At 34.7% G+C, this 72,089-nt stretch overlaps 1 protein-coding gene across 5 annotated transcripts; it reads left to right on the top strand.

The window, feature by feature from the left end:
* The first annotated feature begins 31,114 nt into the window (after positions 1–31,114).
* Positions 31,115–59,168, top strand: LOC131160490 (mediator of RNA polymerase II transcription subunit 15a-like). Of its 5 annotated transcripts, none has more exons than XM_058116241.1 (11): positions 31,115–31,218; positions 31,405–31,546; positions 31,681–31,766; positions 32,842–33,669; positions 40,163–40,233; positions 55,165–55,239; positions 55,368–56,546; positions 56,738–57,079; positions 58,037–58,228; positions 58,329–58,417; positions 58,646–59,168. In XM_058116241.1, exons 3-11 carry the CDS (start codon positions 31,709–31,711, stop codon positions 58,857–58,859), a joined length of 3,048 nt encoding a protein of 1,015 aa, XP_057972224.1. In that variant the 5' UTR covers positions 31,115–31,218; positions 31,405–31,546; positions 31,681–31,708; the 3' UTR covers positions 58,860–59,168. The 5 variants fall into 5 exon arrangements, with proteins under 5 accessions (XP_057972224.1, XP_057972226.1, XP_057972227.1 ...); XM_058116243.1 differs by having other exon boundaries at positions 31,644–31,766; XM_058116244.1 differs by having other exon boundaries at positions 31,402–31,546; positions 58,332–58,417.
* The last annotated feature ends 12,921 nt before the right edge of the window (positions 59,169–72,089 follow it).

The following is a 72,089-nucleotide window of genomic DNA, read 5'->3' as shown; positions in this document are numbered from 1 at the left end:
ATCTATGCAAACATTGCAATCTGTGCGTGAGAGTGTAAATGATATGATCTTTGTGTCAAATAATGATTTCAATCACAATGCACAAATAAAGATCACAAGCACACTTCAAATATCTCAACAAATAATTTTTCTTAATATAAACCACAAGAGATATTTAAATTTAATTTATAAAATGATTTGATATTTGTATTGACCAAGATAAAGTCAATCAAAGGATATTTCAACAAAGATCTTTTTGCATATGCACAAATATCTCAACAAAATATTTCTCAAAGTAAATCACACAAGATATTTGAGATCGGTTCATAAAAAATTATTTGATCTTTGTGTTAAGTGATATTATCAATCAAGAGGTACACTAACAAAGATCTTCACAAGCAAAATATCCCAAAAGTATTTTTCTCAAAAATAAGCACACGGGATATATAAAAAAGGTTTGTAAAAATTTATTTCACAAACAAAAAACAATAAGAACTCTTGAGTATTGCAATGATGGTGCAAAACTCACAAGCTATATGAAGTTTTCCTACGGAAAACTTATTAATAAAGTCTCCTAGAAAAACTCAAGCTTACTCTCAAATAAAAAATATATATCAATCAACTAGAACAAATGAGAGTGTAAGCTTAACTAGAAACTCACAATAGCATTCTTACTTAGTAAGGTTTGCAATGAGGATGAGTAAAAATGAAGAAATGAAGCTTGTATGTGAGAAATAGAGCTTTTGAGAATCAGAGGATATTTGCTAATTATTTTTCTAATCTCATACTAATTTTTGCAAATGAAGGGAAATATATAGACTTCCCACTTATTATAGTCGTTAAGGAATATATGGAATTATTATAAAATTTTTAATATTATTTAATTAAATTAACCTAGTTTAAAAATATTAACCACGGTAAAAATATTAAGGCAATCCGAGAGCACCGATCGACCGAAAGAAGTTCAGTTGACCAAGTTGCTTTAAGTTCGGTTGACCGGGCATTAATTGAACTACAAGTTCAGTCGACCAGACATGGAAGTCCAAGGGCGATTTTTCCATTTTGTGCGGTTTGGTTGACCGAGAGCTTTTGAACTAACTAGTTCAGTCGACCAGACAGTTGAGTTACACACGTGGGAACTCGGTCAACCAGGGCTTTGTTATGCATTTTGGGCTCAGTTGACTGGGTAGTCAAAAAGTTGACTCGGATGGAGTTCGGTCAATCGGGAGAAATATACTGAGTCGGGCTTCGTCGACTGGACTGTGGTCAAACTGTTGACTCGGTCCTGGTTCGATCGATCGGGAAGAATTATACTTGAGAGTACGGTCTACCGAACATGTATATTATGTGCATTTTGGTCCTATTTGATCATGCAATCACTCTATCCATTTAGTCATACATACATGTGTATGTGTGAGTGTCCTAGGGTCATTTCTAGGCCTTTTTCATTTTGAGGACACCGAAAAAATTCGGCGTCAGTCGACCGAAGGGTGTTCTCTAAGGTCCATCTATGGTCATGAGCTTATCCATCCTACCATACAGGTAAGGCATTAATTATTACAGACCATTTTCCTATGTTACTATTACAGACCTAAAATGACAAATATAAATTACAATGAATAAACATTTTGAGTCTTCATCTTCTTTAAGCTCATGTGCTTGCACCATATGAAATTTCTGATTAGTCCTACACACAAACTCATCAACCATTAAATATCAGAGTAATTGTCATAATCAAAATGGGATATGACCAATAAGATCAACAATCTCCCCCTTTTTGATGATGACAAATACTTGCCTACTTCTCCCCCTTTTGGCAATAGCAAAAAGGGCCTAAATAAATATTTAAGTACATAGGCAAATAATCATTTGTATACAAGATATGTTTTGGAAAAGGTTTTTAGAAAATTTGGCAGCATGCCATTTGAAAACAGAACATTTTCCCAAAAATACGTGTATAGAAATGACCTGATTGAGTAATATATTGACAATATATCCACAACTACTTGCTCAAACAGTCTAGTATTCTCAACACATAAAATAGAGGTATAACTTTCAGTCATTTAAGAAATATAATAGCCATGTAATGCAAAAAGAATGGCAAAGATAACCTCAGCAATTTAGTACACAAATTATACAACTGATCATTTAAATGATTTAAGTGACATAACAAACAGAATTAGACCATAAATATACACAAAACATTTCAATTGACACATATCATAAGACTCATGAAAGATTTGAGGTAAACGCACATGACATATGATACCAAAAAGAAAGTTTGAGCATAAACACAGTCTAACTAGTTCGCATGCATTTTCATATGAAATTACCAAACCAGTTATGCAATCAAAAAACGTATAGTATATAATGATAATGAGGCAAGATAAAAAGTTTGAGTTTTGAAGGTAGTTCTTGCCACAAAGTATTACAATAAATATATATATGTATATATATAAATATATATCCCCTTTATGATGTTTGCTTAAAAAAAACTAGGGGTTTCTTGCTAAAAAGAGACTTCAATTTAATGCAAGCAAGCAAAAATTTTTTGGTTTGACAAAATATAACCAAAAAAACCAACCATAAAGATCCTAAAGATATTAGGCAATTCAAAACAAGGATCATATTGCAAACACAAGCAACTTGTGGCAAAGCAATAAATATCAACTTAAGATTTTCACAAAGATCATTTCATTTAAGCACATGTCACACTATATTTAAAACATATCTAATCCTCAAAAGTTTGTGAGCATAATATGATAGGCATTTTAGCTTTAAATGCCCCCCTATTAATTTGAATTATTGCTTAGATACTATAAATTACTTATACTTTGCAAGGGATTGATTTCATTGAATATGGCAAAGTATAAGTGAGCATACAAACCATTCTTCAACAACTATACTGGATATTTATCTCTGATCAGTATAGTCATCCCTATAGACAACAAGTGCATCAGAAATAGATATTAAGTCATTTTATGCAATTCATGACCCAAGAACATTTCATATCAAATCATAGAATTTATATGTAGGATATAATGTTCAGGGATATCAGAAGAGCCTCAATATTTCAATAAATGATAGTGATGTATGTGAGTCCTATAAGTTCTTTCTATAGGGAAGGTGCTCAGTTCTCCTAACTACCTGATGATTATGTGAGGATGAACCTTAATTTTCAAATAGTTTTCACTCATCCTTTCAAAAATATTTTAATGTTAATTTTATCATAATCATCTTTAACACAAGGTTTTATATGGGAAAATCCTGGCAAAATTTCGGCAGCATGTCGTTTGTATATAGGACATTTTCCCATCAAACCTGTACCTGATAGTGGGTTGTTTTCAATAGATAAATCATATAAAGCAAGCAACAACCTAATATCCACAACTAGCATGCAAATTATATCACTGCATTCGCCATGCAGGGGACTTTCAAAACAAGCATGCTTTCTAGTAGTTCAATCAACAACTCATAAAAGAAATGAACTATCCAATAGATGATATGAGCAATAGCTAACAATGGATAGTTATGAGATTAGTGTAGAGTTATTCTCCCCTTGAGTTATGCGCTCAACTCTTTTTATGCCTTTTCTTTCATCTTCAAGTTCAATAACCAAGAGTTATAATTTTTTCAATGATTCTAACTTGGCTTTGAGTTCCTAGGTTTAACGGACCAAAAAGTCACAATGATTATTTCTTTAAGAGTTCTAAGCCTATATTTGCCTCTTTTCTATGATTTACAATATGTGAGAGGCCTAAGTTCAAATGGCTTTGATTGTTAAGGTTCGTGCATAGGTTTCTTTGAATATTGTTCTATCATCTCGATTGAAATCTATATTAATCATTTTAACCATTTAAATTAATTCAAAAAGTTGAAGCTCTAAAGGATTTGATTTAATGTTTGAGAGCTTATAAAGGAAATTTTGAATTAATACTCTTGATAGGTACCTTTACTGTTTTATCATATCAAGCTATTGTTTTATTTGATACAAGTGCAACCCACTCTTTTATGTCTACGGGGTATGTTAAATTGGCTGGTATGGAGACACAATTATTAGATGTTGAACTTTTAGTAGCAACACCGATAGGGTCAGTGATGAGGTGTCGTAGGGTGCTCAGGGGTTACCTACTAGAAATTCAAGGGAGAGTATTACCAGCTGATATAATTGTGCTACATTTGCATGGATTCGATGTAATACTGGGTATGGATTGGCTGGCTACTAACCATGCTAGTATCGATTGATATCTGAAAGAGGTGATTTTCATACCACCAGGAAAGCCAGAATTCAGATTTGTGGGATCTCGGGTGCAATCTTCACCTCAATTAGTGTCAGCCTTGCAGGCAAGAAGACTACTTCTGGACGGATGTCAGGGGTTTATGGCTTATATAAAGGAGGTGACAAAAAATGAATTGAAGTTTTCCAATACACCAATGGTTAAGGAGTTTCCAAACGTATTTTCAGAAGAATTACCTGGGTTGTCTCCCGACTATGAGATAGATTTTACTATTGACTTACTTCCAAGGATGGCGCCGATTTCTAAAGCTTATTATCGAATGGCTCTAGCAGAATTGGGAGAATTAAAGGATCAATTGAAGGACTTATTAAATAAAGGGTTTATAAGACCTAGTGTATCACCCTTGGGAGCTCCAATGTTATTTGTAAAGAAGAAATACGGGTTTATGAGGATGTGTATAGATTATAGAGAAATAAATAAAATAACAATTAAGAACAAGTATCCTCTACCTCGTATAAACGACTTATTTGATCAGCTTTAGGGTACACAGGTTTATTCCAAGATCGATCTTAGGTCAGGTTATCACCAGGTGAAAGTTAAAGCATAAGATATTTCAAAGACAACTTTTAGGACCAAGTATAGGCATTATGAATTTCTAGTTATACCTTTTGGTCTGACAAATGCTCTTGTTGTATTCATGTATTTGATGAATAGAATCTTTTACTAGTATTTAGACCAGTTTTTTGTTATTTTCATTGATGACATACTGGTCTACTCGAGGAGTTATGAGGAGCATGAGACACACCTAAGGCTAGTACTTCAGATGCTTAGGGAAAAAAAATTGTATGCCAAGTTTAGCAAATATGAATTCTGGTTAGAGAAATTTGTGTTTCTAGGGCATGTTATATGAGGGGATGGAATTTCTATAGATCCTCGTAAGATAGAGGCAGTGGTGAATTAGGTCAGACCGAGGAACATACTGGAAGCCAGGAATTTCTGAGGAGTGGCAGGTTATTACCATCAGTTTGTAGAGGGATTCTCAGCATTATCAAGGCCTTTGACGCAACTAATTAGAAAGAATGCCAGGTTTGAATGGGATGACAGTTGTGAGCAGAGTTTCCAGGAATTGACGCAGAGGCTTATCACAGCAATAGTATTGACTATTCCATCGGGAGGTGATGGTTATGTGATCTACTGTGACGCATCTTTGAGGGGGGCTCAGATGTGTATTGATGCAGTAAGGTAGAGTAGTAGCATATGCCTCCAGACAATTGAAAGAATATGAAAAGAATTATCCCACTCATGATCTAGAATTGGCTACAGTGGTTCATGTACTGAAGATTTGGAGGCATTATCTATACGGAGAAATATGTGAAATATTTTCAGATCATAAGAGTTTAAAGTACTTCTTCACGTGGAAGAAGTTGAACATGCGACAAAGAAGATGGTTGGAACTCATCAAGGATTATGACTATACTATTAGCTACCATTCAAGTAAAGCTAATGTGGTGACTGATGCTTTGAGTCGAAAATCAGGAGAAACAGCACAGTTAATAGTAGTAAGTCGGCACCCAATCCAGATGGATTTGGAGAGGCTTGGCATGGAATTAGTAGAGAGTGATCACCATACATTTATTGCCAACCTGGTGGTGCAGCCTACACTATATGAAAGAATTAAAGTAGCCTAGAAGAATGACGAAGAGTTGATGAAGTTGATAGAAAGGGTGTAGGGCGGATAGGGAGAGGAGTTCAGTATTTTTTATGATGGAGCTCTGAGGTTCCAGACCAAGCTATATGTGCCTGGAGATGTGGATATAAGAAGGAAGATCCTTGAGGAGGCTCACAGGTCCCTATACACGGAACATGCAGGTAGCACTAAAATGTATAGAGATCTGCTAGAGTATTTCTAGTGGAACGGTATGAAGAGAGAAATTTCTAGGTTTGTGCGGCAGTGTTTGACGTGCCAATAGGTTAAGGCTGAGCACCAGAGACCGGCAAGCTAGCTACAGCCACTTTACATCCCGAAGTGGAAATGGGATCACATTTCTATGGACTTCGTCATGGATTTACCACTGGTACGATAGGAGCAGAATGCTATTTGGGTGGTCGTAGATCAATTAACAAAAACTGCTCACTTTATTCCTATTAAAATTAACTATTCCATGGACAGACTGGCAGAAATATATATTCAAGAGATAGTATAATCACATGGTGGGCCAGTGTCTATAGTATCAAATCGGGACCCATATTTCATGTCACAGTATTGGAGGAGTTTGTAGGAGGCTTTGGGGTCTCAGTTGTCATTTAGCATGACATTTCATCCTCAGACAGATGGGCAATCAAAGAGAATGATTCAGATATTAGAGGATATGCTACAGGCATGTGTGATGGATTTTAGGGGTAGTTGGACCCGGTATCTACCGCTGGTAGAGTTTGCATACAACAATAGCTATCAGACCAACATCGGCATAGCACTTTACGAGGTGCTATATGGTAGGAGATGTCATTCTCCTCTATACTAGGATAAGGTTGGTGAGAGGCGAGTTGTGGGACAAGAAATAATGCGGTAGGTATACGATAAAGTCAGGCTTATTAGAGAAAGAATTAGTGCAGCTCAAAGTCGGTAGAAAAGCTATGCAGATAATAGCCGCTGGGAATTGGAATTCGAGGTAAGAGATTATGTATTTCTGAAAATAGCGCCATTGAAAGGTTCTATAAGGTTTAGGAGGAAGAGTAAGCTGAACCCTAGGTTTATCGGCTAGCCTTAGCACTAATTTTATCCAAAATGTGTCAATCATCCCTCCCACGTGGTCAGTTACACAGGGATAGAACTTAAAGAATCACTGGCTTATGAGGAGATACCAGTGCAGATCTTAGACAGGAAAGAACAAGAATTGCATAATAAGAAAATTTCATTAGTAAAAGTCCTGTGGAGGAATCATGCGGTTGAAGAAGTTTCATGCGAGCTTGAGGAAGAAATACATCAGAAGTACCCACATTTGTTAAGTGGGGACCAGTAGTAGCTAGAGGGAGAATTTTTATATTAAGTAGAAAAAATTTGATTTATTTTATGCTAAGCAGGATAATGTATGTATAAGTGATATTGTAGGTTATAGGATGGGTAGTGTTTTGATTTTGGGAGAAATTTTCTTTTATGTATATGTAATCTCCCAAAACCCTGATGTAACCACTGACTCACTCGAAAAATGAGCAGCTCGGAAGCTATCCCAAGTATAGGAGTTCTGTCGTGTAATATTAAGCCCAAGGGCTAGATCGTCTCCTCAGGGAATGCGTTTTAATTTCAGATTTTACGTTCTTCCAATCGAAATTAAAAAGGTACTGAACTCAGTTCAGATTCGAGGTTTTCAAAATTGTTCAATGTCACTTTTGATGAATTAAATGACACGTAATTTAAAACTCTAAACTAACATGCACTAAATAAAAGAAAACAAGAATAGAAACCCTACGTCTACTTAAAGAAACATTGAAACACGCTCTAATTAAAAATGGTAACATTAATCATGGAATTAAAGCATGTAATTGAAACTCAATCAGATTCAAAGCATACAATAAAAACCAAGACTTTAACACAAATCAAGAACCCGAACCAAAATGTAAATACATAAAAAATTTAAGCTTGAACGATACCAAAAAGTAAAAGTATGAACTTTAACAAAAAGGAACCTAACTAAATCAATCTTCATTTAGAAATTAAATTTTAAGAGGAAAAGACGACTAATTTAATAGAAACATATTTTTTTATTCTCCTTTTTTATTTTTTTTTATTTTAGAACTACTCTGGATCTTAAATCAATTGAATACTATGAATAAAATTTACTGTAAAAAAATACTTGAGAATTCAAACAATTAATTGAAATCTAATAACAGTAAACAAATTAAAATAACATTCAAAATCCAATCTTTTTCAATAAATAAAACAAGAATTAACTTAATGAAGAAAGAAGAATAATGAAAGAAAATAAAAAGGAGAGATAGATGGTGAGAGTGTATCTCGGCTGCTGTAGACAGTAGAGGTCGCTGGTAGTGGCAGCAGGCTGCTGTGGAGTGCTTCGAGTCTGCTGTGGAGGAGCTGGAGGTCGGGGCTGGCTGTGCAGAGGGCGGAGTTGCAGAAGATGCTGTTGTGCTCTGCTGTGGTGGCTGCTGTTTGGGTTGCCGGAGCACGAGAGTTGCAGAGGATGCTGCTGTGCTCTGCTGTGGTGGCTGCTGTTTGGGTTGCCGGAGCACGAGAGTTGTAGAGGATGCTGCTGTGGTGGCTGCTGTTTGCTATGCCGTGAAGCTGCTGCTGTGCTGGAGAAGTTGCTGCAAGCTACTGTGATGGAGAAGTTGCTGCAAGCTGCTGTGATGGAGATACTCCGGTGGGCTGAGGAGGACTACTATGGTGGTTAGCCGAGGGTGGAGAGGACTGGCCGGACTGTTATGGAAGGAGACTCAGGAGATAGGGGAAGGCAAAACTAAGGAAAAATAGGGGAGAAAGAAAGGGAAACAGAGAAGGAGCAAAGCAGAAATTGAAAGAACAAAAAAAAAAAAAACCAAAGAAGAACAAGAAGAAGGAGAATAGCAGAGGAGAGGAGAGGAGAGGAGAGAAGAGGATTTATTTTAGGAGCTGTGCTGGAGGAGTTTAAAAAAAAAATACAGAAGCCCTACCCGGATAGCATGGCCGGGTCACATTAAATATTCATTCAAATATATTTTTTATTTTCTCATTTTATTTGTTCTCTGTTCGTCGCAAATCTGACTCTTCTGGAGCCTGTATCTCATAAAACTCAAAACACGAAAGTTATAGATAATCCTTTCCTCTTTCTCCAAAAATTTGAATCGTCTTGATCGGAGCTCGGATGGAAAATTTATGTATGAAATACAAACAAGTGTCGATTTTGATTCTCGGGAATTTTCCTGCGACAAAAAATTACCAAAACTTCATAAATAGTGCAATAAAGTTCAAGAATGATGATTTTGGCACTTTATTAAAATATTGGACAATTTTAGACATTTATTAAAAATATAAATCATAAAGCTTGGGTTAAACGTCCAATTACGCAGTTTCAGCGTGTAATCAACCACGGTTTTCCTCCGCCATAAGTGAGGGTAAGTAATAAAGTAAGCAGCCATTTTTCTTGATAAATGGTGCAATACAGAGAGTAAATTTTAGGGATGAAATTTTATAAGGAGGGGAGAATGTAAAGACCTGAAAAATTATAGTAATTAAATAATAAAAGAAAGGAGAGAAAATGGATTTTAAAAGGGGTTTCAGTAGGGTCTCGTCGACGAGTGCAAAGTGCTCGTCAACGAGCAGGCCTTTTGGACTCTTCAATGAGAAATTACCAAAAGGACTATTTTTAGGGCCCGAAACTCATTAACGAGGAGTAAGTACTCATCGACGAACTCTCTTCATGGACTCGTCGACGACGTGACATGTCTCGTCGACGAATCTTAATTTTATAAATATGCCAACTCTGAATTTTCTGCAATAAAATTTTCAGGAAACCCTCTCTCTCTCTCTCTCTCTCTCTCTCTCTCTCTCTTACGTCTCTCTCACCTTCTCTCTTTGATTCCGGCTTCTTTCTTCACTGGTTCGACGATCAGAAGCCGCCACGCTACTCCTAGGAAGATTCTCTTCAAGTCTGCTAGAGTAGTTCGTTGGTTAGGCCAACTTAGGCACCATCCCAAAATCTGGGTAAGTTAGTTATTTTAGGTTTTATAAGTTATATGGTGTTGTTGGACTAGGGGAAATGCTTTAGATAGTATTATACTGAAGTTTGGTTGGGGAAAATGCAATTTCAGGGTGTTGAACTAGGAAACACACGGGTGTAAATTTGGAGTATTTTGTGGGTTTCACAGAAGTCAAGTAAGGGGATAAATTAAGTCAGCATTTTCATGAAATTATTTATTATTATACAACATTTATTTTTAGGAAAATATGTATGATTTAGAACTATGTTTGGGAATACTATTGTTGAATAGGGAAATAATGCAAGCATGTTTTATATGGAAATATGATTTTAGAATTAATTATAAGTTTATAAGGTTGTGTATATTTGTGTGGCATGAGTATAATATTTTCATGAAATTATGCTATATTGAAATACTATGAGTTTTCCCAAATAAGTATGTTATAGTAGTTTTTAGGAAAACCTTAAAAACAGTACGGAAAATATATTTTAAGGATCATGTTAAATAATGCAAGAATTTATGATTATCACATTATGAATTATGTCAGCGAAAATGCCATGATTTGTACGTTATGAATTATGCCGATGAAAATGCCATGATTTTACGTTACGAATTATGCCGACGCTAGTGCCGTGATTATGTATGATATGCAAGAAATCATAAAATATGTTTATTTCAGATATTACTCTAAAGTATGAAACAGCTATGTTTGAATATTATCAGAACCTAGATAGTTTAGTTCAGTTTTATGAAACACGGTACCATAGCTATATGTTTATGATTATGAATATGTTAGTGCTGCCACACATCTTAGAGTATGGGAGATGGTAGTCGATGTGGCTTTATATGAGTGTCGTAGTTCCCCTAGTAAACCAGCACAGGTGGAACAGGCCCATCTTACTTACAAACCTATGTTTGACTTAGCATGGTGGGCCAGCCATTGCTAGGTCTCACCTTCGGGCCGCACAACCTTGTCATGTGAGGGTAAGACATGACGAAAGCTAACAAACTATCTATCCTAGGTAATAATTCAAGTATGATATGATTATATAAGATGATTTCTCAGTACAAAAATTTAGTATGTTACGTTATGTTATGATAAATCATGTTTTATTCAGATATGATACAACTATTTATACTAGTTATGAATTATATATTGTTTATATCTATATTATGAAAAAATAGTCATGTTGTCACACACTGATATTAGTTTATCTCCCTTACTGAGTGGCGTCTAACCCCAGCATTACAAACATTTCAGGAAATCCAGGACTACCTTGTCTGTAGGGTAAGTGGACGAGCTAGGGTAGGATGGATTTTTGGGTTATGACCCTAGGATACATTTTGGTCTTTTGGGATGTATGTATATGCTTATGACAGATTTATTAGCACACTGGTATGATTTTTGGTATTTATGGCATGTATATGATTTTATGTTTTCCGCTACTTAGGTATTAGAGTTCAATGACAAATATATATCTAGTACCCATGGGTCCAAGTTGACCATGACTATGACAGTTTAGTTGGATATTATGTATGTTATTATGTGGAAAAAAATATATATGAATGGAAATTAAGAAGGTCGTTACAGTTGCATAATTCATAACGTAGAAATCACGGAATTTTCGTCGATATAATTCATAACGTGATAATTATAAATTCTTGCATTATTTATGATACCCGAGTGCTAGTAAATCTGTCATAAGCGTATACATACATCCCAAAAGACCAAAATGTATCCTAGGGTCATAATCCAAAAATCCATCCTATCCTAGCTCGTCCATTTACCCTACAGACAGGGTAGCTCAATCCACTTCTACTGCTGCGGGGCTCTATCCGCCCTCCTACCTGGATTTCCTGAAATATTTGTAAAGTTAGGGTGAGACACCTCTCAGTAATTGACATAAACTAATATCAGTGTGTGGCAACCTGAGTAATTTCGTAATATAGATATAAACAGTACATAATTCATAACTAGTATAAACAATTGTATCGTATCTAAGTAAAACATGATTTATCATAACATAGCGTAATATACTAAATTTCTATATTGAGAAATCATCTTATATAATCATATTATACTCAAATTGTTACCCAGGATAGATAGTTAGGTAGTTGTCGTCATGTCTTACCCCCCCCCCCCACATGACAGGGTTGTGTGGCCTGAAGACGGGACCTAGCAATGGCTGGCCGATCATGCTAAGTCAAACCTAGGTCTGTAAGTACGATGAGCCTGTTCCACCTGTGCCGATCTACCAGAGGAACTACGACACTTACATAAAGCCACATCAACTGTCATCTCCCATACTCTACATAAGATGTGTGGTAGCACTAACATATTCATATTCATAAACATACAGTTACGCTACCGTGCTTCATAAAACTGAACTAAACTATCCGAGTTCTGATAACATATAATACATTACATATTCAAACATAATTGTTTCATACTTCAAAATAATATCTAACATAAACATATTTCGTGATTTCTTACATATCATACATAATCACAACATTAGCGCTATCATAATTTGTAACGTAAAATCACAGCATTTTTGCCTGCATAATTCATAACGTAAAATCACGGCATTTTCGCCGACATAATTCATAACGTGATAATCATAAATTCTTGCATTATTTAACATGATCTTTAAAATATATTTCCCGTACTGTTTTTAAAGTTTTCCTAAAAACTACTATAACATACTTATCTGGGAAAACTCATATTATTTCAATATAGCATAATTTCATGAAAATATTCTACTCATGCCACACAAATATACATAACCTGATAAACACATAATTCATTCTGAAATCATATTTCCATATAAAACATGCTTGCATAATTTCCCTATTCAATAGTAATATTCCCAAACATAGTTCTAAATCATACATATTTTCCTAAAAATAAATGTTGTATAATAATAAATAATTTCATGAAAAGGCGGACTTAATTTATCCCCTTACTTGACTTACTGTGAAGCCCACAAAATACTCCAAATTTACACCCATGTGTTCCCTAGTTCAACATCCTGAAATTGCATTTTCCCCAACCAAACTTCAATATAATACTATCTAAAGCATTTCCCCTAGTCCAACAACACCATATAACTTATAAAGCCTAAAATAACTAACTTACCCAGATTTTGGGATGGTGCCCAAGTTGGCCTAACCAACAAACTACTCCAGCAGACTTGAAGAGAATCTTCTAGGAGTAGTGTGGTGGCTTCCAATCGTCGAACAGGCGAAGAACGGAGCCGGAATCGAAGAGAATGTGAGAGAGATGTAGGAGAGAGAGAGAGAGAGAGAGAGAGAGAGAGAGAGAGAGAGAGAGAGAGTGAGGGTTTCCAGAAAATTTTCTTGCAAAAAATCCGTAGTTGGCATATTTATAAAATTCATATTCGTCGACGAGACACGTCACCTCATCGATGAGTCCATAAAGAGAGTTCATCAATGAATACTTACTCCTCGTCAATGAGTTTCAAGCCCTAAAAACAACCCTCTTGGTAATTTCTCGTCAATGAGACACACGTCCCCGTTGACGAGTCTAAGAGGCCTGCTCATTAACGAGCATTCTGCACTCGTCGACGAGACCCTGCTGAAACCCTTTTTAAAATCCCTTTTCTCTTCTTTCTTTTATTATTTAATTACTATAATTCTTCGAGTCTCTACACTCCTACTGCAACTGCTCTTACTTGGTTTAATCCTTTCTATCAACAGTTCACCACATTCAGTAACACCATGCAATCCGGACTCCAATCCCTTCAAACAAACTTCTCTTCCCTTCAAGCAAATTATACTTCACTTGATGAACGCCTGAATCATTTTGAGAAACACTTAGGAATAGCTTCCCAAGAGAGGGGGTGAATTGGATTCTAAAAATTTCTTTTAATTCCTTTTAAGATACCTTAAACTTCTTTTATTTCTTTTAACCAATTCTTGACTTGTTTGTTTAATTCTTTAATCAATCAAGAACTTAATTCTTTTATCCAATCAATAATACAATTAAACAACCAATCAATTAAACACAATCTTCAAGCCAAACAATCAATTTATTTGCCAAGTACAAGTTAAACAAACAACCAAACCAAGATATAAAGTATTCAACACTTTGGTAATATGAGATCTTGAGATAGTTTGTTTATTTATATAAGCCCTATGATTATGAATTTGAAAACCTTGTGAAGAATGTAATTTAATATTCAACAATCCTTTCACAACCACAATAAAACTCTTGTTGTCAGCCCTAGATATAAATTTGAATCAAGCCCTGTATATATGGATTTTCTTAATATGATGTTCAATACAACATTCAATCACTCTTTCCAAATATTCAAAACTCAAATAAACTTTCAGTTAATTTATCTTTGAGTGTTTAACCAAGAAACGTACTCTCGTATTGTTTCCGCAAGATATGGTTTAACCAACGTACTCCCTTTCGATTTCCGCAACCCAAATCAAAATTAAACTTTAAGTTTACTTGATTTCCAAATATGCGTAGTATATTTGATTTTCAATTTAAACCATCCACGCAATTTAAATATGTACTGAAAATAAAGAGTAGGCAAAGAAAGAGTGAGACGGAGATTTTTACGAGGTTCGGCTTATACCCAGCCTATGTTCTCACCTTTGGCAAACCACCAAAGGATTACTAAATCTATTCCTTTAACGGGCAAAACAAACCTTTACAACACTCCTTGGTTAAGGCTAGAGCCCGCCTTCTCCAAACGATATCCCCTCATCCGGTCACTCCTTAACTAGGCTAGAGCCCGCCTCTCTAAGCAATATCCCCTTACTTAGCCAATGATCCAAACAACCCTTGGAATTGTCAATCTACAAGATAAAGATCAAATAGATGTGTACAAAGAACTTGCTCCTCAAAGAGCTGGTTAGTACAACAATTACAGCACAACTAATATACTTCAAAGTAAATCACAATATGGAATATAACTTGAAGTTCAAAGAAGTATATCACCGATTAATTCTTTCAATGATTGAAATATTTAGAATTTGTAGCACAATTCCGGTGGAAGAAGATCAGCTAAAACTCAGTTGAATTCGTGCACAATATGTGAGCTTGAGAGTAAAAGAGAGCCTTGAGAATTTGAGAGCAATTTGAGAGAGACTATGAATTTTTTTAGAATTTGAATTCTTGGTGCATTGATTCAATGATCTTTGAAGCTTATTTATAGATTTTAAAAAGTGTATAACTTGATCCCCAAGTGGTTTGAAATATTCCCCAAGTTTCCATAAATTTTGAGCTCCAAACAACCCCATTTAAAAATTTGACCGTTATGAGAAAATTCGAAACAGTCGTGTGGCAGTAAACTGTCCATTTTGGGTAGTCATCTGTCCAGTTAAAACAAAGGGGCAGTAGGGTGTCAGTCGTCTATCCAAACACGCACAGACGTCTCATTTTGCTCTGACGGTCGCCTGTCATGCTGTCAACTTCGAGTACCCTTCAGTATTTTGATCATATCTTTTTATGTATAACTAAAAATTTGATAATATTGGCGTCAAATGAAATCTAAGAGAAAATCCTACAACTTTCATGTTGAAAACATTTTAAAATAAGGATGTTTTGATAGATAAAAATGTACATCAATGCGGATGTAGAAAAATTGACAGCATTTGAGAAATCCTCTTTTTGGTGTTTTTCATTCCAAACTGATTCTAACCTTTTTGAAACAATTTTTGACCTTATAAAAATATTTTTCAAGTATGTTCAAAGGCATCTAGGTCCAATAAATTTACCTAAGAGTTTCATGCATCCATATTGAAATTCTTTGAAATACTTACATGAAATTTCCTAGACTTTTTCAATTCTTGAATTCCCGAGGCCTTTATACTTGTTTCATATTTCTTTGAGCTTTCCATGTTGATCACTTGGGCTTTCATTTTTTTTAAGCTATTTCTTTAATATCAATGCTCTCATGATCTTCAGGCTTTAAACTTTAAATCCATGCTTCAAGCTTGAATAATCATTCTTATTTGAGATACAAGCTCTCATGAACTCTTTAACCTTACATTCTTCATATAGTCCTGAAAATACATCACTTAACATAGCATGTTAAGATCCACTTGTTTGTTAGCATCAAAATAAGATGTTAAACCTTATAAGGCCAACACCATGGACATTAGTTCTGCTCCGGCAAGTAATGATGGCAGTGATGAAGAGGAATTTAAGGAAGGAAGTGATGCTGAAGAAGAGGAAGATATGGAAGAAGAGGATAAATAAATAAATAAAAAACCACCTAGTTTGTTTGTTTCCTTGCCTTGCTTTGAATTGTATGACCTCTTATCTTATCTAATGGGTTGTGACTCTTACCCCTTGTTTTGATTGAGGTCAAAAGGGGGAGAGATTATGGAAAGTAAAGATGGATGTATGAGTAGCACATATGATGACTTGTATGACTGATTTTGAGCATATTGCATATTTTGAGCACATTCTGAACATATTGAATATTTTTGAAGCATATTCACCATATTAAAGTATTTTGAGAGCATATTGAATATTTTGAATATCGTGAGCATATTCACCATGTCAAAGAATTTTGAGCATATTGAACATGTTAAAGCATATGAAGCACTCTACATGCTTAAATTAAAATGGATTGTGTGTGTTCATAATCTTGATATATATGTTTAATTTCATGTACTTAAAATATTAAAAGGAGTGCTTATTGTAAGGGGGAGCCTTTTCAAAAGAACCCTCATCTTTGCTCCTCATTTGTCATCATCAAAAAGGGGGAGATTGTTGACTTAACATGGCTTTTTATCTTGTTTTGATGATAACAAATGAAGGATACCTTAACATGTGTTGTTAAGTGACAATGTTTTAGGATCAAAATGCTAATTTGGTTATCATAGGAGAAAGCTTACAATTAAAGTCAATTAAATGAAAGCTTATCGGAATATAAGCATTGAATGGAAGAAGACAAGCAAAAGCTTAAAGCTCAATGGGACCTGAAGTTAAGCTAGATCTCAAGAGTTGGAAAAAGCTTGAAGACTTGGTGCTTAACGTGTTCATAATTAGAAAGTCATATGTAAGTACTTCAATTCAATATTATTTAGATATATGAAGCTCTTTAGGATGCCATATAGACTTAGAGACCAAATTTTTGAAAACCTTGGAAAATGCCTTTTAAAAGTCACATTTGAGTTTTTCAAACAATAAGGGATCAAAGTCTTAAAAATGAAAGTTTTTGAAAAGTTGAAACAGTTCAGCCGACTGACCTAAATGAACTATACTTGCTCAATCGACTAACAATTAAACTGTCTAGCTGACTGACCTGAATGAACTATGTTCACTCAGCTAACTGACAAATTGGACTATCTAGCCGGCTGACCAATTTGAACTGTGTTCACTCAGCCGACTGACAAATTGGACTCTCCAGCCGACTGACCAATTTGAACTGTGTTCACTAAGCCAACTGACAATTAATTCCTAAAATTCCTGGACAGATAGAATGGTCTCAGCCGACTATCCAGCCAACTGACCTATACAAAACAGGTCCAGTCGAGTGACTCAACCAACTGACCCATGGAGATTTTAAAATTCGAACTTCAACGGGAAAATTCTGAAAAATTAGGTTTTCAAATTTAAATGTTGGGGGACACTCCAAGCAACTAGGACAACAAGGGAACTCACTCTAAAAATTCTATAAATACTCTTTTAACCCAATGAATTAGAGACCTAAGCAAACAATTAGCATTTAAGCACTTTACTTTCAAACTCTTCTAAAGCTCACTTTTGCATAAATTCTTGCTGGTAGAATACCACTGATTTCCTGCTGATCAAAAGCCTACGGTTCTAAGTTTGCTACTGAGATTTCTCAAATCTTAAGAAAGAACCTCCGGTGATATTAGTGCTTTGATTTAAAGTATATTAGTGCTTTGATTTGTACTAACTTGCTCTGTTGTGAGAGTGTCTTTGTACACCCATTCTTGTTCCTATTTTGTACTTTTTTGATGGTTCAAGGTTGATTTGGATCGTTGGACCAAGCGTGGGGGATCGCTTGGAGAGGTATCTCTACCTGAAAAAAAAAAAAAAAAGGTTTGTAAAAGATTTACTTTGCCCGGAAAGGAGTGCAAATAGTGGAATCCTTTGGTTGGCCAGAGGCAAGGACGTAAGCTGGGGATCAGCTGAACCTCACAAAAATCTTAGTGTTCTTCTTTCTCTACTCATTTAAATTTCATAATGTTATATATTATTGTGTGTATGCTTAGTGGAGGCTGCAAGGATCAAAACTAAATTTTTTTTTTGAAAAAAAAGACTCTTAATAAAAAGAAAGTACGTTTTAATTAACCTTTTGCGGAAATCCACAAGGGAGTATGTTGATTAATTGTTTGCAAAAATCTTAATTAAAAGAAAACAAATAATTTCATCCAGACATAGGGCTTGCAATTACTCACAAGGATACTATCAAAGCAAAAAATATTCAAAAGCTGAAATTCCATAAAGTACTGCAAATTGTGGTTGATTGGGTATTTGTGATTGGTTATTTTGAGTTATTGATTGATTGTTTGGTTAAGTTTTTGTGGTGTGTTTAGTGTTGGTTATGAATTGATTGAATTATTAAAATCTTTACTGTGTATTGAACATGTAAGTCAATAATCCATAAAAAGAACTAAAATCTTTATTAATCCAGTTCACCCCCCCCCCCCTCTTAGGATAACTACTTCACTTTCACAGGGTATCTGCTCCCCTCTACCTCTGAGCTCTATCACCAGGTCTATCTCAATTTCCTAAAATTTTTAAATGATTGGGTGAGACACATCTTAGTAAGACGGAATAAATTATCTACAGTGTGTGGTAGTATGAGATTCATTATATCATAACATATATTCATTTCGGTAATAATATCTCTCGAGAAAATATACAATTTCCACAATCATAATCATATAAGTGTACAATACAAGCTTTCATAAGCTTTTACTTCCATTTCCAAAATCATTCGTTCGTAACCCACATTTACCAACGAAGTTTTTGAGAATAAGGAAGCTTACTTGCCCATACAAGTAGCTTCCCTCTACCATGGTATTGTTTGCAGTCTAACCCGATTAACTCGGGTTCAACTACAGCTGATACTTATCAAAGCACTCACCTTACTCAGTAAGCCCTCAGGAGGTGTGTTTTACTTCACTTTAATTATTTATTAACTCACGCTATATCATTTCTCATTTTCTTTCTCGTTCCTGTTCTCATTTCATTTCCTTTTCATTTTCCATTTCCATATCTAGCTCATAAGTGTCACTAGTTACTAATACATCCGTGTATGTACTCATGGTTGCCCTAAGGATAACTCTCCATGTCATGCTTCCCCCCTATGAATAGGGTTGTGCAGCCCGAAGGCTGGACCTAATCGCTGTTGGCCGACCCTGTTAGGTCAAATAACATCATATATCCCGTGTCTGGAGTACAATTGGCCAGCCAAAAGCCCTGATTCGGACTCAGGGGACACAACAACTCTACTATACAACTCAGTCTATTGTCACGCCACACGCTCCATGAGCCCGTGTGGTTGCACTAACACCTCTAGCAATGGTACCTTGCTCAATATCACTACCCATCATTAGGGTTTCCATATCCATCCATTTATCACTGCCACATACCAGCAATCATTATGTGGTATTAGCATTTCATCAATCATATGTTTGTATTCCTATTTTGGAATTTTACCTTTCAATTCTCATAGTTCAATACTCATATTGCAAAATTAACGGGGCAATATTTACCATTTTTCATATTCACATTTCAATATCAGTATTGTAGAATTTTACATTGCAATATTCTCATTTCTCATAATCACATTTCAATATCAATATTGCAGAATTTACATTTCAATATCAGTATTGTCAACACATTTCATCATTTTAATGATATTTCTCAGTTTATACTTCATTTCATCTCATACTATAATATACATATCTCATTTCACAATTACTCAATATTTCTCAAAACACATTTTCATATTTCACTTTTCTTCATTTTCTGAGAAGATACATTTCCTGCACATTTCACTTTCATCATTTACCCACATTTCAATTCTTATATCAAAACACATTTTAGTATCACATATTTCACAAGGTAAATCATTTAACCTAGTTTAAACATTTCTCAATATAAATCATATGCCACACAAATTTTATCTGATATTTATATCATAATAAATTTCAAGTAAAATAACATGTCATTTTCACATATTTCTCAACCCATAATTTTCATAAAAAAAACTGTTATAATTTATTCCCCTTACCTGGCTTACTAAGAGGTCCACTAACACCCTAAATCTAACGCTCCTCAGCGTTCACGGCCCAAAAGCCTAAAAATCACATTTTTACCAAATCAATCAGATCATTTCCCACAACAATTTCTTTATAATCCTACCTACATTTCAAATATTCCAAATAACCTATAATACCCTTAAATCTCTTACTTACCTTGATTTTGGGACGATGCCTCAAAACTCCAAACTAGAAATCTACTCCGCCTATGTTGTAAAGAATCTTCGTAGGAACCTCGTGGCGGTTCCCGGTCGTCAATTCGGGTTTTAACGAAACTGGAAATGAAGAGAGAAGGAGAGGAAACTGTGGTTCTAGAGAGAGAGAGTGAGAAAGATAGAGATAGATAGAGAGAGAGAGAGAGAGAGAGAGAGAGAGAGAGAGAGAGAGATTGTACGCGGAAGTGAGGGTTTCCAACAATTATGACCCAACATTCGTTAACAAATTCAAGTGGTTTGTCGACGAACCCATGAAGACACTTCATCGACAAAGGGTCTGTTTCATTGACGAACCTAAAATCCCTGAAATTCCCCAAACTCTTGGTAATCTTTAGTAGACGAGACACGTGTACCTCGTCGCCGAAATCTATGGAACATTCATCGACGAAGACTCTAGGTTCGTCGATGAAGCCCTATTTCCTCCCTTTTAAATTTCCTTCCCTTTTTCTCTTTCATTACTTTTATTAATTTAATTTTTTAGGTTGTTCGCCTAACAAGGCTTACAATTCTTATTTTGATGATAACATATCACGATATGTTTAATATGGTTTGTTTCAAGTGAAATTCTTTCAGGAAGAAGGCAAAACTTAAAGATAGTTCAAAGCTCAAAAGGATGATAAAGCTTATGGTGAAAATATTATTCAAAAAGATCAAGAAAGAAAGATGATCAGAAGCTCAAAGATGATAGAAGAATAAGGATTTACTTGAAGATCAAAAGAATATAGTTTTAAGGATGTTTGTATGTAAGTACTTCAAGTAAAATTTAAATATAAACTGAATTGAAGCTCTTATAAATCAAAAGAAACTTAGAAATGTATTTTTAGAAAAACCCTAAAGTATGTTTTTCAAATCAAATAAAATAAGGGTTTAAAAGAAGAAAAGTTTTCTAAGTGAAGCAGAAGGGCCAGGCGACTGCCTCCATGTGGCAGGTGACTGCCCAAATTAGAAAAAGGAATTTTAAAAAGACAGTAGGGTGCCAGGCGACTGCTTAAGTACAGCCAGGTGCCTGGGTGGTCAAGTCAGGCAACTGCCAATATTCTGTGCGTTGAGATTCTTTTATGGCAGGCGACTGCCACTCAAACAGAATTTTAAAATTCTTAATGGGAGGATTTTTTAAACGAATTTCTTGGGCACTACTCTTTGAAAAACTTGAGGAATACTCCAAGTAAACGGGGCAAGGAATTATAAACATCTATGAGAGTGTCTCTTGTACACAAATCTTTCTTTATCTTGTTTCTTGTTTATAGACGATTCAAGGTTGTAGAATCGTTGGATCAAATGAGAGAATATTGTTTGGAGAGGCAGGCTCTAACCTAAGGGAAGGAGTGGTTGTAATCGGTATTGTTCCACCCGTCAACGGAACTGAACTAGTGAATCCTTTGGTGGTTTGCCAAAGGTGAGGACGTAGGTTAGGTATAAGCCGAACCTCGTAAAACCTTGTGTCTCTCTCTTTCTTCTTTACTCTTTATTTTTCAGGAAAATTTACAACCTGTGTGAATGCTTTAAAATTGATAAATTCTGAGTGTATAGTTGTTAAATAGACTGGAAGATAATTCGTTTTGGCTTGATCATCATTGATTGCGGAAACCGAAAGGGACTACGTTAGTTGATCATCCTATACTTATTAAATAGAAAGTTTATTTAAAAACTGAACACTAGGAAGAAGAGAGATTGTGAAATAACACAAGGCTAATATAAATTCAGTGTGCTTTACACTTTGATACAGGGCTATTGCTACAAAGATCAAGATATTGATTACTTTGTTGTTTGGTTGTGGTTGACTTGATTTGGTGATTGTGTTGGAGGTATACTTGTTGTGCTTGTTGTTATAAAACAAAAACATTAAAAAAGAAATAATTAAAAAAAAAAAAAAAAACCCAATTCACCCCCCTCTTGGGAAGCTAGCCTAATTTCATAGGTCTCTACAAAGGCTATATCATCATCATTTAATTCATTGTCTTCTTCATCTTCTCTAGAGTTTTCTTTAACAGCCTTAAGGGCTATTGATTTCTTGTTCTTGTTATTTTCAAAATTTCTTTCGTTTATAGTCATCTCATATATAAGGAGCGATCCTATCAATTCATATAAGGAAGTATTTTTCAAGTTTCTTCCTTCCATTATTGCAGTAGCTTTAGGTTCCCATTGGAGGAAGTCCTCTAAGGATTTTCCGAATCATCTCATAATTTGAGTAGTTTTTCCCTAAAGCATTGAGGTAGTTTATTATATGGGTGAACCTAGTGTACATACTAGTGATAGTATCATCTAGATTCATCCTAAAGGCCTCATACTCGCTTGTGAGCATGTCGATTCTGCTATTTCTAACATTAACCATTCCTTCATAGCTTACTTCAAGTTTATCCTAGATTTCTTTAGCTCATTTACATGTCATGACCCTATTGAATTCATTTACATTAAGAACACATTATAGATCATTCATAGCACTTGAATTTATTTGTAACATTTTAAGATCATTGTCGGTCATCTCTTTTTCTTCTTTAGGTATTTCTTTACCATCTACTATTTTAGTGGGGATAAGGTCACCATGTGTGACAACTTTCCATACTTTCTAATCCATAGTTTGTAAGTAGATTCTCATTCTTTGTTTCCAAGAAGTGTAGTTTATACCGCAAAAAACATATGTGGTTTAGATGAGGATTGACCCTCAGCAAAGGGAGATACACCTAGGTGTGCCGTATAGATCTTTGTGTAGCTTCTAATTTAAGATTTACTACAACCTCACTCTGATACCAATTGAAAAGTAAGGTGTATTTCCGAGAGGGGGTTAAATTGGGATTTAAAAATTTCCTTGCAGATTCATTTTATAAGTTCCTTTAGTTAATTTTGAATCCTAGCTATGTTTCTTTTCAGCTTTCACACACAAACACAATGATTAAGAAACCTTTGAACTTTAACCAACTCAATCACACAAGTATAATTGATTTGCAATTACCAACACTCAATCAAAACAATAAAATAAGCTCAATTTCACAATAGAATAGAAATTTCAATAAGCCTTTAAAATTCAGATTTTGATATCAAACAAGTTGTTGGCCTAACATGGCTTTCAAATCTTATTTTGATAATAAAAAATCAAGGTAAATTTAACATGTTGTGGTTTACGTGATGATGTTGTAGGAAATCAAGTCTATGAAGTTCAAAAGTTCAAGTATTAAGAGTCCAAGATCACAAGTGATTATTAAAAGCTCATACTCCAACAACAAGTGATCAAAAGGAAGCTTAAAGGATCAAAGACAGACAAATCTTATGGAAGCTCAAAGAATATTGAAGCTCGAGACAAGAAGGACTCAAAGTAAAGATATACATAAAGACTCCAAGTTTTAGAAAGTTTTAAAGTCTTAAGGAAGTCTTGTGTAAGTACTTCATTTAAATATCAAAATGAATACTTTGAAGCTCATTAGGGTTAATTATGGACTTACAGACCTTATTTTGAAAATTCTGGAAAATGTCTTTGAAAAGTCTTAAAACAAGTTGGCAAGAGTTTTTGGAAAAAAAAAACTTTAAAAATAGTGTTTTTAACTATTCAGGTGATCTACCCTTGTCTGGCCAGGCGATAAACAATTTTTCCTGAATTAAATTTGGAAGTCAGTAAAGGATCAGGCGACTGACCTCTGTGAGTTCAGGCGACTAACCTTGTTCTGACCTTAAAAATATGCTGATTTTCAAAGATCAGGCGACTAACTCTGATGGGTTCAGGCAACTGACCTTCTTAACAGCTAGTTTTAAAACAATGTTTTAAAGTTTCCAAATTGAGTTGCTTGTGCCCCAAACTTTGTAAAAACTTGGGAAACACTCCAAGTAACTTGGGCAACATGAATTTATGACTTTTTAACTCTATAAATACGTGATTTCTCAAATCAAATTGAATACCAAGAATTGAAAATCTAATTTCAAGTGTATATTGCTCATACTCTCTCAAAGTTTTCTTGCACACATCTACTTGTTGAGATTTTCTGAGAATTACTGAGTTATTGTTCACCAATCTCTGAGCAAAACATCTGAATTTTGAATCAATCAAAGAAAGAATCCTGGTGATATACTCTTTGAGCTTCAATTCTATTCTTCATTGATATTACATTGAAGTATCGATTAGCTGTGATATATTTTGTACTAATCTGCTCTATTTGAGAGTAATTCTTGTACGCAAGAAATTGTTCTTGTTTTCTTTATGGTTCAGGGCTGTTGAATCATTGTACCAAGCATGGGGTATCATTTGGAGAGGTGTACTCTAGCCTATTGAAGGAGGGATTGTAAGGTTGCTCCTACCCATAAAGGAGTGTTATAGTGGAATCCTTAGGTGGTGTTGCCTAAGGCAAGAATGTAGGCAAGTATAGCTGAACCTCGTAAAAACTTAGTCTCACTCTATTTCCCTAAACTCTCTTTAATTTTCAGCACACATATAACTGCATGGTTGTTTATTTCAAATCTATAAAATGTGTGGATTGGATAATAAATAAACCGAAAATAATTTAACTTTGGGATTGCGGAAACCAAACGGGAGTACGTTGGTTGATCAATACTTATTGCAGAAACCATAAGGGAGTACGTTGACTGATTAACACCCAAGACTCATTAATTGAAAGTTTATTTAAATTTTGAGTTTTGGAAGAGTGTTGGAAATTTCAATTGTCACTTCATTAAATCTATCAACACAAGGCTTTTATCAAACTCTACTTTGAGTTATTCAATCACTGAATCTTGGAAGCTTTGCTGGATTTATTCTATAGTGTGAATCTTGTTTTGATTATCTTGTTGAGTGGATAGAAATATTCAAAAGCTGAAAGTATTACATTGTGAATTCATTGGTTTAGTGTTGATTGAAATTACTGCAAGATCAAGTTGACATATTCATTCATAGAGGCTTAAAATTTATATTCGATTTTTAGCTGGACTAAATGATTAAAACTTAAACATTACATTTGTGATTATTGAATATAAAAAGGTTCAGAAAGAATTTATAAAAAGATTCTTAAAGAAATTTTTAAAACCCAATTCACCCCCCCCTTTTGGGACTATACCTTAGTTTTCACAAGTTACTTAAGTTTAAATCTATTAATGAACTTTGATATTTATCAATGTACTTCCTTTCATCAAGATTTACGCAATCAACATACTTTCTTTAATCAAGGTTACCGCAATTACCAAAGTCAAATTAATTTCTAACAATTAACTAAGCATCCACACAATTTACAAACGCAGAAAATTAAAGACAGTAGGGTAAGGAGAGTGACACTGTATTTTTACAAGGTTTAGTCCAAGACCTACGTCCTTGCCCTAGGCAAACCGCTGTGAGGATTTTCCTTTTCAACTTTTTTATTAGGCCAAAGTTATTACCTATTTAACAAGAATCCCCTCTCGTTAGTACAACAATCCAATCCCCTGAATCGTCAACAATTCTCCCTAGCAAGAATCCCCTCTTGCTAGTCCAACAATTCAACAACCTAAACCATCAAAAATCAACAAGATACAATTTGTGTACAATGACACTCTTAAAAGAGCCGATCAGTACAATTGAATGCACAATAAAGATAGTTCAATTAAATATCAATATAAAAGGAATTGAAGCTTAGAAATTTATCACGGGGTTCTTCCTTAGATTTGAATTTCTTAGTTAGTGAGCAAAGAACCGTGTGATTTGATCAGTAAAAATTTCAGCAAAAATTTTAGCGAAGTGTTTGCAATAAGAGTTTTTGAAGAGTGTGAACAATATAGCTTGAATGATGTTTGCAATTTGTTGGTGTGTAGAATCTTTAGGTTTCTCATGTATTTAATAGATGAAAAAGGCTTCTATTTTGTGTTTCCCAAAATGCTTTGAGTATTTCCCAAGTTTTCATAAAGTTTGGGGTCCAAGAAAATAAATTTGGAGACTTTTCTTCGCTGTTTAAATTTGACCGTTACGAAGTACAGTCGACTGGACTATCGGGGCCAGTCGCCTGCTCTTTTAAATACCAGCAAAATTTCAAAGTCATAATGGGGCCAGTCGCCTGAACTCATGGGGACAATCGACTGTGCCTATTCTATGTTCCCAATTTATTTTAGCATAAAAAGTACAATCCCTTGAACAAACCAGGTCAGTTGCCTGAACGTGTAACAAGATATGCTTTTTCAATTTCGTTTCCAAAAACTTTTGTTAGCTTTTATAATTGCCATATTACTTTGAGACTTTGGAAAATATTTTTCGAGGTTTTCAAAATTTGGTCTCTAAGTCAATAATGAAACCTAATAGCTTCAATACATCCATATCAACATTTAAATGAAGTACTTACATAAGATTCTTTAAGACTTAAACGTTCTAAGCACCAAGTCTTCATGCTTGACTTCTTTTGAGTCCATCTTGTCTTCAAGTTTCAATATACTTTAAGCTTCATTAGATTTTTCTATCTTTGAGCCCACACTTTAAATATACTTTAGGCTTTCATTTGACCACTTGTCTTTGGAGTATAAACTTTTAACAAAGTTTGTGAGCACTTGATCTTGAACTCATATACTTGATTCCTGAAACATCATCACTTAACCAAAATATGTTAAGTTCCCTTGATTTGTTATCATCAAAATAAGATTTGTAAACCTTGTTAAGCCAACATGTTACAATATTTCGGTATCTCTCAATACATTTCTTGTCACTATGCTCAATCTTAAAATGGTTCGATAGAAAGAAAACAATGAAACATTGTTGAGATTGGGTTTGCACTCCTTGCCCATTCTTCCACACCTCATTCTTATTGATTCGATGCTTTTGTGACTACTATTTTTTTAATCAATACACTCCCTACTCCCGTTTTGCATAAAAAATCACCATTTGAATTTCTGTTTCATCACAAACCATATTACTTGTTTTTAGAAACTTCCGATTTTCAAGGCTGGCCTAATCTTAGGCCATATTATAATCACAAAATTAGTTTTCAGTCACTCCCGTGTGTTTTCCTTGGATACAACTCTTCTCATCATGCCTATATTTGTTTTCATGTTCCAACCTCATGAATGTACATTTCATGAGATGTTCTGTTTGATGAAAATAACTTCCCCTTTTCTTCTTCTCACCTAGGCCCATATCTTCCCTCTTGACCCATTTCCTCGCCTATTCACTTACCATTCATTTCGCCGTCTCACACTCTCAGGCCTTCACAACATCTTACTCCCCATTCTACTCAGCCCAACTCATCAGCAATTGTTGACATCAGTCATCCATCTCTATCACACTTACCCACTTCAACTCCTCGTAGTCCTAGCCTAGCTACTTTTCCATCTCCACTCAAACTGGCATATCAGAATCCTTTCCAGACCCAAGCCCACCTACTGACTCCTCTAGGGCACACCATACCTCATCTTTCCTAGCTTCGCCTCTCCCCATCAAACCACCTCCCGCTTTTGTTCATTCCATGCAAACTAGAGCCAAATCAAACAAACACTATCCCAAAATCAAAACTAAAGACACCATTTCTTGGCCTTTACCTCGCACCTATGTCACTTCCACTGTTGTTCCCGATGAACCCACCTCAATTATTGAAGCTTCAAAATTTCCCAATTGGAGACGCGCAATGTAGCTCAAATTTGATGCCCTCATGTTCACTATCACATGGTTGTTGGTTCCCCCTAATCTACTCAAAACATTGTTGGCTGCAAAATGGATTTTTAAGACCAAATAATCATTGAATGGCTCCATTGAATGGAGAAAAGCACAACTGGTAGCCAAGGGTTACAGTCAACTTGAAGGCTTGGACTACAACGAAATGTTTAGTCCTGTGGTAAAGCCAACATCCATTAGGTTAGTCTTATCCATTGCCATTTATTCTAGTAGGCCGATTCATCAGTTAGACGTCCACAATGCCTTTTTGCATGGGACTCTTGATGAACATGTGTTTATGGCTTAGCCACTTGGGTTTGTACACCCTTAATTTCCCTAGTATGTTTGCAAGCTCAATCATGCTTTATATGGCCTTAAACAGGCTGCTTGTGCCTGATATGCATGTCTTAGTTCTCGACTGCTAGAATTGGGCTTTGTTTCTTCCAAATCAGACACCTCCCTCTTTATTTTTTGACATTAGTATGTGGTTATCTATTTCCTAGTCTATGTGGATGATATCGTGCTCACGAGCTCAAATTCGAGTGTTTTAGCTCAACTTATTTCAGTGTTAAGCACTGATTTTCCTATTAAGGATCTCAGGTCTTTATATTATTTCTTGGGCCTTGAATGTCATCGTAGTGGTATTGGTCTCATGTTATCTCTGTGGAAAGACATTGTGGATTTGATAAAAAAGACATATGTTGAACCGTAAACTTGTTAGCAGCCCCATGTCCCCTTCCACAAAGTTTTCTGCTTTTGATTCCACCTTTGTGAAAGATGGGCAGTTTGCAAAACTTACTATTCACCAAACCTGATCTTGCCTTCTCTGTCAACTAGGTTTGTCAATTTATGCATGCCCTATGCTTCTCCCATTGGCAAAGTGTTAAGCATATTTTACGCTATCCAAAGCATACACTTCACTATGGTCTACTTATTACACCCTCTCCTACTCCATTTCTAGCTGCCTACACTGATGCAAATTGGGTAGGATGCCCCGATGATAGGAAGTTGATTGGTGGCTATTGTGTTATTTATGGCAAGAACTTGGTTTCGTGGAGCTCAAAGAAACAATCCCCTATAGTCAGATCTAGTACAGAGGAAGAATATAAGGTCCTTGCCCATGCAACCTATGAATTATTGTGCCTGCAATCACTTTTGTCTGAGTTGGGAATTTTATTGTCTAAACCTCCTACTCTTTACTGTTATAACTTGGGGGCTACATATCTCTCCATGAATCCTGTGATGCATTCTCGTACCAAACATGTAGATATTGACTATCATTTTTTACGGGATCAAATTCACACTAAAGCTCTTCAAGTCTCTTTTCTCTCAAGCAAAAGGATCAACTTGCTGACATTTTTATAAAGCCCTTATCAGTTTCAAGGTTCTCCTTACTTAGATCGAGTCTCACTGTCCTTCTAAACATGCTTGGCTCACAAGGACGCATTAGCAATATTAGTACCTCTACTGATCAGTACTCAAAGGCCATCTCATTAGCAACTATTGCAGATGTGCCAAGCGAGAACCCTTCAGAATAATTTTACGTTTTCACACGTGTTCTGTTTCTGTTTTGCAAAATTGAAATATGTGACGAAACATATTCCCTCTTGGTATATATATAAATATCAAGTCTGCATTGCAAAAGAACATAGAAAAATATAATACAATTGCTCTAAATATCAGTCTATATTTTTATCAGATATAAATTGAAAGATCTAATTTATATTATAAGATATGTAAGTTATCATTTAAATAGTATCTTTTAGATAGTTTAACTCTACACTTGAAAATGTTATCATACCATAAAATATATAAGTTGTTAAATACATTATTAATTTAAAGTTCAAATTAATAGTTTACAAATAAATTGTGATGTCTTTAATAGATAAAATTGAGCAAATTACATCAAAATATTACAAAATTCATATTTAACTATATATAAGAATTTTCATCATCAATATAATTCCATCACACTTTTTATGTTATTTATAGAATATATACTTTTAATTAAAAAAAATAAGACAAAAATTTTTAGATAAAAAAAATTCAAGAAAAATTAGATAGATATTCATCTAAATTTTTATTTTAAATAGCATAAGTAAAAATCTAATCAATTAAAAAATAAAATAAATGTAGTTGTATTGTGAATACTAAATAAAAGATATACCTTAAAATAAAGTAGGTAAATTTTTCTATTGTTACCTAAAATTATTTTGAAGTATATAACATTGGAAAATTAAAATTTTTAAAAAATATTATTGACCAAGAAATATTGCCAAATAATTTATTTAAAATTCAAAAAATCAGTAATTGATTATTAAGCAAACAAAAAAATAATTATAAATATTTTATCACAATTTAAAAATTACATTAGATTTATTAATATTTTTATTTAAAGAAGTCATGTAAAATAAAAATTTTAAAATTCTATTTATTATATTTTTTTATCCATAATAATACATACACGGCTAAGTTTAATATTTCATGTAATGTTAGTTAGATTAATCATATCATATCTCATATTTTTAAAAATTTTATTTTGGCTACATCTACTATTAGAAAGAAGATTTTACCTTTTTTGATTTGATTTTTAACATTATCAAAATGCCGCTATGACTACTCATGAATTTTCAAAAAAGTCCCTATAACTACTGAGAAATATTTAAAAAAATATCCTTATAACTATTCATAAATATTTAAAAAATATACCCATAACTATCTTGAAATAATATTTTTTGAAATATATTTGTTTATTCTTTTAAAAATTATTTATTTATTAATTTATTTTGTAAAATTATCACTCAGAAGTCGTGAAGCCGTGCATTGTGCATGCTTGCGACTGAGCTGGTAATTTGAAAAATAATTTAAATTTTTATTTTAATTTTCAATTTTCATTAATAAGTTTTTTATTTTTAATTATAAAATTATTTTACGAAATATTATATACACAATTGAAAACGCATTTACTAGTGAAATAAAAAATCACAAAATTCATTTATGCAAATCATATTCTATTACGTCGCAGTACATCGCGTGAAAAAATCAACTATTGTAACTGGTTAAACATTAATGATCGTTTGTCATCAGCAGGTATAAGTATTATTATTTTCTTCAAATAACGTATGCGTTTCCAACGTTGCCCCACCCTGGCTCCCGTTCCCTCCTCCGCCTTCCTCCATACTCCTTCCCCCCTCTGCCTCTCTGTCACTCTGATCTACCCTCACAGGTAGGTATTTCGCCAATCACAGGTCTGCAGCTCTCAGAACTAGAGTTTTGAAATCTGTGGCGGCTCTCTGGATGTTCCTTCCCCTGTTTCGCTTTTTCCAAAATTTCATCTTTTTTCTTTGTCAGGGTTCCTTTCTTTATCTCGTTTGGATGTTGTTCTAATTTCTATTTCAAACTGCTTCAGAAGTAATAAGAACGGTTTCAAAATCAACTCACCTCCGTTTCTGCAACCATTGTCGATCCTGCATTGCGGCCGTGATTCAACAGCGCTCGAGCGGGACATAATCGAAGGAAATCAGTCTTTCTTATTAGTTTAAAACATAAATTTGGTAAATTCTCTTCATACATGAATTGCAAAGCTTCTGTTTTCTATATGAATTATTATCCACTTGGACTTCTTTAACATTTTATGTTTATAATTTGTAGATTTGATTACAGTAGCTTAAAAGTTCAATGCTTTCAGGATAATTATATGTGGAATATATCAGCGCATGATGCCAACAGAAAGCTCATCTACCCCCAGTATTGCTGCATCTTCCTCCAACCAAGGTAACAACTTTGGAGACACATTTTAACAAAATGGAGCCGTAGGAAGGGAGGGGGGGGGGGGGGTTGTTTATTAAATTCAAATTTTTAAATGCCCCTAAACATGAAAGCGGCATAACTGGCTGTTTGGATCTTGCTAATGCATATCTTGATCATTTATTTGTATATTTTTAATTAAAGGTCTTAAATGTTTGAGGTTTGCGAACATGCATTCTTTTATAAAGACAATGTCAGGAGAGTTACTGTAGTCTTTTCGACAGAGGAGTTACACTGTCTTTTTGCTTTTCAGGGCTACAATTATATTGTATGATTGTTACAGGTGGTTAAAATGGTTTGGCTTTTCCACCATTAAAATCTCATCTTCATAACAGCATTATTGTGAAAATTAAGGGTGCTAGAATGTTTTATCATCACCTATTGATTTAGTATGAGACCTGTGTTGCTCTATTGCTGGTAAAACATTGATACAAAGTAAGTATCTGCATTTTCTTTTGAAGAGAAAAACATGAAATTGGTTGTATCACCTGTTTACATGTATAATTATCTCAGTTTGTGTCTGCACTTTTTTGTTTGTTCTGGTCATGTGAAGAGTCTGTGTGTAACTTTTAGTTTAATTATTACCTGTTTACGTGTATAATTATCTTAGTTTGTGTTTGCACTTTTTTTTTTGGTTTGGTCATGTGAAGAGTCCAAGTGTAACTTTTAGGTTTTTTGTCACGATCAGTGGTTGTATCATTAGCAATAACTTCATAATAGGGGAAAATGTGTATGTGACATTGCTTTGTGTTGACAGTGCCTAGTGTCTTTACGAATGTCATGATTGTAGATCACATATAACTATATAAGCATACTGTTTGATACCTCATACAACATGGGTCCTTTGTAACTTTCCACTACTGGATTTTTGAGCTTCTATCAGTTGCTGCCTGCTTTGGCCATTTTGAATATAATTTAACATTATGCTTTTTTAAGCACTGTAGTGGTTTGTTGACAGTTATGCTACGGTGTACATGACAAATTTCATTTGTTGGGTGGAGGAACTAGCCAATTTAATATTGAGTTCTACTATCTGTTGCAGGAGTAACTCAAGCCACCATTTTAGATGATGTTGGCCAGAGTTATAACTTGCAAGATGTGTCCAGCACTCAACATGAAGTATTAAAAAATTCAGTTGGACAAGGCATGCAATCAAATTGTTTTGCCAATGCAGAGTGGGAAGTGCTTGGAAGTCATCCACTGCAGAGTCACCAGCAGTGGCAGGGGCGATATCAGTTTTTAAAGAAGTCCCAGCAACCAAGCCCCTATCCCTCATTCATGCAGTCAAATATTAGGTACCATCATCAGAACCGACACCAGCAGGAGATCCAATCACAACCAACTCAGCTTCAATACTCTCTAAAGCAAACATTGCCAGAACAGCAGCATCAGCGTCTAATGGGGCTGCAATCGAATTCCGCAGATATGCAGCTGAATCAGCAATTTTGGCAGCAAAATAGTGTTTTAGGGCAGGAGCAGGAGCAGCAGCAGCAAGTGTCCTTGTCCTGTCAGGACAGATCAAATTCATTCCAACTGCTACCGCGCCCCCAAAATTATGTTTCTGGAGTGCAACAACAGCATAAATTGGTTGGACCACAATCTGACTCCTTGAACATGCAGTTGCTTCCAAATTCAGTGAATGTCCTTCAGCAAGCAGACATTGTGGCTGCACAACACAAATCCCTGCAGCAGACATTGCAGCCAGTGCAGTTACGTCATCTACTGGGTTTGCAAAAGGATAGTAAATCATTGCAGGAAGCTATGAAACAAAGGCTTCAAACATCAAGTACCTCATTGGAGTTTCAGAATGGAATTAATCAGCAGAAGCAAGAATGTCAGTCACAATTAGTGCTTTCTGATGCCCTGCCAGGTATTTTAAACAAAGCTGTTGTTTTTGAATCTTTATACTGCTCCAAAATCATTGTGTTCTTTGATTCTCTGCACAATCCATCATCTTAAATTTTAAAATCAGCCGTATTCTGGTTGAAGAGGGTCATTGGCACCTAACACCCCCAGCTAAATGAGATATCTAATGCATAAACTGAAGAAATCTATACCGATCATTTTGAAGTTGCCAGCAAGGGATTAAAAATTTCAATTTTTATGGAAATGTCAAGGGTCTCAATTTATAGAAATTTTGATTTAAGAGACAGTGGAAAGCTATGGTAAACTTTAGAAATTATGGATGGAACTTTGGAAAATTTAAAAATATATAACAGTTGCCAAGCTTTAAGTCTAACTAGGTGGGGTTGGCTATATGAATCCTTTTTTGCCATTTGGCACGATCTTGGGCAACATCTTCTAACAAATGGATGGATCTTGGGCAACAGCTTTAAGTCCTTCCATTACTAATGCAAAAAGATAAGAACTCAGCACAGATCTTACTAATGCAAAAATATAAGAACTCAGCACAAACATTTGATGTACACCTATTGTGATTAAAAATTTCCTAAACTCTCCACTTGCAGTCCTAACGCCAGTCATTACTTTGTCATACATATCCTTAATGACATCATTATATTTACCTATTGCAATCCTCCTTTTGTTTGTTGTTTGTTGTTTTTTTTTTTCCTAAAACTCACCATGGAACTTCTCAAGTACCATATGCTTTCTCTAGGTGAAAAAAATCATGTTCAAGTCCCTCATCTCTTTCCTGAACTTTTTCATTGATCGTCTTAATAGAGATGTAGCTTCTGTAGTTGATATCCTATGCATAAAACCAAACTAATTTTTTGAAACCATTGTTTCTCAGTCTTTGGTCAATGTCCAAACTTTCATTGTAAGAATTATGCATTTAACTTCATGATAGTTATTACAATTTTGAATATCTCTTTTATTTTTGTGTATAGGCATTGAAGTGCTTTTCCTCCATGTGTCTGGTATTTTCTTAGTTATTATAATTATGTTAAATAAATTAGTTAACCAAATAATTCTATTATTGCCTATGCATTTCCAAACTTCAATTAGGATGCCATTTGGACCTATATCCTTTCCATTTTTTATCTTTTCAAATGCAAACTTAACTTCATTAACCCTAATTTTGAGGTTAAAACTCAATTTTTAGCCCTTTACTAATTTGTTAATTCTAAGTTTGAAATTTCTACTTGGTTTTCATAAAATTAAATAGCTTTTTATAGCAACTTTGCTATCATTATCCTCATTGTTTATACATTTGATATTACCTAAGTTCTTGCTCTTTCTTTCACTAGTTCTAGCAAGTTTAAATATTTTTTTCTTCCCTTCCACTTTTGTCTGGTTTGTATTAATTATTATATCCTCTATGTTTAGATTTACTAATGGCCATTTTACTTTTGTGCTTATTTATACTTGTCAAAGGTTTCCATGTTTCTATATTTTTGCAATGTCTTAAAACAACATTTTTTTTTGTCTTCATAGCTTTTTGGCACCAACTTTTACAATTTGAGAATATTCCTTTTGATTTTCTTAAAGCCGCTTTTTCTATCTTTTAAATAGAACTAGCTATCCCACTCCAAGAGTGTTTCTGTATGTTATCTCCTATATTTTCTCCCTTTAAGTATACCACCTAGATATCTTACATATGTCTAATACAAATACTTTGTTGTGTGGTTAAACTTTCAATTGGGATAACTTTACAACCCTTACATGATAAAAGATCTACTCTTCTAGTTAAGAAAAAATCTATTCCACTTATATCTTGTTTGCTCTTGAATGTTATTAAGTTTCTTGTCCTCTTAAAGCATGCATTCATTGTATAAGATCATATGATGTTGCAAATTCCAAGATCCTATAAAACTCATTCTTATTTCCAAGTGCATGTCCTCCATGTATTCTTTCATTACCATTTTGTCCACTCTAATGTGACCAGTTAAATCCACTCTTATAAATATTTTCACAACCCATGTACAATTTTATCCATATATTTCCAAAATTGTCTATTAAGGTTTTCTGCTAACCCCGTTTGAGGAGTGTAAGCAAAAATGACAATTATTATCTTTTGTTTTAAGATCATCTTGGTTTTTATGATTCCATCTCCTACTCTTCTAATATATACAAAACTGTCTTTTAGGTCCTTGTTTACAATGATTTCTATTTCATTCTTATGTTTTTCCTCCCTAGTGTACGAAAATTTAGATCCCGAATTTTAATTTCTTTAGCATTTCTCCTACCCACTTAACTTCTTAAACATAGCTTATGTTAATTTTTCTTCTAATCATTGTGTTAACTATATCCATGCTTCTATTGGTAAGTGTTGCTATGTTCCAAATCGCTATTCTGGCCCAGGCCTCCTGAACTAGCTTCTTGATGCTTGAACTCCTGCATATTTGACACTGTATTGGAACAAACATGACACATTTCTTCGGGGCAACGACCTAGCCGACCATTACCCATTTTTCATTGCACTTGGGTGGTATAAGTGCACTGCATTGCTTGTAGGGGATGCCTAGTGAATAAAAGGATTTATGTCATAGATATTGACGAGTTTTATGTTGGCTGTCAGCTACTTTATGCAACCCTTCTTTACTTAGGCTTGGGACCAGCTGTGTGTGAAAAGCATGGTCTTAAATTTCCAAAAAATTGTTGTAAATTCTGTCAAAATTTTCGGTTTCAGTCGTTGTCGAAATCAAAATCGCAGTCGATTTTCGTCTTGCATAATTTTCATCAAAATCTCAATGAATCATCTTGAAATTTATCGAAATCTCGAAATTTCAATGAAACTTGTCGAAATTTTAACTACACAATGAAATTTCTTTGAAATTCAATTAAGGGATTTAGGAGTGAAGTGAAATTTCTCTCTTAATTTATTTTATTTATTTTTATCGAAACAAAATATTATTTATAAATGCTTTTGAAATTATATGAAAAAATAAGCTTACAGCAGTATTTTATTTAAGCATTTATGTCTAAATTATCATTTTTTGTATAATAAATAATATTTGAATGATTTATGAATTTCATTTGTATTAGTTGAATATGTTTACTGTACATTATCTTACAAATATGTTTGATACACATACTATATTACAACTTTTCCAACTCATAGTCTTATACACAACATAGATGTATTTAACTTGCAATATATTAGTCCTAAAACTTACATTATTATGTTTTTTAACAATTTCTAAAGTTTCATAAAGAATTTCATGCTTTACTACTGATTTCTGTTATTTTTTCAAATCGAAATCGAAATTGGCATCAAAATCAAAATTTTCGTACTTTTGGAGCTTCAAAATTTGAGTCGAAATCAAAATTTAAGACCTTGGTATTAATCAAAGAAGAAGACATTAAAGAGCGGTGGCGGAGATACTGTCATTAATAGTTTAACGAAAACCAAACTGAAAGCTTGAGCTTGGAAGTGAGAAATGAGGAAAAAACTGAAAATGTGAGATTTATTTGCAAAATTAGTCCTTGAAGTTAAGATGACTTTAAAAAAGATGAAAAGTGGAAAATCTATAAGACTAGATAACATACCAATTGAAGTTTGGAAATGTTAAGTAGATAAAGGAAGTATATGAACATTACTATAAAAATCGAGGTTGAAGGAATGGAGGAAAAACATGTTAATACTTTTATAAAAAAAACAAAGGTGATATTCAACTATTGCGGAATTAAGGTTATGAGTCATACAATGAAACTATGGAAAAGGGTAATTCAACAAAGAATAGGAATAGAAATGATAGTTTCAGAGAATCAATTGGGTTATATGCCTCGGAGACTGACAACCGAAGTTATCTGTCTTTAAGGAAAATCAATCCAAAAGTTTAGGGGTCGTTTGGTATCACTGTCAAAAATTAGAGAAACGAAAACCAGAAACAAAAACCAAAAATCAGAAATAGAAACTAAAAACTAGAAATCAATATCCTGTTTGGTTAACATTTATGAAACTAATACAAATTAAATACTTAATTAACAATGCTCATTTTCATCTTTAAATCAAATAATATAATAAAAATATGATTAAAATAATAAAATTACAAATAATATACATTAAAAAAATTACTATGATAAAAATAAAATTTATTATAATTATTTTACTTTCAAAATTTACTTTACAACAAAAATGTTATTGAACATGACAATTGAAAAATAGTAAAACATTTTTAATTGGCTTTATTATTATTTTTTGAAATTTATGTATATTTCTATTTTGATTATATTTAAATTCATATGATCATTTAATTTTTATTTTAAATTAAAAGTGTATAAAATGAATAATTTAATTCAAAAAACTATTTCTAGATATTAAAATTTCTCGCAATAAGTTGCCAAAACAACTAAAAACTATAAAATCTGGTTTTTAGTTTTTTGACAAACAACTGAAAATCAGCAACAAAAACAGAAAACTAACAACATAAACAAGCACGTTTTTATAATATGTTTCTTCATTGTGGAAAAACAGAAGCAAAAAATAGAAAAACAACCACGATACCAAACATGCCCTGAGGGAAAAGAAGAGGGACTTGCCTATGGCTTTTGTTGACCTAGAGAAAGCCTATGAAAGAGTATGTAGGGAAGTTCTTTGGAGGGTTTTAGAAAAGAAGAGAGTTTGCAGTAGATATACTGTGGTTATTAAAGGATATGTACGATGAGATAACGACTAGCGTTAGGACTATAGGAGGGGAATATCTTGAGAATATCCAATCACATAGGTGTACATCAAGGTTCTACTTTGAGTTCTTATCTTTTTGCTTTAATGATTGATGAACTCACTAGGAATATCCGAAACGAGATTCCTTGGTGTATATTGTTTGTAGATGATATTGTCTTCTTTGATGAAAGTAGGAGTGGTGTGGAATCTGAGTTATAACTTTAGAGAATTGTCTGAGTCTAAAAGTTTTAGGATAAGTAGGAATATGATAGAGTATTTGAAATGTAATTTTAGTAACGCAAGGAAGAGTATTAGAGAGAAGATTAAACTTGATAATCAAGATATTAATAGCACTAGTAGATTTCAATATCTTGGATCCATTATACAAATGCATGGAAATTGAAGAGGATGCGATACATAGGTTAAAGCAGGTTGGGTAAAATGGAGGAGTGCGTTAGGCATGTTGTGTGATCGTAGAATACCCGTAAAATTAAAAGGAAAGTTCGATAAGACAACTATAAGGCTAGCCAAGATTTATGGATCAGAATGTTGGGCAACTAAGAAACATGTACAAAAAGTAAAAGTTGCTAAATGCAAATGATAAGGTGGATAAGTGGTCTAATGTTCAAAGATAAATTAAGGAATGAACATATATGCAATAAATTAAGAATAGCACCAGTCGTGGACAAGATAAGGGATGGGTAGTTTATATGGTTTGGGCATTTGAAACGCAGGCCTACTAGCACACCTGTGAGGAGGAGTGAGTTATTGTTTCTGGTATTAAAAAGGGTAGGGGTAGATTAAAATAATCTGGAGTGAGGTAGTGAGAAAGGATTTAATAGCTCTTAAGTTAGAGGGCTCGATCGATTGAATTGGTAGAAAAGGATTCATGCAGCTAACCCCTCTGAGTGGGACTTAAGGCTGGTTGTTGTTGTTGTTTTATTAAAACAGATAATTATGAATACTTTAGGAACAAAATAAAAATCCAAGGGCCTGGTAGTCGTGGAAAATAGTTCTTGTTTTCCATTTTAATTTTTGAAAGAATTATACAATGCTAATTTATGTTTCACTTTCCAAGATTTGTATTAAAAAGGTTGAAAATAAAGGATGTGATTAGTTGCCAAAAAAAAAAAAAAAAATTCATTTTTCATTTCTAGTGCTAAATATTTACAAAATCACACCTTGTTTTCCAATTTTCCAAAAAATTATACAAGAAATCAGAAATCTAGAAACTAATAAAAAGATGTTATCCAGACTTCTTGTATAAATTTAGAAAAATGAAAAACAAGGTGGCATCTTTGTAATTATTTGAAAAATTGAAAATGAAAAATAAATTATTTTCCCTGGACCCCGCATATGGGGAAGCTTTGTACACGAGGCTGGCCCTTTTTTTTTTTTTTTCTTTTATATAAATGTTGCAACACTGAAAAATAAACTGAACTTTTTGTAAATTTTTGGAAAAGTATAATGGAAAATTAAAACTGTTTTCAATGACTAAATAGGCCCCAAAGATATTCCCCCCCCCCCCCCTCCAAGTTTTAAAGTTAAATTCTTAGAATTTCAGCCAATAACCCCAAATTTCCGCCGAAATTCTCAAAATTTTAGAAATATGGGCCAAAATTTTGCAGAAAATAATTTGAACTTTAATTTCATTTTGAACCCTCCTGAAATCCAAAATTTCAATTGAGATTTTGGCAGAATTAGCAAAATTTATGACTATAGTTTTAAAAATATTCTATTTATTTTTCACTTGAAAAAGAAAAATTTTCCAGTATGTTGTTTGAACTCTTTGTAGGATCAGGAGAGGCATGGACTCAAACTGTACATGCAACTGCAGATGCTTGGCATGATCAAGCCTACATGGAGGTGATTTCTAATGACTCATTTTTTTCATCCCTTATGAATTGTGCTGACTTCTTTTATTTGGATGCTTTGGAGTCCGTGTGTGTGTGTGTGTGTATGAATTGATTATGCTATATTTTAAGTGATCAATAATATGCTATCTCATTGGATATTAACAAAAAAAAAATTCAAATTAGTGATCTCCATCTTCCCCTATTAAGATCACTTGACTCTTAATTTGTTATGACAAATTTGCATTTTTTCTTTAACCATTGTATGTGTTAGGGATTTATACTGAAAGACATGCTTTATGTAATCGGTTTTAGTATTTATTAATAACTTCAGTTATTCCATTTTAAGGAGAATCTTTGTGAGCAGTGTTTGCTTGACATTATTTATTTAACGATTGTTTATGTGTGTCTTTTGTTTTATATAGTAGGTGATCTAGTGTGTACAGTACGACTTATACGCAGAAGATTAGATCATCAGTTCTTATAGAATATAAGTTTATTGTTCACAGTCTTAAATGAAATTGGACACACCATTGGTAGGACTGTAGCACAAGGTTTTAATAGGTCTGTCTTGACTATTGGGAATGGTACAATTCCAACTCCTTGTGCTAGTACACTTTATGTGTATTGAACAGGATTGTATTGGGGTAATTGTTTTTATACTGAGTATATAAAACAATTAATACCTCATGGTTTTTATGAGTGCTTATGCATCCTGATATGATTATTGGACGCGTGCATATAGTGTTTATTACTTTGATTCATAGAAGAGTGAGATTCTTTATGGGTCAAAATATTCAGTGAGTTGGGTGATGACATTATGTGTATGGTGAACATTAATTATTGATGGAATCCACATCCCGGTATTGGGATTGATGATACCCCCTTGAGGAAGCTTATAAGTTTTGATTGTGTCAAGCCCTGCTGATGGATTTTGAATCTTGCACATCAAATAAGTTAAGTGGAAGGTCTCAGGGAATAAATATGTCAATTAATTAAATTGTCAGTAATTTAATTTAATAGACAAGTATCTGTAATCTTTACGTGGGGAGATAAATGAGTATTTAATAATAGGAGCTTGAAATTTAATTTTGAATATGATAGGGAGTGCAATTATAATTCTTTAGTGGTATGAATTATAATTAACATAATTAAGGATGAATTCGGGTCGGATTAGGAATTATTAATTACGTGGGAAGCCCTAGTTGTATTTGCCTAGAGGTCCCTGTTGTAGCCTATATATACACGCGCTCCATTCAGAAGCTAGGGGAGACGAGCAAACTCTAACAGAGGCAGACGTTTTCGTGAGAGACGAAAACCCTAGTAGCCACTTATGAGCTCACTCTCTCAGGAGTAAGGCGTGTTCAAGGAATAAAGTAGAAGATTCTTGGTTGTGTTCAAGAGCTCGTTTTCGTACTTGCAGATTCAGGATCAAATTAGACAGATCTTGCAGGTATAATCCTAATCATGTAATTAGGGATTGCATGATGTGATTATTTTTTTTGTTATCCGTATGCACTACAACTAGATCTTAGAGCCATTCCGCAACTCCCTTCAGTATGATGATGTCAAACTTCTAGAATCACTTCACAACATGGTATTCGCTTGCTTGATGCTTCTTGCTTAGGCATGCAAGACCTTGAATGTGAATAATGTGAATACGGACATGTCTTGGAGAAAGTAGTTGCTAAATATAGAAATTTTGATGGAAATTTCGATCTTGATGTCAATTCAATATTATTATTTTTTTTAAAAATGATGGAAATTACTTGTAGATTTGTTATGAAACTTCAAAAATTTTAATTGAAATTATACTGCGAGATTTAAAAATTTTGCTCCCCCTCCCCCTATCCCCTTTCCCCATGCCATTGTTGAAGTTCTATGGGTCGTGCAATGTTATTGCCCCTTTCTTGCCAACTGATGCATGAAGATATGTTGTCGTGGAAAGGAAATTGTTCAACGTGGTTCTTGATAGAGAACTAGTCAATTTGCTTATGATCACCGAATACCAAAAGGACAGAACGGTTTCCATTTTCCTGGGGGTGGTAGAGGTGGAATGGTTCCTTTGATTTTTTAATCAGGTGGATAAATCTTGGAGATTACCGTCAGCTGCAGATATCCCAAGTGCCGAACTAGACTGAATCGGGCCAGCAACAAACCCTTTTCTTGGTTTGGAAGGAAGAGGAATGGGGAGAAAACCCTGATGCTCCAACTCTAAGAGAATGATTTGTTCCTTGCTTTGTTTGAAATCAATGGAGGAGGATGGAGGCAAATCACATTCCCCAAGGAATTCATCTCTAAAGGATGGCATTGGATCCCTTCATTTGCTGAGGAGTTGGGTTGTCGAATCCTTCCTAGGAACATTAAGAGGGCCTTTGCTGCTGGTTCTTAGCAAATAACCCCAACCGCTCTTCTCCCTGGTGTGGTGAAGAAGGTATTGCTCTCTGCCGGAGCAAATGAAAACCCAACTACCTAGAAGACTGGGGGCTTCTGCCCTCACTGTGGCCACTGCATCAACAGCTCTCTCAGGAAGAGCCAAGTGCAACTGGAGAATGTGGAGATGATGAGTGCACCCATGCCCTCATTCACTTGAGTGGTTGAAGGAGAACTGAAGTATGGCAGACAGCTGGAACTCCCTTGGGGCATTTTTTGAATTTAGTGGGCTGTCCTCTCCTTGGCCTATGGTCTTCAACTGTTTTATAGACTTTGATGAGAGTGTCTCTCATGGTATTAAATTTCTGTCAAAATTTCTGCTTTCTGCTACCCTCAAAATCAAAATGGCAAACAATTTCCATTTTGCAAAATTTCTGTCGAATCTCCACCGATCATTCATCATTATCAAAATCTCAAAATTTCAATGAATTCTGTCAAAATTTTAATCTTGATATTCAACTTTAAGATTGAAAACCTGAGTTGAAAATTCTTCCTTAATTTATCCCTTTTTTTTTTTAAATAGTGAAACCAAAGATTATTACAAGAAGGTTATGAATTGTAGCTTTCTAACTTTTGAAATTATATGAGAATTTCAACTTAGATATTAGCTACAATATATTATTTGACCATTTATGTCTAAAATAATGTATATTTGTATACCAAATATTTAGCCGATTTTTGAATTTCATTTACATTAATTGGATACATTTACTGTGGTTATTATATTATAGTTAGTCATTGCACCTTATACTCTGCACAATCGTCCTTGATGCATTTTGTTTATAATATTTTTGCTATAAAAATAGTGCATTATTATGTCCATTTAATAGTTTCTAAAGTTTCATAAAAGAATTCCATGCTTTATTACTAATTTCCATTATTTTTTTAAAAATTGAAATCAATATTTAAATTTCTGTAGAAATTTCCATACTTTTGAAGCATTGAAATTTTAGTTGAAATTGAAATTTAAGTTCTTGGACTTTGTACCAATGGGAAAGAATGAAAAACCTGTGCCTAGTTATGTACTGGTGTGGGACAATGATGTCTATTAAAGCCAACGACAAATCAACCATTACCAAAAAAATTGAGATCTTCTTTTGCTGGTTTTTTTTTTTTTTGATTTGCCTAAAGGTTATAATATATTCTCTATTTATTATCGTGGAGGAATAATTATACATGATTCTATTTTGAAGTGATTTAAGTAGTTCAGCCTTATTTTTTTAATTAAAAAAAGGTATATTACAAAAAGAGAGAAAGTACAATGAGGAGGGTAACTCATCCAGCTAAAGAATACCAAAAAGGATAATAACTGACAGAGGAAAAAAGAGGCAAAAAAAACAAGAAGAAACTAACCAACAAAGCCAGCCAATTCTGCAGAAAATTGGAGAAACAAATCCCATTAAAATTACTAGAAGAACATGGCCACACAAGAGCAAGAAAGAAAATTTTGGCCCAAGTCTTAAATTCCAGGAACTTGTAAAAGTTTCAATCAAAATATTCCCTTTCCACCAACCTTGAAATCAAATTGTGATAAATTTCTATTAATCATAGAATTTATCAAAATATTGAAAATTTGATGAAATTTATTTGAAAATTGGACTATAGGTCAAATTTACTTTGAGATTAAAATTTGTCTTAATAAATCTTCTTGTAGGGGAAGAAAAAAGAGAAAACGAAAGACGACTACCAGAAGGGGATGACCAAAAGCTATTAGACTTTAAAAATTTAATACGAAGTTGAACTTGAAAATTAGTTACAACATTTGATTCGGCCTTTTATGTCTTAGTTATTAGTATTTGCATATTACCAATATTTAAGTGTTTTATGAATTCATTTCTATAAATTTAATATGTTAGATATGGTTATTTTGATATAGTTATTACAGCACCCTATACACCACATGTCTTTCACTCAATGTATTTTATTTACAATATATTAGTTCTAAATCTTGCATCATTGTGCATTAACAAATTCTGAAAGTTTCATAAAATAAATTTTTCATGCTTTAATACTAACTTCCATCATTTTTTTTTAAAAATAAAATCAAAATCAACGATGAAATTCCATATTTTTGAAGTTTCAACATTTTAGTTAAAATCAAAATTTAAAACCATGCTTGTACCAAAGCAAATAAATAGATCAACCATTGAAAACACAGGTGTTCCTCTCCAACCGTATACCCCAAAACATCGCATGGACACAATAACTGCACAATCACAATTTACTAGCATCCTTAACACCTTTCAGAAGGTGTTAAGGAGCTAGTAAATTGTGATTTTTGTGCGGAAAGGTGTTAAGGATGCTAGTAAATTGTGATTTTGTGCAGTTATTGTGGAAATGACCTCTTGCAAAAATGCAAGGTAAGGCTGCGTACTATAGACCCATTGTGGTCCGTTCCTTCCCTGGACCCCGCATATACGGGAGCTTTGTGCACTAGGCTGCCCTTAACACCTTTCAAAACCTCTGAAAGAAATCAACAGGCCTCCAATGAAGTTGAGCATGTATAGCTCTCACAATAGAGTTTGAATAACTTATGCTAAATAAGACAAGAATAGATGAAAATGCCGCTTGTCACTACTATAACACATCAGACAGGTCAAGAATTTAAACACTTGGCTTTTCTATAGCAGATTGTTGGTGCTAAAGTCTATTAAGGGTGGCCAACCAAATTCAAGCCTTGATCTTTGAGGGTATTTTGGCTTTCCAAATACATTTAACACGAGGGATGGGAGTAGAGGAGCAAGTCAATAGATCCAATCCCTCTTATAGCCTAAAAATCCCAAATTCTCTTTAAGCCCATTTGAATTGGCAACTGAGAATTCAATAATGATGCATTCCTCATTTTGGGCCTTAATATCCTTACTCTAAAACAACAGCTACAATAATTCTGTTTGTTAGCCTTCAGGTTTCATTAACCTGGTTTTGATGATAACAAACTATTGTTTACTAATGACTTTGTGCATAAGTTGTTTTCAACAGAATTAAGCCATGGAAGTTAAAGAGTTGTGAGAAGATTTTGACAACTTAAAATGATTTATTTGTACTTCTATTCTCTCAATTGTAATGTGTTTTAATTTGTAAAACTCTTAAGAATATTAAAGGCATGGCAAAAATGAGCTAACATTGGAGAATCGGAAAAAAAAAAAAAAAAAATGAAGACTTAAACCCAAACTTGTAGCCAGAGTGGTCGATCGATGGGCCATTTAGGTAGAAGCTAGAGGCGGTCGACCAGCCCCTGAAGGCAGTCGACCGTTCTAGCAAGTTTTGCTTGCAACGGTCTATAAGTGCTACCATGTTTAGTAAGCGGTTGACCGACATGACCTGAAAAAGTTTCCAATGGGTAGAAAACGACTAGTTTCTCTCAAATCTCTCTATATATGCCCTAAAAAACCTTAAGAACGTGAGAGAACATACTTATACTGAATATCCAAGTGCTTAGACTTCCACTTCTCTTTTAATCTCCTCTTAATCTCTTTGTGCTCTAAATTGTTCATCCTTAAGAGAAATTCTAGAGAACTCTTGTGCCATAATTGTGCATATTCTTTAATAGTTTCTTTTGTGAGCTTCAATTTGTAAATCATTCGTTGAGGAATTGGTCTTGTAAATTTTCCTATTTCGGTTTCCTTGTATTTGACAAACAAGGGTTGTATTCGGTTTCCTTGTCTCCGAAAAACAAGGGCTGTATTGATTTCCTTGGTCTTTGTTAAAACAAGGGGAATAGGTGGAACCTCAATGTGGTTTGCCTTGAGAGAGTGGATGTAGGCTAGTTGCCAAGGTTGCCAAATCACCATAAAAAGAGTTTGCATTTCTTTGTCCCTACTATCTTTGATTTTATTGCTCAATATTTGTGTTTTTAGTTGCTTTGTTTAATTTGCTTTAAATTTTGTATCAAGCACATTCATTTTTATAAAATCCAATTCACCCCGTCTTGGGGTGCCACTTGGGCCAACACTTGCATTCCATCATTTTTTAAAAATAAAATCAAAATCAACAATGAAGTTTCCATGTTTTTGGGGTCTCAATTTTTTTGTTAAAATCAAAATTTAAAACCATGCTTCTACCAAAGAAAATGAATAGATCAACAAAAACACAAGATTCCTCTGCGACCATGCATCCCAAAACACTGCGCAGACTGCAGTCGCTGCACAAAATCACAATTTACTAGCATCCTTAACATGTTTCAAAACCTCTGAAAGAAATCAACCAGCCTCCAATGAACTTGCGCACATATAACTCTCACCAAAAAGTCTGAATAACTTATGCTAAATAAGGCAAGAATAGATGAGAATGTCACTTGTCACTACTATAACACCCCACAGGCACGTCAAGAGATTTAAAAACTTGGATTCTCTATAACAGATTGTTGGTGTTAAGTCAATTAAGGGTGGCCAACCAAATTCAGGCCTTGAACTATGAGGTATTTTGGCTTCCCAAACACATTTAACATGAGGGATGGAAGTAGAGGGGCAAGTCAACAGATCCAATCCCTCTCAGCCTAAAAACCCCAAATTCTCCTTAAGCCCATTTGAATTGGCAACCAAGAATTCAATAACAATGTGTTCCTCATTTTGGACTGTAATATCCTTGCTCTAAATAGACAGCTACAATAGTTCTGTTGTCCCCCAACTTCAACTCTCTGGTCAGGGCTATTAAAAAACTGCCATGCCCAACCGTGAGAAGTGCCCGATTTCAGAATTTTGTAATTATGCTTATGAATCAGCGTGTTAAGGACTGGTTAATCCTCTCCTTTCCTATCTCCCCTGATGAATTTTCTTCAGGAATATTATGATATCCAGTCCACAATCGCTACAAACCCAGTATCCTTCCCTGAATCAGTTATCTCTATACTTATCCATAATGTTCTAGTAAACTTCCTCATGAATGAATCTTCCCAAGATTTATGAAGAAGCCACCATCCTCAAGCTTTCAATCCATATGGAATCCTCACAGAAAAATTATCCCATTGCCTTGTAACTTTTCAATGACTATGAAACACCCCATTTGTATACTAAAAGCCTATTAAAGACCCTCTTGATTTTTAAGCATGGGTGATCAGATTTTGCAGACCATAAATCCTTCAGTTGCTTCCAAACCCATGCCTCTTTCCATGGGAGAGTTATGAAAAGCCATCCGTTCCAAGCAAACTCCAAGATGTGCGCACTCAAATCACCCACCCAAGTCAACCTTAATTGTTTCCCAATAAAATATCAAGAATACTCCATCTCTAACCATATTCATTCAGCCTTTTTTCTGATTCTTGGTAATACTCCATCTTATATTCTCCCCCCCGTGATGATGGTGATAAGAGGATGTATTACCTTCCTGATTCATGGAGATAGCAGAAGACTTGAGTAGTTAAAATTGGTGGAAGGAATGGAGGTTATTGTTGCAAATTGCCAGCAGTGAGCGAGAGAGTCCATTCAGCTGTTGCGAAAACCAGATTTCTTTAGCTACAACATTTTGTTCCAACCCTTTATGTCAAAAAATATTTATGTTCGCACGAGTATTAATGTTTAACTGATTTACTAATTTCATTTATCTTTAATTGAATTTACTTGATATGATTATTGTATTGCATATATAGCACCGTATACACCACACACCTGTCGTTGGTGCATATCATTTACAATATTTAGTTCTTAGCCTTGCGGTATTTTTTTTTATCATGAAAAAGATAAAATTCATTAAAAGGGCACCAAGGGGCTGCCATCCATTTACAAGCAGGATTGGAAAGGAAAAAAACAGAAGAAAACAACTAACAGTGTGACAGTATATCCAAGAGAACGAAGATTTGGTGTGTGTTCAGCAAGTGCTGCCACCAAACATCTAAACCAAGAGGGAAGTGTAGAAAGCCATCTATCCTTGAGGGTTGTGGAAGTAGTAGAAGTTCCTTCATGAGCTCTAGAATTTCTCACTCTCTGCATAACTCGAAAGATGGTGATAGGAATAGGAATCAAGGACAAGGCTTTTTCCTTTCTCTATTTGCATAAATACCCTTCCAAGCCCATATTTTCTTTCCCACATGTTCAGCAGTTACCAATACTGTCCCAAATAACGGAGGCCAAATTCCACAAATTTTTAGTCCAGATGTAATGGAGCAGAAAGCAGTCAACAGTCTCAGCATCCATTAGTGTAAGAATCTTCCCCAATCTGCCTCCCAAGAAGAGAGAGAAGGGGGGGGGGGGGGAGGTTCTCCAAATGGCTTTCCAAGGGAGATGAGCACCTGCCCAGCTGCTTGTAGAAGGAGCTGGCTATGAAGTTACCATTTCTATTGAGCTTCCATAAGGGCACATCTGGAATTATCCTACTGGGGACATTTCTATAAAGGCTGCGATGAAAATCAGCAAAAGCATCGAGCTCCCAATCATGAGCACTTCGAACAAAAGGAATGTTCCAACCTAGCTCATTGATGGAATGTTCCACATAATAAGTTCTCACCAAAGCATCTTTGTTACAGGCAAGGTTGAAGATGCAGGGACTTGAGAGCTGAGGGTAGAATGGGCTGCACTAGAAATCATACCAAAAGAAGGGATTTTTCCCATTTTCAACATGGAAGTGGATAAAAGTGAAAAACCTGTTCCATCCCTTCCTATTAGATTCCCTAACCCTGAACCCATAGGACTGCATGGGCCCATTTAGAGTCCACCCATTGTGATCTTGGCCATACTTAAAGCAATGATCTTTCTCCAAATTAACACCTCATTCATGAATCTCCACATCTACTTGCCCAAGAGGGCCTTGTTGAAGAGAGTGAGAGATTTGAGACCAACACCCACCTCTTGGGATTAGTTACCCTAAAAAACCACCCCTGTATTTCTCCAAAGAAATATATTCTGAATGTCTTATGGTCTTTTGGCCACATAATAAAGAATGGGGAGGAGGGACATGATCTAAGCTGGGAGGTTGGAGAGGGTTTTTTAGATGAGAGTGAGTCTACTGCCTTTAGAAAGGTAGTTATGCTTCCAAACAGCCACTTTCTTTTTTCAAATTTTTCAACAACTCCTTTTACCTTTTGTTGAAACTGAGATAGATTGGACTTTCTCCCTCTTCTACGGAGAGGCCATGTCTTGTTTCCTTAAACTTTGCACCAAAAGGGAGATCAAAGTAGTTCAAAGGAAATGTTCCCATGATACCAGCCAAGAGGTTGCCATTGTTCTCATTTCCAAAGGGAATGAGCTCCCTCTTTTCCAAAATGGCTTTCAATCCAGAAATTGCTTCAAAGTAAATAAGTAAGTATCTCATGTTGAGGGTTTGATGAGCTTCTGCTTCCCATAAATCATGGTATCATACTCGAAGAGGAGGTGAGAAACTTCCACTTTCCTCTCACTTCCTTCCACCGTCAGCCCTTTTAAAAGTCTTGATCAGTAGGAATTTTGCAAGGCTAAGAACTTCCATGATAATGACAAAGAGCGAGGGAGAAAAGAGATCTCCTTGCCATGATACCCCAGAGGAGTGAAAAATTCTGAAGGGCAACCATGGACAAGAATTGAGAAGGACCAAGTGGTGATGCACTGCTCTATCCACTTGTACAAGTGCTCCCAAAACCAGTACATACACAAGAAAATCCCAGAAAACATGACCAAAACCTTTTTCCGTGTCAAATTTGTAGGCAATTACACCCTTTCTGGATCTAGAGTGACAATCCTCAATTTCCAATGCAACGAGGGAAACATCCATGATTTGAATTCCTTCAACGAAGGCATGTTGGTGTTGCCTGATGACTTCCATGTTGCTTTTTTCAGTCGATTTATGAACTCCTGATAGAAGCTTGTAAACACTGTCGACTAAGCTAATAAGATGAATATTTTGATGTCAACAGCCTGTCTTCTTAGGGATCAACAAAATAAAGGTGGAATTATTGTGTCCACAAATCTGTCAGCAGAATGGAAGTCATCGAAGATCTTGATAACATTGGCCTGGAGAGAACCTCCCAATTTGCTTGTAAAAATAAATAAATAAATAAATAAATGGTGATACCCTGGGGGCCTGGAGCTCTACCATTATTGCAAATTTTAAAGCACAAAGAACTTCTTCCTGGCCAAAGGGGTGTTCCAGCACCTAGCAGTGGAGTTCCAGATTCTGTTGAAGCTTAACCCCTCATTAGGTCTCATAGAAATTGCAAATGCCTGCTTTATGCCCCCTCCATCAAAAGTTTCACCATTGATGATGACACTGTTCAAGGTGTCCTATCTCCTATGGGCATTGACTGTGTGATGGAAAAATTTGGTGTTATGGTCTCCTTTCTTAAGCCACAAGGCTCTAGATTTTTGTCTCCAAACAATTTCTTCCATATAAATAATCTCAAGTGATTATTTTCTCAAGAGGATTTATTTTTCCTTCATTGTTAAGGCTTTGAGAAAGTTCAAGAACATCAAGATCCTGGATTCTCCTCAATGTGGTTTCTTCCTTAGCATGGATATCACCAAAAATATTTTATTCACCATTTGAGTTTTCCTTCTATCTCCTATGCTTTGGACATGAGAATGAAAATTGCAGAGTGTTCAAAGTGAGAAATGGACCACCACTCCTTGACAAGTTTCCCAAAATCTTCTAGCTTAAGCTACACTTTTTTTGAAGCGAAAGGGAGTTGGTCCCCACTTAATTCCTCCAGTGCCTAACAAGAAGGGGAAGTGCTCTAAGGTAGGCCTGGCAAGGAGCCTTTTGCCAACCTTGGGAAAACACTCCTCCCAGCTTGTTGAGGCTGAAAACGTGTCAATCTTGAGAAAGATGGGGTTTCTCTTGAATTGTACCAAGTAAAATTGACCCCAATAAGGGGGAGATCAATAAGAGCATTCACATGAAGAAAGTCCCTAAAATCTCTCATACTTGTGTTCTCCGAAGTTCCCCTGAATCTTTCAAGCAGGGAGAGGACCATTTTAAAATCCTCTCCAATAACCTGGGAGCATCCCATTTTGTTTTAGCTTCATAGAGCTCATTCCACCATAAATGACTTCTAGGGCCTTCATCTGTTCCATATACACCTGTAAATAGCCAGGAAAAATTTTTGTCCAACTACCTAAAGAGGCAGGGCACTGAGAAGACTGATTGTATGCTCAACCAGTTCAACAATGTTCTCCTTTTAGAAAACCAGGATCCCCACAGCGCTGCTGTCAGCCTTTAGGTGAATCTAGCTGTTGCTGTTTTGTTTCCAGATTCTGGTGATTAGATTTCTGTCAGAGTGTCCAACTTTTATTCCTGCAGACATATTACATCTCTTCACCATTCTTTTAACAAATCTTCATGACAGATCTTTTGGCTTTGTCATTGCGGCCCCTGACATTCAAAATGATGAGTAAGTCAAAAGTCCAACAAACATCCCCTGCTGCAGCCAGCCACCTCAGGATCTGAAGAACTCCCATTCCATCATATTAATCATAGTTAAGAGAAAACTCCAGTTTCAATTCCCTACTCTTTATCTTTCTTTTTGCTGCTATAAGCATTCCTCTTACAACGTTTGCTTTCTCCTCTCTTTTTTTTTTTCTTAAACAGAGCTTTGTCCTCAAAACCATCAAAAGAGACTCCAATAGCCTTGCTCACCATCTTAACTTTCCAGACTCCAGAGAACCCATTTATATACATGGTCCTTGAACTGATTGCTGACACTGTCTGTCCCTCTGAAATCATCAAAGTTTGGTGTTTCTGGATTCATAGAACTGAAATCCAAAAGTGTTTCGTTGTTCACTGGGATCAAAGCCAGGTTTGGATCAGGTTGCTGTGAGTGAGGCAGCAGAGGAGTCCTGAACCTCCTAAGTGTCAGCTCTGGTTCCTAGGAGTTCTATTTTTACTTTTTACTTTTTATTTTTTATTTTTATTTTTGATTTTTATATTTATTTCTTTAGAGGGTCCAAGCTCCTTGGGAGGAGCAGGGGGTAAAATATGGGCACAGGGTTTTGGGGGGAGCCAGGCCTTTGTTATTAAAGAATGAAACCAAAAGCCTGGGATTTGAGATGGAAGGGGGAGGGAAAACAGATGGGCCTGAAGAGAGACCATGGTTTTAAATTTCCATGAAATTGTCAAAATTTCCATCAAAATTTCTTCTTTTCATCACCCCTTGAAATCAAAATGGCAGTTGATTTCTGTTTCACATAATTTTTGTCAAAATTTCAAATGAATCATCCGAAATTTATTGAAATCTCAAAATTTTAGCGAAATTTGTCATCAAAATTTTTACTCTAGAAATATAATTTCCTTGGAATTCAACTATGAGATTAGATGCAAAATGAAATTTCTCTCTTAATTTATCTTGTTTTTTATTGGAAGAAAGAATTATTAAAAAGGCTTTTGCATTTTATGACACATTGAACTTACGACATTTTATTTAACCATTCTTCTCTAAATTATCTTTATTTGTATAATAAATAATATTTAATTGATTTGTGAATAACAAAGGCTTTATCATTTTATGAAAAATTGATCGTACTACATTTTCTTTAACCATTAATGTCTAAATTATCTTTATTTTTATAATAGATAATATTTAATTGATTTGTCAATTTCATTTATATTAATTGAATATGTTTAAGACACACATTATATACAAATATGTTTAATACACATACTATATTTCTATTGCACCTCGTTGTAATACATTATTTCCAAAACTTACATTATTATGTTTATTAGCCATTTCTAAAGTTTATAAAAGAATTTTATGTTTTACTGCTAATTTCCATTGCTTTTTCAAATTGAAAGCGAAATTAACATTGAAATTAGAAATTTCCATCAAAATTTCTGTATTTTCAGAGCTTCAAAATTTTAGTTGAAATTGAAATTTAAGATCTTGCTCTCTGCGTCTCCCCCATCTCAGGTCCAGCAAGTCTAATAATTTGAGGTGAATCCTTACTTAAAACTATTTATTTGGACTCTTATTTCATTTTGGTTTGATATTTTCATGGCTCAACTAAACCAGATTCCTAGATTTATTTCAATATTTTCTGTAAGTTTTTAAAAAATTTGAGAGACTTGAATTATTTTATTATGAGCCCTAATTTGTGATGAACCCTTTTTTAAATAATATCATATATATTGTAATATTTTAGTTAAGGGGCACTTTAGTCTTTGTCTTATTATTAAGGTTAGGTTTATTGATTAGTTCAATTGTATTAAATATATATATAAATAGCATAAAGGCAAAGGTGTTGTGTGTGCCTCTTGTGCAGCAATTCTCTCTCTCTCTCTCTCTCTCTCTCTCTCTCTCTCTCTTTGTATTTGATCTTGAATTGTAACACCCTTAATTGTCATACTGATTTCATATTTTTTATGGATAACTCATTTTAGATTTCTTTCAATATTTCCTGAAATTTTAATTAAATTCTTTTAGAGCCTTGAGTTATTTTAATATGAGCCTTAATTTTAGGTGAACCTATATTGTTATTTTTGCTATATTGATTTGATATTTTTATGATTAAACTCTGTATTTTAAAACCAGATTCCTGAATTGCTTTTCCTTTTTTGGTCCAAAATGAATGTAGTAAAAAACTGAATTTTTTTTATTAGTATTCCAATGTCATGTCTAAAATAATATTATAATAGTTTATGATAAAAATGATAATTGTAAAATTTGATTCTATTAAACCATCAGCTTCTGCTGACTGCAGATCCTGGATCTGCAACTGCTTTATCTCCTGACATGTGTGATTTGTTATGCTTGTCATGAGTCTCGTGTTCATTTATTTGTACATTATTATTTGTGGACAAGCTTTTAGTTTATTTGGTGAGTGTTGGATGTTTAGTTCCTAGGAGGCCTTATTGATTTTTTTAGAGGTTTTGGTATTGGGAGGCTCAAGGATGTGAGGAGGTTATGGGGATGTATAATTTATGCTGTTTTCTAGGTGGTCTCATTGGAGGGGAACGCTCTCATTTTTCATGATTGTTTAACGCAGATTCATTTGATTTGGGAGATGGTTATATTTTTTGCATTTTATAGGGTATTTTCTTCTTCTTCTAGCAGCTGTTGTTTCTCTGATTGTCAGGGTGATTGGATGGATTTATTAGCCTGATTTTATTGTACTTCTTGTTGCGGCAGTATCCTTTTCTTCCTTGTACATTATTTCTTCATTCATTAATTTTTTTCTTGCAAAAAATTGCAACAACTTAGTTGGGAAGTGATTTTGATAAAAATTGTGCTTCGGAGGAAGCTTCAACTACCAAATTTCTTCAATTGATTTTATGCTCAAAATCAATTCCTAACTCTGAATGCGTGATTTAACAGCCAAATTGTTGATCCATTATGATTTGCTGTGCCACCATACATCCCCATTTTGGCAATGTGTTTTGAGGAGCTTACATGGAATTTTGTCATTTTTTCCTTGCCTCTGTCTACTAGTCTGAGGATTAAGCAATGTCAGAATTCAATCCCACTCGTCATGAATGTCGTGTGATGTGGCTTTCTTGTTGTGGTGAACTAAGACATTTAAGCATATTGCTAAAAAATAGCTTACCTTGCATTTCTGTGTGTCAACTCTTTTGACATGATGCCATTCTTATTTTACTATGCTGATATTCATTGCAGCTTCAGACAATGAAAGAAAAGTACTTGCCAGAGCTGATAGAGGTGTACAGGAGAGCCCATGCCACGTGCCTTCAGGTATTTAGGCTTTTCTCTTTCCTCCATTTCCGTTTCATTGTTAATCTGTTGCCAGATTGTTCTTTTAAGATCATTGTTTCCCTTGCTATTTTTCTTCTGTTGTACAATGGTATGATTCCTCCTTGCAGCCACTGGAGCCGAAACAAGCTGAAAGGTGCAACAACACTAAGATTATGGTGGAGAAAATGATAAGGTTATTACAAGTGTCCAGAAATGACATTTTACGCCTTCCTAAGGAGAAGTTGGATCACTACAAGAAGGTGATCATTTCTTTTATCAGTTCAACTAGGAGCAAGAAAACAGTTTCTGTGCAGCATAATGGACAACCACTCCAACAATGTGGGAGCCAATCTTCCAAACCCCAGATGCATCCGCAGGGAAATACGAAACTTCAGTTGAATCCTGCGAACTTAGCTTTGACAAGCAGATCTACTGGTTCCATTTGTCTAATGTCGACACAACAAGGGGTTTTGAACTCACGACCAAATATATTAAATTCACTTAAGTCTGGTTCCCATATTGAGTCTGAGCAAGGGAATGCACTAAGTCCACTGCAGCATGGTTCTGTGAGGTCTACACACCAAAGTATTATTACACCTCAGCAGACAAACTCCTCCCATAATTCTGTGGATTCACTTTGGCGGAGTTCAAATACCCTATTACAACACTTAAAGCAACAACAAAAACATCAATTGTTGCAGCAGATGCAGAAGCTGAAGCAACAAAGTCCTCAACAATTGATTCAGCAGAGGAATCAACAAACGCTGATGCAGAAGTATAACATTAATGACTTGGAAATGAGACAGTTAATGGATTTTGGTACAGAAATGCATCAGAAACATCACACAACTGACCATGGTTCAGAATTTCGAGATCAATCTCTACTATCAACTACTACTAATCAGCTTCAGGCCATTTCTCCTCAAACACCTGAGCCCTCTTCTCCACAGATTGACCAGGAAAATTTGTTGCCAGCTGTTTCAAAAGTTGGGAAATTTTTACAATCAGCCACTTCCCCATTAGTTGCTACTTCTCTTTCTACTATAACTCCACTTTCTGTCCCTGTGGACCTTCATGATCACCTCTCCAGTGTTTCTCAACTCTCAACTGCTGAAAATGTTGTTGGACGCTCTCACATGCCTGTTGCACAGGCAGGGGTCCAAAGCCTAACCCATACCCAGAATGAATTACTTGCCACTGTTACATCTGGAATGTCAGCCTCTCCCTTGCTGGCAGAGTTCATTTTTGAAGATAGCACTCAGCAATCAAATGCTGTGGAGCAGCCATTTGAGCGCTTACGTAAAGCGGTTTGTTCTTTAACTTTCTCTGAGTTAATTTGTTTGCCCCTGATATACTTCTTCTCATTTCATTTTCTGAAGGATGCAAATTCCATGAAGTCTTTCATCACAAGCTTCAAACCATGCTTTTTATGCGTGAACTTTTGTCTCTCTCCAATTAGATGCTGTGAATCTAACTGTTGAAATATAACAAGTTTCAGTTAAAATCAACATCAGCTGAAGCACGGAGAGCATCTGTCAGTGATCTTGGCGCAGTTGTAAATCTAATTGATAATATAGTCGGAACAGCAGCTGTTCACAAACCCAGATTTGCTATTTGTGAGGACTTGGGGGCCAGTACAAGGTGTCATTTACAAGGGAGTGACTTACACTCGCAATATGGATGTGCTTCTGCTCAAAAGATGAAACGGCATACAAGTGCAGTGGCATTGGATTTATTTTCCCCTTCAGCTAGTGAAAATGATAGTTTTAAGCAGTTTGGTGGCCAGATGCTTGACTTAGAGTCAACTGCAACATCTAGGACTAAGAGGCGCAGGATTGAGGTATAATATGTTATTAGAATGGTAGAGTTTGTTCTTATGATGCTATACAGTGTTTATTTGCATGCTGTCTGTGATTGGTTCAGAATCTTGTGATTATTATTGCAAATTTTATGTCACAGAAATAATGTGTGACTGTCAAATATCCACATAAAGAGTTGTAAAATCAGTGTAAAGATAAGATAATATTTTGTTGTGCTAAAAATTGAAGGGAGTGCTGATTGCAATATTATTCCAACTAATCTTCTCCAAGTTTCATCATTGAAACTTTTAATGCTTTGCATTGGACAAGATGGAGTTGGTGATCAGCAGTGTGGGGAAGGAGAAGAGAGAATGAATCTGCTAAGGTAAAAGAGAAAAAGAGAGTTTTGGTGATGGGAAGAAAAAAGCCAAGGAGAGTGGTGCAATTTCTCAACTGGTCTCTTCTTCTTCCTCTTCTTCCTCCTCTTTTTCTTCGCAGAGGCTGGACTGTAGTAAAATTAGTCCCATCCACTCCTTGTCCAGTTGCCAAAATTCTCATTTAAATGTAGCAAGAAAATTAACATCCTCCGCCTGAGTTAAAACTCATTTTTGAGGCTATTCTAAAATAGACTACAATTGAACTTGGCTTCAATATGCCTGGACAAAGGTAATCAGCTTCTGAGTTGGTGAAGCCAGCCTCCATGATGATCTACAAACCCTCCTTGAAGTCTGCATGTTACCTGTTCTTAACCCTTTGACCCAAGTCTTAGTTGGAAAACCTGTTTCCAGGAAGCCTGCTTTTAATTTTATTGCTCTGCCAGACATGATCTGGATTGTAATTTTTGGCAGCCTAAATGTAGTCAATTGTAAATATTGATTTCTCATCTTGCTACTCAATTTTTTTTTTGGCCCCCCATCCTCATCAAGCTAATTGCATATTGTTTCGTTAAAGCTATATTTGCCTCTACAACTCACTATCCATTTGTCTTATTGTTGCAGCCAAACAATGCACTTTTGGAAGAAATCAGACATGTAAACCAGAAATTTGTTGAAACTGTGATAGAAATAGTTTCAGATTCAGCTGAAGATACTGCTACAACTAAAGCAGGTGACGGAACAATCATCAGATTTTCCTACAGTGCTGTGGCTCTTCGTGAAAATTTCAAGTTGTGGGATGCATCATCACAAATGGTGGGGTTTATAAATTTCTGACCACATTATGACTATTTAATGATTTTAATCTGCAGATTTCCATTTTAACAGTCTTATTTGCCCTTTTTCCTGCTTACAGCAGCCAATCCTTCCCGTGGGGTTGCTCGTGCCTGCAGATTACCCAAATTCTTCTCCTATAGTCTTAGACAAGTTGCCTGGTTGCTGGAGGTTAGGAAACCAGTCTCTCTTTGTGTGTGTGTGTATTTGTGCGTCTATCCTTCTGTGCATGTACTCCATTTGAAATCAAATTCAGTTTGTCAAGAGGAGATCAAGCTATACACTCATAATAATTTGTCCGTGTGGCAGTAGGTTTCTTTGAGAATTTTTTCCATCACTGTGCCTGATTCTGACTATTAGCATATCCTGAGTGAAAATAAAATTTCTTCTCCTGTCCAGTGACAGTGAAGAGCCTGATGGTCTGTCACGGAAGGCAAAGTCAAGGTTCATCATATCCCTTCGCAACCTTTCGGAGCCCATGTCACTTGGAGAGCTGGCAAGGGCTTGGGATATCAGTGCACGTGAAGTCTTTTCTGAGTTTGCACAACTTATGGGAGGAGAATGCTTCAGCTCAAGATATGGAACTTGGGAGAACTGTATAGCTGCTTCATGATCATACTGCCTTCCAAATTCAATAATTAAAATGAAAATAACAAAGCTAAAGATGAACATCAGTATTAACTGGTGATTACAATTGACAAGGTTCATGAACCACACTTGATGACTAACTGATTTTGTCAGAAACAAAGGTTTTATGCTACAATTGTAAATTTCTTTCTTTTCTTCCCTATTCAATGCATGCAAAAATGTAGCATTCGGCTCTTAAAATCTGTATAGTTTTCAGACAGACCCATTACAGTATTATGATACCAACATAGCCCCCAACGCGGAATCAAATTTGTTAATTGTTCTTTTTTGTTTTGTTATTCATGTTTTACATTCAAATTTTCATTCTGTCTCATCCCATTGCGTTAAAAGTGATGTGATAGGTGAAAGAAGGGGGAGCCTTTTTTATCCAATGGCTGAATTACTGCAATCTCTGGTCTTCTTGTGCAGTCTGGTATTTTTTGGATGAAGCAATTTTCCATCTGTTCAATTTCCATCCTTACCAAACACAGAATAGATGCACATGCTCATGCTTGTATTCCATTTTTATTTCATGATAAATAAATAATAAACTTTTGCATTAGTGACTCGTTCCTTTCTTTTTTTTTTTCCTAAATCGTTATATTTCTGAACACAATTTTCATTGAATTTCATTTCACACCTAAGAATATCTATTTCAAGAATCTGACTTATCTTGTGATGCATCAAAAAAAAAAAAAAAAAAACAAGAAGACAAAAACACACATAACACAAAGCACAAAGCAAAAACAAAACCCTTTTTCTTTTTATGTTTGAAACAATGTTGCCCTCTTTTCATTTTTGATATGTGGATACTAGTTGTGGGCTAACACTGTCATTGTCATTTGTACTCCACATCGCTAAACTTAGGCCAATCATGAGGAAAGGCTAATATCATTTTCTAAATGTTAATTGAGCTATGTATTTTTTTTTAGCAAATCTTTGAAGTCAACATATTTTGCCCATAAATGAGTTGTGGGTTTTACTTTCTTTAAAATAAAAACCAAGAACTTATTAAAAATAATAAAAGCCCCAATTTTCCAAAGTTGACAAATGAAAATTAAGGTGAGAAACTAGTAAAAAAATTAAGGGTGTATTGTTATTATTATTATTATTATTATTATTATTATTATTATTATTATTATTTCATGTTTCTCTTTCTACACATTGAAGAAATATACTATAAAAATGTGTATTTATGTTGCTAGTTTTTATGTTTATGTTGTCAGTTTCCAACTGTTTGCAAAAAAATTGAAAGTCAGATTTTATGGTTCTCATTTGTTTTGACAACCTATTATCAGAAATTATAATATCTATAAATAGTTCTTTTAGATTAAATTATTGATTTAATACTTCTAAATTAAAATAAAAGTAAAATAAACTTATGAATTTAAATATAATTAAAATAAAAAATACATGAATTTCAAAAAATAATAGTAATAAAGTTAATTAGAAAATATTTTTACCATTTTTTAATTTTCATGTTCAATACAATTTTTATTGTAAAATAAAATTTGAAAGTATAAAAATTATAATAATTTTATTTTTATTATTGTATTTTAAATTTGTATTACTTTGCCGTTTTGTTATTTTAATCATATTTTTATAATATTATTTGATTCAAAGATGAAAATAAGCATTTTTAATTATGTTTTTAATTTATTTTAATAAATATTAACTAAATAGGTTGTTGGTTTTTGGGTTTTAGTTTTTATTTCTAGTTTTTGATTTCATTTCTGGTTTCCATTTTCATAATTTTGGACAGTGATACTAAACTATCTCTGAAAAAACAATTAGAAAAGTATAAGAAAGGAACTCATTTTGAACAAGAAGCTGTGTATTAAGGATTGCTGGCTGAAAAATAATTGGAACTCTTATTATTACTGGAATTGGTTGGTACTGATAAAACAATCGAAGTTTTGCATTATGTGCCGGCTGGTTAAAGTGGGCAGAATTTATTTGTCTGGAAGCCTGCCCCTGATGGTAATTTTTCTACAAAAATGGCATGGGAGGCAGTGAGGAGCAGAAGTGATAATTTTGTGTGGAATGACTGGTTTTGACATTCTTTATTGCCGAGACGAATCTCAATATGTTTATGGAAAGCCTAGTTCAGATGCTTGGCTGTAAATGATAAAATTCAGGCCAAAAGAATATTGATGACTTCGGCATGTGATTGCTGTTTGTAGAGAAACTAGGAAAATAATGATTATATTCTTTCTTTAGGTGAGGTAGTTTCAGACGTTTGGCATCGGGCTAGTGTGGTGTTGGGGATTCCTTTCCAATAATTCCTTCCCTGGAAAAACAGAATAGCAAATTGGTTCCACTATGCTCGAAAATCGTCTATTAAAGTTATTTTAATCAGGCTGATTCCGTGTTTAATTACGTGGCACCTTTGGAATCGAAGATGAAAGGTGAGAATGAAAGGAGTTTATCAAAATGCGGATTAGATGTAGAGAAGTGTTTGATACTGGGTTAGTTTTATAACTGAGAGCACCAATTCTTTTCAAAAATTGAAGAAGTCGAACATTACGATTTTTGAAAAGTTTCAAATTAAGCATTAGGGAGTTTATGCCAGGCCTGAAAAAATTATTTCGTGGGTTAAACTTCCAGCAGGGTGGATAAAACTTAATTGTGATGGGAGCTGTAGAGGCAATCTAAGTACTTTAGGAGGTGGAGGAATTATTCGAGATAACCATGCCATGTGAAAGTGGCTTTTTCAAGATATTTTGGTAATGGTAAGAACAATAGTACGAAATTAAAAGCAATTCGGGAAGGAATTCGTTTGTGCAAACGACTGCATTATTTTAATGTGATTATTGAAAGTGACTCGCGAGTCATTAAGGATATGTACGATGGAGTAATGACTAGTGTAAGGACTATAGATGGAGAAACTAGAGAATTTCCAATTGCCATAGGTGTACATCATGGATCTGCTTTGAGTCCTTATCTTTTTGCTTTAGTGATAGACCAATTGACTAAGAGTATTCAAAAGGAGGTTCCATGGTGTATGTTTTTTGCAGATGATATTGTATTAATTGATGAAACTAGGGACAAAGTAGAGGCTGAGTTAGAATTATGGAGAGAAGCTTTGGAATCAAGAGGCTTTAGGATAAGTTGAAATAAAACAGAATATATGAAATGTAATTTTCGTAATGATAGGAGGAATATTGGAGATCAAGTTAAGCTTGATGATGAAGAAATAAATAGCACTTGTAGATTTCGATACCTTGGTTCTATTATGCAAGCTGAAGGAGAAATTGAAGATGATGTAATGCATAGAGTTAAAGTAGGTTGGTTAAAATGGAGAAGTGGTTCAAGTGTACTATGTGATCGTAGAATACCCTTAAAATTAAAAGGGAAGTTTTATAGGACAACTATAAGACCAGCTATGCTATATGGATCAGAATGTTGGGCGACGAAGAAACATAATATCCAAAAAGTAAAAGTTGCCGAGATGAGAATGTATAGATGGATGAGTGGTATAACATTGAAAGATAAATTAAGGAATAAACATATTCGTGGTAAGTTAGGTGTAACTCCTATAGAAGATAAGATAAATGAGGGATGACTCATATGGTATGGACACTTGCAACGTAGGCCTTATAGTGTATCCGTGAGAATAAGTGACTTAATTATTGTGGGGGGAGAAGGGGGGGGGGGGGGAAGGGGCCAGTTGAAGGGGTAGGGGTAGGCCTAAAATAAATTGGGAGGAGATAGTAAGTAAAGATTTAATATCCTTAAATCTATCAAAATAATTGGTCCATATTTGCATAAATTGGCGAAAAAGGATTCATATAATCGATCCCACTTAGCGGGACTAAGGCTTGGTTTTGTTGTTGTTGTTGTATTGAAAGTGACTCGTGAATTGTAGTTGATTGGCTTCGGAAAGGTAGATGTACTTTGTGGTATTTTTGGAATTTTTGGGAGGAGCCAGTAGCGGAGCTAAAAGGAGTGAACTTCATGGTGATACATCCGTTGTGCCAAGCACCCCACTTGTGCCAAGCACCAATACTACAACTATTGCTATTGAATATATAAGAAATTAAAGCAATGTAGAAACTAATAATAAAATAGTAAAAAAAAAAAAAAGACAAGAAATTTACGAGGTTCAGTATAGAATTACCTACGTCCTCGGGCGCCGATGATCAATCCACTACTTCTTGACAAAGTACAACTTTGAGGTGTGTTTTACAAATGAAGAGTTGAGATCTTTATATAGCTTCAACCTCAAGTCCAAAAAACACTTCTCTCCAATGTGGGACAAATAATATAAAAAATTCAAAACAACCTTTTATACTAATGTGGAACTATTCTATCAATGTGGGATAAAAAACAAAAAATCTCCACCTTGACGATAAATTCAGCAAATTTTTCAGTCACCAACATTTTCTGGAGTTCCACATCATCGGCGCCTTCCAAAAATATTCAGACTTGCAGGATATTGATCAAGTCCAAACAATGTTTAAACTTGATTGTTGTTACAATCTTGGTCAACATATTTGCGGGATTTTCAGTTGTAGCAATCTTTTGAAGAAGTATCTTGCCTCCATCAATAATATCCCGCATAAAATGAAATCAAACGTCGATGTGCTTCGTTTGTGCATGGTTGACTTGGTTCTTTGCCAAATGAATATCACAGAGCACAACAATGTGCTTCTGAACAACTCCCAAATTTTCAAGTAAACCCTGCAACCAAATAGCTTCCTTAATAGCCTTTGAAGCTGCCATGTACTCTGCTTTTGTTGTAGACAAGGCAATGGTAGATTGTAAGGTAGACCTCCAACTCACTGGACCATTAGAAAATGTAAAAACATATCCAGTAGTTGATCGACGTTTATCCAAATCACCTGCAAAATCAGAATCCACATATCCAACAACATGTTGATCAATAGTATTATTTTTCCCAAATACTATACCAACATCAATCATATTCATAATATATCTCAAAATCCATTTCACAGCTTGCCAATGCCCTCTACCCGGATCATGCATATACCTGCTCACCATACTAACAACTTGTGAAATATCAGGTCTAGTACAAACCATTGCATACATCAGACTACCAACAACACTTACATAAGGAACCTGTGACATATACTTACGTTCCTCATTTGATTTAGGAGATAAAGCCGCACTAAGTTTGAAATGAGGAGCAAAAGGAGTGCTTACTAGTTTTGACTGCTCAGACATGCCAAAACTCTATACTACGTACTTCAAATATTGTTTCTGAGACAAACTAATTCTTCCTCTCATTCTGTCTCTGTGAATCTCCATGCCAAGTATCTTCTTTGCTTCATCAAGATCTTTCATCTGAAACTCTTGATTTAACTGACTTTTTAACTTGTTGATTTCTTCCCTATTCTTTGAAGCTATCAACATATCATCAACATACAAGAGTAAATATATAAAAGATCCATTTTGTAGTCCGCGAAAATAAAAACAATGATCATGTTTATTTCTGATATATACTTATAACCCATCATAAACTGATGAAATCATTTGTACCACTGTCTTAGATACTTCGAATTTCTTGTCTTGGCCTTTAAGAAATAATTGATTCTTGTTGCTATGATGATTCTCGAATTGAAATATCCTCTTCCTGTACACTATTCCCCACTACAACTGGAGAGTTACCTTGTGTAGTCTCATTTCTCATTGGGTTTCCCAAAATTGTCTCAACCTCCACCTGTTGTTGAGTACCACTGGTCTTCTCTTCAACTCGTGACTCCTTGCATATTGTTTTCTTCATCATCACAAGTTTATCAAAAGTCACATCCCTGCTTAAAATCATTTTTTTTGTCTCTAGACACCAAAGACGATATCCTTTGACTCCTGCACTTATCCCCAAGAATATTGCTTTCTTGGCTCTTGGATCCAACTTAGATTCTTTAACATGATAATAAGCCATAGTACCAAATACATGTAAAGAATCATAATCACTAGTAGGCTTTCCAGACCATACCTCATAGGGTGTTTTTTCCCATATTGCAGATGATGGTAGATGATTGATGAGATGAAACGCATATCTAACAGCCTCAGCCCAAAACCTTTTGTCTAACCCAGCATTAGACAACATACATCGAACTTTCTCCAACAAAGTCCGATTCATGCGCTTTGCCACCCTATTCTGCTATGGTGTATTTCGAACTGTGAAGGGTCGAACAATACCTTCATCCTAACATACCTTCATAAACGGGTCACTCGTGTATTTACCACCATTATTCTAGATCTGAGCCGTTTAATCTTTTTGTCAGTTTGAGTTTCAACTAATTTTTTCCACTTAAGGAAAATATCACACACTTCATTTTTATGCTTCATATAATACACCTAAACTCTTCTGGAAAAATTGTCAACAAAAGTGATAAAATAATGCATACCACCCAATGAAGCCGTTTTTGTGGGCCCCCATACATCTGTATGGATGTAATCTAAAATACCTTCAGTCTGATGGATTGCTGTGCCAAATTTCACTCTAATTTGTTTTTCCAGAATGCAATGCTCACAAAATTCAAGTTTGCATACCTTTGCACCCTTTAACAAACCTTGTTTAGCTAATTGTTGCAAAGATTTTTCTCCTGTATGTGCTAATCGCATATGCCATAACCTGATTGTATCTGAACCTACATCTTTCTCAAAAACAACAACTGCTGAGCCAATAACTATACTACCTTGTAAATAATACAAGTTATTTTTCCTTATTCTTTTCATCACCACCAGCGCACCTGATTTAATCTTTAAGGTTCTATCTTTCAAAGTGATAGTGAACCCTTTAGATTCTAAGGCACCCAATGAAATTAGATTCTTCTTTAGGCTTGGAACATACTTAACATCAGTCAAGGTCTTAATAGTTCCATCTTGACATTTCAACTGTATGGATCCTCTTCCAATTATTTTACAAGTATTATCATTTCCTATAAAAACAACCCCACCATCTAATTCTTCAAAATTAGAAAACCATTCCCTATTGAGACACATGTGATAGGAACAACCAGAATCCAAAATCCACTCACCGAAATGATGTGATGAAGATGTTCCAACAAGAGAAAAATCTGACCTACTTCCGTCATCATTGGCTATATTGGCATTAGAATGTGCTTTGCCCTTATTCTTCTGTTGTAATTTATAACAATCTTTCTTCCAATGCCCTCTCTCACGACAAAAGGCGCATTCATCTTTAGCAGGTATCGCATGAGATTTACTCCCCCCATGAGATTTACTCTTCCTTCCAAGCATACGACTCTGAGAACGTCCCCTTATTATTAGTGCTTATGCTGTTTCCTTATGGACCCTCTGATCCTTCTTTCTGCATTCAGTACTAATCAATGCAGTACAAACAACATCATAAGTAACTTTATTTTTCCCATACAATAAAGTGGTGGTCAAATGTTCATACTCATCAGGGAGAGAATTCAGTAACAATATGGCTTTATCATCATCTTTCACCTTTTCATCCAAATTTAACAAATCAGCCAAAATTTTATTGAAAGCATTTATGTGGTCAATAATCGAAATGCCTGGTTGATACTGGAAGCAAAACAATTTCTTTTTCAAATAGAGTCGATTTTCCAGACTTTTGGTCATAAATGTATCTTCCAATGTCTTCCACAATTTCTTTGCAGATGTCTCCCTCATAACACAATATTTTTGATTTTTGGTGAGACACAGACGAATTGTACCACATCCCTAATGATTGATCTTTTCCCAATCTCTATCACCCATATTTACTGGTTTATCATCCAAAGCAATATCTAGTTCTTCCTGATACCAGATGTCCATCACCTCACATTGCCACATACCAAAATTATTTGTACCATCAAATTTCTCCACTTCAAACCGAGCATTAGCTATCGTCTTCGCTGATGATGTCGAAGCCGAAGGGGTTGGAGTTCATGTGGACAGAGTTTCTTCTACTGCTGCACTAGTTTCTGCCATCTTCTATATATTCAATAGCAACCAACAAAGCAAAAGACCTAGGATGAATAGTACGTACCAACTGTGTCTACTCTGTTTTATCCTATGAAATTTCACTTTGACTAGGCCGACCTCTAAGGAACGACTAAGCTGCAATGGTATCTGAGCACTCGCTTAGACAAGGTCTTTCTTAGGCATCAAACGTGGAATCAAGGATCCTAATAGAGGAACACCTCCGTATCAACACTATTCAACCTAGCTTTGATACCAATTGTTGTGCCAGGCACCCCACTTGTGCCAAACACCAATACTACAACTATTACTATTGAATATATAAGAAATTAAAGCAATGCAGAAACTTATAATAAAACAGTAAAAAAAAAACAAGACAAGAAATTTACAAGGTTCGGTATAGAATTACCTATGTCCTTGGGCGCCGATGATCAATCCACTACTTCTTGACAAAGTACAACTTTGAGGTGTGTTTTACAAATGAAGAGTTGAGCTCTTTATATAGCTTCAACCTCAAGTCCAAAAAACACTTCTCTCCAATGTGGGACAAATAATATAAAAAATTCAAAACAACCTTTTATACTAATGTGGAACTATTCTACCAATGTGGGACAAAAATCAACAACATCAATACAGGGAAAGGAATAGTGCAACTAATTTTCTTACTAAAGAAGAAGAAATGGGAAACAATGTAATTTACGAAGAACAACATATTTTACCACATTATCTGAAAGGTACTCTTTCGGATGGATAGGTTGGTCTCATTTCCTTTCGTCGTTAATTCAGATCTCGAGTTTTATCAGTTGATTTTGATTTGTTTAATATATTTTTTTTGTGTGTTTTTATCTAGGCCTTTTTCTTAGTTAGCATTGTTTAGATCTGTTGTCTTGATTCGGTTGATTGTTAGTGTTGTTTTTTGGGAGGGTTTTATTTTATTTATCTGTATTCTCCCTTTTACTTATCTTGTAACCATGGTATTCCTCTGCCAAAAATGAGGGCATATTAATAAATAATAGGAGGTGCTGCCTTCTTTTTAAAAAATAAAAAATAAAAAGAAAGAAAGAAAGGAACTCATTTTGCTGATTTTATTTTATTAAAAATATAAGTGGTGAGAGCCTAAAAAAGAGAAAGGGAGTAAGCAAAGTTAACATAATAAAGCATAATTCTAGAGACCTCTAAGATCTAATACACTTGCAAAATGTATACAAGTTCCTTAAGGCACATGGTTGCCCAAACACCTTTTGATGATGTTGATGGTGGTGATTGATTGTGGATGTGTGGTGTGGATAAAATATACTCATTATGCTAGCCCAATCAGAAGTATTGGGAAAGATGCCCTATTTAAATTGGGTGCCCAAATGAAATAGAGAATTGGAAGAAGGAAATTATAGAAATCTTAAAAATTCATAGAATAAGAGAGGAAGAGGGAGGTGAACGAACTTAAATTAGAAAAAAAAAAAAGATAAGATAGAGAATACACATATTTACATCCTTTCTCTAAGTCAAACTTGAAGATATAAATAACTCAAAACATAAATTTAGGATGTTTCTAAATGTTAATCCTAATATTAAATTCATGACATTTTAAAACATTAATCCTAATTATAAATTCTAGAAATTTCTAAAACAATAAGGAGCCTAATTAGAACAACTGATGTAACTCTTATGCCATGGATTTTGTACATGGCCATGCTTGATTTTCGTCTTCTTTGCCACCTGATTACTGGTTGACCTCTATCTCTTGATGACTAGGTGATTTTAGTTGTTCGATTACTGGGTGACATTTGTGTCATTGGGCGAACATGTCTTCATGTCTTTAGGATACACTAGCAAGACGCTTTCCAATGTGCATCAACGTTCCACGCACCATGTGTATGATTATTCAACCTCCATGTTAGATTTTTCTTTTTTATGTTTGGGGGGGGGGGGGGGGGAGCACAAAAATTGTACAAACACAAGTAGATCTATAGAGAGTCAAAAGAATATTTCATTCAAGTAGGGTTACTTTAGAGAAGTTTTTACATTTGTTCAAATGAGATATGGAAAAAGCTTAAGCATTATAAAATTGAACTACATAATATTTAAAGGTTTAATTCACTTGTAAATATATACAAGTAGGTCTTATAAGCACCCACATGAGTTTTTCATCTGAATTGAAGATCATAAAACCGATTTTTTAGGATTTTAAATAAATTCATTGAAATAATTAGGAGCAATGCAGTTGTTGCTTGGTTCCTTCACAAACACAAAGAACTAGCACCAAGGAATTAATATGGATGCATGCACATATGACTCCTTATATATGTAGGCAACTCTGTTGTGTTTTGTGGCTCATATCTTTGAGTGGATGACATACATAAAGGAGAATAACATAGTAGAATGTTGTGGGAAACCATTGACGGTTTGCTCCAATCGTTGATAGTTTGGCTGAAGTTTCAGAATGTTGTACTTGGCTTTTATCCATCGAAGGAACCATCAATGGAATTGTCTAAATATTACCTCAAATCGTCGATGGTTTTGTTCTAGGCAGTGAGGCTGATTTCAAAATTTGAATGTGAACATTAGTGTGGTTGGGTGTTTGGAGGGAAACCACTGTAGTGTTTATAAATACATCATTCTAGGTGTATTCTCAAAGTAAAAAGATCATTGTATTATGTCCTTTGACACCAAGATAATGAAACTTTGCTGATTGCTCCCGTGGATGTAGGAATTGCCGAACCACGTAATTCCTTGTGTGTTGATTTTTATTTTCTTTCATATACACTATGTGGGTGTGTTCCCTATTTGGTTCTTCATTGATTGTTGCATTGATATTCCACTATGAAATACGATTTTATACACAACAAATTTGGTATCAGAGCATTTGTTAGTATGGCATTAGGTACTTCATCTGCAAACTTTGACATTGTAAAATTTGATGCAATCGGTAATTTCGGTCTGTGGTAGAGAAGGGTGAAAGACAGTATCTACTATCAGGTTATGTTTGGTAGATGACGTGTTGTATAATATCATGGAAGAGGATTCTCCTGTGGTTATATTGCAAAAGCTTGAAAGCAGGTACATGTCCAAATCTCTTACGAATAAATGTTTTCTTAAGCAAAGGCTTTATTGGCTTAATATGGTGGTGGTTCGGATTTGAACCAACACATCAATGCATTTAATCAAATCATAAGCACTGATACTACTAAATTCTCTGCCAGTGTCTCACTCGTATGAGACCTTGGTTACAACTCTACATAGGGAAAAGAGACCCTGAATGTGGAAGAGGTGATAAGTGTATTGCTTGGCTTTCATCAAAGAAAGAAAGTGAGCGATGAAATATCTCATGCAAAGGGACTTGTTGTGAAAAGTAACCATGAATGTAGGAGAGGAAAATTTAGAAATGGATCGAGTCAAAAATCCCAATTTTAGTCCAAGAAGAAAAAGGAAATTCGGTGTTTTAAGTGCAGCAAAAAGGGGCACATTAAATCAGAGTGTCCAAAATGGAAGAAAGGGAATGCTAAGAATTAGCAAGGTACTTCAAAATCAGCAAATGTAGTTGAAGAAGGGAATTCAAATTGCAGTGTTGGTGATATTCTTTCAGTTTCGTCAGGGTCGGATCGCCTCAAGGACTTGTGGATCCTAGACTCGACATGTTCTTACCATATGACTCCAAATAAGGAGTGGTTTAACACTTACATGTTGGTAAATTTAGGTTTAGTTCTTATGGTCAATGATGTATCTTGTAAAATCATTGGCATAAGAGATGTAAGACTCAAAATTTTTTTATCGTGCTATAAGAACCTAGAGTAATGTAAGACGCATATCGGACCTATGGAAGAGTCTCATTTCACTAAACACTTTGGATTGTAATGAATTCAATTACAAGTTTGAAAATGGAATAATGAAGGTGTGCCAAGGCAATCTAACAGTGATTAAAGGGAAAAAGTTAGATGGAAACATTTATTCACTGCAGGGAATTACTATTGTAGGTGGAGCTATAATCATAGATTCTGAATTTGATGAAATCATTTTGTGGCATGTGCTGCTTGGGCATATGGGTGAACATGGAATGAAAGAACTTCATAAAAGGAAACTCTTGAAGGGCATAAAAATATGTAAGCTGAACTTCTGCAAGTTTTTGAAATTCAAATCAACTATTCACAAGATTGAATGTATTTTTGACTATATACACTTTGATGTTTGGGGGCTGGTGAGAGTAGCATCAAGGGGTGGACATATTTATTTTGTGAGTTTTATTGACGATTACTCATGAAAAGTCTGAGTTTACTTCATATGGCACAAGTTAGATACGTTTACCAGGTTTAAGTTGTAGAAAGCTGAAGTGGAAAACTAGATAGGGAGGAGAATTAAATATCTCAGATAAGATAAAGGGACCTAGTATGTTGATTCTTGTTTTATGGAGTTTTGTGCGCAGCAGGGCATTAGGAGACATTTCACTGTTCGAAAAACACCTCAGCAAAATGGTGTAGCTGAAAGGATGAACCAAACTCTAATTGAGAGAGCTCGATGTCTCAGGCTAAATGCAAGACTAGTGAAGAACTTCTAGGCCGAGGCAGTTAGTATGACTTGTTTCTTGGTAAACCAATCGCTAAGGATATCACTAGAGGGGAAAGTGTTGGAAGAGGTATGGATGGGATATGTGGTAGACTATTCTGGATTGAAGGTATTTTGTTAACTTTTGAGTCCTGTTTTGATAATGACAAATCACAGCATCTCATTTGTGCGTTAAGTATTTGAATAAGTTTAAGTTTCAGAAGGCATAAATGACTGATGCAAAATGGAAGTCATGAAGTAACTAAACGAGCGCATATCTTGGGGCATTCCATGGATATCCGAAGAGTAAAGCTTGAAGACCTTATATTTTTTCAATTGTAATGTTTTTAGGTTTCAATTGTGCATGCATATCATTTGATTTAAATTGAAGCTCAACATCAACCTTAGGCTGACCTTAGACACTCTATATTTCATGAAAAATCATTTTTCAAATGTGTAAAAAATATTTCAAGTGAAAAATCCCTTTCATGTTTCTGCAGTCGCATGGATGAGCAATTTTCTCAATTAATCAGTTCTCATCTTAGAAAGTGTTTTACACAAAAGTTGTGGAATTTTCTCTTAGATTTCTATTGATACCAAGAACATGCAATTTGGAGTTGTATAGAAAACTTTATGTTCAAAAAACTTAAGGGCTGTGCAAAAATGCCCTAACGGTTGAAAAATGGCTAGTTTTCAAAATAAACTATTATTTTAAAGCCCCAACGGTCATATAACGGCTATATTGGGTTTTTGCCTATAT

The sequence above is a fragment of the Malania oleifera genome, chromosome 7, assembly GCF_029873635.1.
Source record: "Malania oleifera isolate guangnan ecotype guangnan chromosome 7, ASM2987363v1, whole genome shotgun sequence".
Taxonomy (NCBI): Eukaryota; Viridiplantae; Streptophyta; class Magnoliopsida; order Santalales; family Ximeniaceae; genus Malania; species Malania oleifera.
This window is presented reverse-complemented; position numbering and strand designations above follow the sequence as displayed.

Bases quoted from the DNA above. Each gene is read 5' to 3' on its own strand.
- LOC131160490 (XM_058116241.1), top strand. From the start codon at position 31,709: ATGATGCCAACAGAAAGCTCATCTACCCCCAGTATTGCTGCATCTTCC. The intron at 33,670-40,162 runs GTATTTTAAACA...AACTCTTTGTAG, and splicing joins GCTTTCTGATGCCCTGCCAG to GATCAGGAGAGGCATGGACT. The intron at 57,080-58,036 runs GTATAATATGTT...TTATTGTTGCAG, and splicing joins CTAAGAGGCGCAGGATTGAG to CCAAACAATGCACTTTTGGA.